The 50,918-nt window shown below is 54.5% G+C and overlaps 6 protein-coding genes and 1 long non-coding RNA gene across 16 annotated transcripts; 3 read left to right on the top strand and 4 right to left on the bottom strand.

Annotated features, from left to right (window-relative positions):
• Positions 1-1,576: 1,576 nt before the first annotated feature.
• TMEM59L (transmembrane protein 59 like) lies at positions 1,577-7,507 on the bottom strand. 2 transcript variants are annotated; one of them, XM_016132494.2, is made up of 8 exons: positions 6,277-7,507; positions 5,239-5,395; positions 5,053-5,156; positions 3,754-3,906; positions 3,063-3,165; positions 2,647-2,764; positions 2,447-2,564; positions 1,577-2,197 (listed from the first exon to the last, which is right to left on the bottom strand). In XM_016132494.2, exons 1-8 carry the CDS (start codon positions 6,439-6,441, stop codon positions 2,069-2,071), a joined length of 1,047 nt encoding a protein of 348 aa, XP_015987980.1. In that variant the 5' UTR covers positions 6,442-7,507; the 3' UTR covers positions 1,577-2,068. The 2 variants fall into 2 exon arrangements, with proteins under 2 accessions (XP_015987980.1, XP_015987979.1); XM_016132493.2 differs by having other exon boundaries at positions 3,754-3,909; positions 6,277-7,502.
• A 4,844-nt stretch (positions 7,508-12,351) lies between these two features.
• Positions 12,352-22,507, top strand: CRLF1 (cytokine receptor like factor 1). 4 transcript variants are annotated; one of them, XM_016132433.2, is made up of 9 exons: positions 12,352-12,635; positions 17,091-17,372; positions 17,727-17,856; positions 18,027-18,196; positions 19,126-19,283; positions 19,387-19,555; positions 21,379-21,566; positions 21,707-21,749; positions 22,181-22,507. In XM_016132433.2, the coding sequence occupies exons 1-9, from the start codon at positions 12,524-12,526 to the stop codon at positions 22,192-22,194; spliced, it is 1,266 nt and encodes a 421-aa protein (XP_015987919.1). In that variant the 5' UTR covers positions 12,352-12,523; the 3' UTR covers positions 22,195-22,507. The 4 variants fall into 4 exon arrangements, with proteins under 4 accessions (XP_015987919.1, XP_036090272.1, XP_036090273.1 ...); XM_036234379.1 differs by having other exon boundaries at positions 12,397-12,635; positions 21,702-21,749; XM_036234380.1 differs by having other exon boundaries at positions 12,398-12,635; positions 21,506-21,566.
• A 289-nt stretch (positions 22,508-22,796) lies between these two features.
• On the bottom strand, positions 22,797-25,368 carry REX1BD (required for excision 1-B domain containing). Of its 2 annotated transcripts, none has more exons than XM_036234393.1 (5): positions 25,250-25,368; positions 25,072-25,157; positions 24,547-24,859; positions 23,595-23,674; positions 22,797-23,027 (listed from the first exon to the last, which is right to left on the bottom strand). In XM_036234393.1, exons 1-5 carry the CDS (start codon positions 25,349-25,351, stop codon positions 22,955-22,957), a joined length of 654 nt encoding a protein of 217 aa, XP_036090286.1. In that variant the 5' UTR covers positions 25,352-25,368; the 3' UTR covers positions 22,797-22,954. The 2 variants fall into 2 exon arrangements, with proteins under 2 accessions (XP_036090286.1, XP_015987920.2); XM_016132434.2 differs by having other exon boundaries at positions 24,547-24,751; positions 25,075-25,157.
• Positions 25,369-26,586: 1,218 nt separating this feature from the next.
• UBA52 (ubiquitin A-52 residue ribosomal protein fusion product 1) lies at positions 26,587-28,844 on the bottom strand. The gene is made up of 5 exons (XM_016132437.2): positions 28,704-28,844; positions 27,859-27,981; positions 27,563-27,649; positions 26,861-26,963; positions 26,587-26,778 (listed from the first exon to the last, which is right to left on the bottom strand). Exons 2-5 carry the CDS (start codon positions 27,959-27,961, stop codon positions 26,685-26,687), a joined length of 387 nt encoding a protein of 128 aa, XP_015987923.1. The 5' UTR covers positions 27,962-27,981; positions 28,704-28,844; the 3' UTR covers positions 26,587-26,684.
• A 204-nt stretch (positions 28,845-29,048) lies between these two features.
• LOC118612504 lies at positions 29,049-32,275 on the top strand. The gene is made up of 2 exons (XR_004955040.1): positions 29,049-29,206; positions 29,373-32,275. It is a non-coding gene; the product is annotated as an uncharacterized LOC118612504 (long non-coding RNA).
• Positions 30,483-36,440, bottom strand: KXD1 (KxDL motif containing 1). 2 transcript variants are annotated; one of them, XM_036234394.1, is made up of 5 exons: positions 35,600-36,226; positions 33,529-33,650; positions 32,445-32,597; positions 31,672-31,718; positions 30,483-30,772 (listed from the first exon to the last, which is right to left on the bottom strand). In XM_036234394.1, exons 1-5 carry the CDS (start codon positions 35,624-35,626, stop codon positions 30,621-30,623), a joined length of 501 nt encoding a protein of 166 aa, XP_036090287.1. In that variant the 5' UTR covers positions 35,627-36,226; the 3' UTR covers positions 30,483-30,620. The 2 variants fall into 2 exon arrangements, with proteins under 2 accessions (XP_036090287.1, XP_015987921.1); XM_016132435.2 differs by lacking the exon at positions 35,600-36,226 and adding an exon at positions 36,312-36,440 and having other exon boundaries at positions 30,531-30,908.
• Positions 36,441-40,669: 4,229 nt separating this feature from the next.
• Positions 40,670-49,870, top strand: FKBP8 (FKBP prolyl isomerase 8). 4 transcript variants are annotated; one of them, XM_016132432.2, is made up of 9 exons: positions 40,670-40,693; positions 42,575-42,891; positions 44,915-45,084; positions 45,227-45,315; positions 45,551-45,771; positions 46,316-46,488; positions 48,228-48,305; positions 48,803-48,934; positions 49,346-49,432. In XM_016132432.2, the coding sequence occupies exons 2-9, from the start codon at positions 42,600-42,602 to the stop codon at positions 49,430-49,432; spliced, it is 1,242 nt and encodes a 413-aa protein (XP_015987918.1). In that variant the 5' UTR covers positions 40,670-40,693; positions 42,575-42,599. The 4 variants fall into 4 exon arrangements, with proteins under 4 accessions (XP_015987918.1, XP_015987917.1, XP_015987916.1 ...); XM_016132431.2 differs by lacking the exon at positions 40,670-40,693 and adding an exon at positions 41,105-41,199; XM_016132430.2 differs by lacking the exon at positions 40,670-40,693 and having other exon boundaries at positions 45,554-45,771; positions 49,346-49,870.
• The last annotated feature ends 1,048 nt before the right edge of the window (positions 49,871-50,918 follow it).

Below are 50,918 nucleotides of genomic sequence, written 5' to 3'. Positions count from 1 at the left end.
GCAGGGATGCAGAAGGAACCACCAGTGGCCCCTCCCAGCTGGGCTGAGCAGTTCTGGCAGCCATTTCAAAAGACAATAGGGATGTTGACATAACATTGCTGATGAGCCTAATACCACTGATTTTTACACTTAAAAACTGGTTAAAATGGCAAATTTTATGTGAGATATATGTTATACCATCACACACACAAAAGAGAAAAACTTTAAATGTACACCAACTCAAACTTAAAAAAATGAAAAATACAGTTCTTCAGTCACCTAGACATATTGCAAGGGCTCTATAACACCACGTGGCTGGGCGTGGTGCAGAAAGAATGTTTCTGTCATCACAGAAAGTTCTACTGGGCAGGGCTGGCCTGCCTCCATTTCTCATCTCTATCCAGGTCTCATTTCCTGGCGACATTCCCAGGAGCAGACCTGAAACCCCAAGCTCAGCCCAGAATGAAAACCGGGGGCCTAAGTTGTCTTTATGTTAAGTCCTGATGCTCGTGGCATCAAGCAGGATCCTGGCAGCAGCAGGAGCCACTGAGGATGGATGATTCAGGAGCGTTGTAATGAAGCGGCCCTTTGCAAAGGTGTGTGCAGGGTTGGGTAACTGACATGGGTGGTACAGTGGGGAGCTGTTACCATGCCCAGGCTGAAGGCTCACTTAGTGGAGCTGCGGCCCTGGTTTGGAGGATGCGGGGAGGAATAGCAGGGGAGAAACACCTGACTTTTCACTCCTCCTTTTCACCTGGTCCTGTCTCCCCGCTCTCCCACCACCCTGGCTGACTCTAGAAGAAGGTAAAGGACCCAAGTGGCTCAACCTCCATGGATACAGGGCAAGGTAAATGGTGGAGGATCCAATAACCAGCCCCATTCAGCTACAACTCACCTTCCCCTACCCACTCTCCTATCACCCACAGGCCTCTATCAGGCCCTGGAAACCTCCACCCAATTGACCACCACACCCCTCATCCCAAACTCTCCCTAGGAGAAAAGACACCCGCCCACACACAACTAAGAATCTCTGGTTGCCAGCAATAAAAGCAACTCCAGTCAACTGAACTAACTGGCTGTATCTCAGGGTGTCTACAGAATGAACGGGAAGGATGAAGAGCCATGCCTATGGCCTCCTCGGGGAGGGCTGCTCCTGTCTTGCAAGACTCCTCTGCAATGCAAAGTACAGGAAAAGAATACCAAGGCTGGACTCCTTGGACAGGAAAGGGGAGGGGACCCATGGACAGTGTCCTGAGACTGCCTCCAAAGGGGCAAAGCTCCATCCCCAAAAGAATGGAGGATGGAAGCCAGGTAGCCAAACAATTAACAAATGTCATCTTTAAGATGTGACCTGCCCACTTCATAGGAGAGACACAGGGGCCCAGGAAGGGGCACTGACCCATAGGAACACCCTAGTAATGAGTGCGACGTGAGCTGGGCAACAGAGGTGCTGTCCTTCCAGGTGGCAGCCAGTTCACACCTCTTAAGCCACAAGGAGTTCCCAGGGCTTCCCCCAACTCACAAAGGGCCTGATTGGCAGAGGTCATGGCCATGCTACTAAGGGTCAATGGAAAAACAAACAGAAGCAGACTTGGTCCAAGATGTCTTTTATATACATGGTTTATTCCTCCCAACCTTCATGCTGCAATTCCAGCCTCAGCTGCCAACCCCCCAAGCATGGAGATGCCCACTGCCTCCTTCTGCGGGGCTTCCTCTTATGGGGTTAGATCTCTGAAAGTGGGGTGGGGAAGAGAGGGGAGCCCTTGCACAAGGCAGCTCCCTTGCAGCCTCAGTCCCCCCAAAGGGAAGGAAGGAGGAAGGCAGCACAGAACTGGGGTTCAAATACTCAAGAAGCTACACAATAGAAGACAAAAAGTAGCACACTCCAGGGAAAGGGGAGCCAGATCCTGTCCCCCAAATAGGGGCATGGTGATCTCAGGACCCAGAGGGGTAAAAAATAGGACCAGGGGAAGAGAGGATTTGGGGGTTTCATGAGGCCAAGGTTGGTCCCACCTAGGCCTGGACCCCTGGGTGCAGGGCAATGAGTACAGAGGAGCCCCTGCACTTGGCAGTGTTTGAGAGGAGAGGCCTACAGCTTTGTCAGGTCCAGTTTCAGCTTGTAGGGTGGGGGACTGTCCCCAAAAGCATGCGACGGAGGAGGGTACAGGGGCCAGTCTGGCTCTACCATGAAGCCCTTGTGTTGCTCCAAGGTCAAGGGCTGCAAGGAAGGAGGAGGGAGGGCAGGTTACTGAGCCCCCACCCTACCACCCTCTATCCCACCCCTTAGGTCACCCTAACTAAGGAGGGCATTCTTCTCCCCATTTCGTGAGGATGCAAAGAAACTTGCCCAATATCACACAGCAAGTCAGGGGGCCCTGCCTCCATGAAGAACAACAGGTAGCCCCATAAAGAACTAGGGAGCAGCTCTCCCCCACCCCTCTTCCAAGCCAACCCACTGGCCCATCACCTGGAATTTCAGGTGCTGGCCCGGCGCGGTCACCAGGGTGGAGCAGCTCAGCCACAGCATTACCAGCACGGAGAGGAAGAGGCAGCAGGCCAGGATCCAGCGAGGAAGCCCTGAGCGCCTGCCCAACACAACAGCCTTAGTGGAGTCTGAGAGACCCTCCCCTCCCACCCTACTCCCACCCCCAGGGTCCTGCCACCCACCGAGACATGCAACTGAGGAAGTCATTGTCTTGCATCTCATCGGACTCCACCTTAGCCTTGCTGCTGGTTTTGACTCTAATCTTGGCCTTCTTGACCTTGTCCAGGGGGCCTACAGGGTCTGAGAGACAGGTTCTTCATCAGTGGCTACTAGGCCTTCCTCAAGAGGCCACAGCAGCCATGGAAAATAGAAAGGAGGCCAGAACGTAGGGCAATGGGCATGGAGTCTTGGAATAGATCAGAACCCTGGGAAATGCACCAAGGAACCTTGGGAGACTGACCATGGAACCCTGGGAGCCAGACTACAGAATTCCAGTTGAGACAGAAATCCCAATCTTAGAGCGTTCATTTGCTGGCAGAACTCCTTATGGAAGTGGAGCCACCCACAGAAGGGACACTGATCTAAGCTCAGATCTTACCCACGTGCACCTCCAAGGCCTCAGGATGGGATCCCCGCCAAGTCACCTCTACTCGCTGCAAACGGGTCCCCTGGTGCCCCAGGCTCTCTACCACAGGCTGAGTCTGGGCCAGGAACAAGAAAGCAAAGAGAAGCCCTTTAGAAAGGCACCACCTCAGCATAACACCTCTCTGAGCCCCACAAGGGCTACATGCCCAGATGGCGCCTAGATCCACTGGGTGTAGGAAGGGCAACCTCCCATGCGGCTGTGGGCTGTGATATCAGGAATATTGTTCCCTGTTATTGTGGGATCCTCAATTTGTCTTGACCCCGGCCTCCAGTTCCTGAAGAACATGATCCAGGCTAAGCCAATAGAATCACAGGGACTGGCTGAGAGGTGGTTACATGACCCAGCCAGGGATGATCAGAGTAAATCCTAGCTTAGTTAAAACTCTAGAGAAGTTGTAATTTAGAGGCTTAGTCATCCATCCTGCTATCAGGAGGAAAATGATTGCCTGCGGGAATAAAGCTACCACAAGGAAAGCAGAATCAAGGAGTAGAGTGAGAAATTGAACCCCTGGATTGAGCTGTGCCTGAAGTTTGATTGACCACCTGTGGACTTTGCATCCCATGAGCCAAGAACAAATGTATCCCACCATCGTATCCTAACCACCCACCCACCACTCTGGTGTGGCCCCTGAAAGATCCCTCACCTGGAACACCACCACCTTCCCATTGTCAGTCTGCAGGTAGTATGTCCAGGTGGAGGAGACGAAGCCCTGGGCTGAGTTGACAAGGTCATTGCAGAGGGTAGAAAACAAATCCAGGAGCGAGAGAGCCCCACTTGGAGCTTCCAGGACCTTTCTCTGCTGAGAGAAAGCCCAAGGCATGGAATGTGACTAAGGTAGAGCATTGACTGATGGGAGAGTAGCTGAGCTAGTCTACTGTGATCAGAATTCACTAAGTGTTTTGAGGCAAGACGTCTTCATACTAGGAACACAGACTGCATTTGGTTGGCTGTGTGCCCTTGGAGAAATGGATTGCCCTCTCTGAGCCCTAGAATAGGACTGATTCTCTACACTCATAGGGTTGCTACAAGATTTCAACTAGACAATGGCATAGCACAGTGCCTAACATATAGTAGTTGATATTAAAATTTTTGCCATCATCATCATTTTTCTTTTATGGCATTGAAGGATAACTCAGAATAGGAAGGAATGATAGTACTGTGTTTTTAGAGAAAGTGAAAGCCTGGAGGGGATGGAGGAAAATGGGGGAAGGAGAGAAATAACTCCCTAGAGAATCCCAGCCCATGAGTCTCTGGCCGTGATGAGTTATTTTCTGTGTCTCAGTGTCCCCTGATGCAGCATTGCCTAGACTCACTCATGACTATGACAGGTGAGTAGTTATTATTTCTCCCTAGGGTGACGGGGGAGAGGGGACAGTGCATATATACTTGGGAGGTTGCTCTTTCCTGAACCTTTGTTCTGAGCCACCTCAGATGACAGTGGCCACCTGTTCACCACAAGGAAAGTGTTTAGACAAGCACCTGGCATGTAGTAGGTGTTCAATAAATTCAGCTCTCATGGTACGGAAGATGAGTGAGGTAAGGGGTGGTCATAAGTCCTGGTGGCACTTGCTTTAGATGCCACTTCTATACATCCCTGTGTGACCTTGAGCAGTTCCTCTGTGGGTATGACAGAGGGGTGACATTTTCCCTGGTGCCTCTGGACAGCACGAAGAATTTGGGACAGGCTGAGGTGAGGCCTGGACCAGGACAAATGCTTGATAAACAGTGGCTGCTTTCTGTTATTTACTTCTTGTGAGGTGGCAGAGGGGGAGTGGGGGTTACTTCCTGTGTCACAGAGATGACACCTGAAGCTTGATTAAGGACACCCAGTAGGCTCAGAATGGAACAGAGAACCTGGGAAACTCTGGACATGAATGCAGACTTTAAAGAGGGTAAAGAAGAGGGGATATGACCCTGGGAACCCAGGTAGGAGAGCTCCCACCTTCTGCTCAGACTCTGGCTCAGGCTCCGGCTCTGGGTTCTGGCTCCAGCAGCCCTCACTGCAAGCCTGCTGCTCCGTCTCCTTCACGTAGGCCTCCACGCAGGCTGCAGGGGCAGGAGGGGATGACTGCGGATAGCCCTTCTCAGGCTACCTCTCCCCACCCTGGCCCGCCTGGCCAGCTCTCACCTGCTTCACACTCAGCCTGTGTGGCATTGGGTTTGGAGCTCCTGGCCACAAACCGGCAGATGGAAAAGAGGCGGCAACCTCGTTCACACGCACTGATGAAGACGGCCCTGTCATACTCATTCCTGGACTTAGAGGAGTCCTCCTGCTCAAGCTCCTCCTGGGAGGGGGGACATGGGGCTCAGGCCAGGAGGATAAATGGGAGGACGTGGGTACTGGAAGCATTCAGGGAAGGAGGTAGCAGATTTGACTTCCCTCCCCCAAATCTAGGGAGTTAGGGATGAAGCTAAGAATATTCGTGGGGGCTCTTAGATCTGAGGAGGACAGAAGGGAGGGGACTTAAGAAGGGGTATGGAGAACACTGGTTTTTGATGATGGTTAGAAAACTGGAGAAGATGGAGGGAAATGGGCCTCCTAAGCTTCAGGGAGGAAGGAGGAGGTTGAGGGGGATCCTCAGGCCTGAGGAAGGAGGAGGAAGAGGTTTGCAACCCTTCAGGCCTGGGAAAATTGAGATCCAGCTTGGGGGTCGGTGAGGATACAAGTGGGGGTTGGTAGCTCTGGAATAGGGGTAGAGAGGAGGATGTGGAAGCTGCTTAGGTGGGGGAGGAAGAGGAGGGGACTGTTAGGCCTGAGGGAGGTGGGGGTGGGGAGCCCCAAGGTTCTTGCGCAGCAGAATGTAGCCAGAGCCCGCCAGATGGCATAAAGATCCTTAGTCTTCGCCCCGCCCCACGCTTGGAGGGACCCCCCCCCCAACCCCTCATTCATTGGAAGTACCCGCATCCCAATACCCTCCCCCACTGCCACCACCATCCCCTTCCCCGCGGGAGGAACACTCCCATTCCCATCGGAGGGACCCAGACACCTGCGCTTGCCGCCATTGAAGGGAACCCAGCCCTTTTCCCACCAGAGGGTCCCAACCCCATGGGAGAGACACCCCTCCTAGGAACCTCTGTCTCCGCTCCCAACCTAGGGACCAGCATCCTCAACCCCTCCCCCATCTGGAGACCGCGGATCTTCGGGCTGGCGCCACATGCGCGTCACCTGCGAGGGCTGCGGTCTAGGGTAGCGGTCGCGGCACCGCAGCTGGCAGCTCTGCGTGTCACCGAGCTGAGGGGCGAAGGGGTCGCGGACCGGAGGCGCGGATGTGGCAGGCGGAGGCTGCAGCAGCAGCAGCATCAGGAGCGGCAGAAGCGTCACCGCAGCCATGGCTGGGCCGAACGCGAGGGGCACGGGACGCCGGCTCTCGCAAGCGCAGAAGATGCAGCGGCTGCGAGGACCAGGTTGCTGACGTCACCCAAGCGAGGCAGCCTGGGAAGCGGGGGTGGGGATGCGGAGAACGGGCGGGGCAGCGGCGCTGCGGCACTGTCTGGGTGCGGGCAGGTGGATCGCGGCCCCCGCCGTCTGTCCTATTTGTGGGTGCCCTGCCACCTCCCTCCTATCCACTGGCGAGGGGATCTCAGCCTGAGCTAGGGGCCAAAAGAAAACAAATAGGTTAATGGAATGGGGGGGGGCGTCTATTCGCCAGCGTATCAGGGAGGGCCTTCCGAAGGAGGCTGCGTGTGAGCTGTCCACACAGGAGGGCAATTAAGGCAGAAGAAACAGCAAAGGCCCTGAGGTGGGGAGGCGCTTCTTGGGAGAGGAGGCAGGAGGGCCAGATCCCAGCCAGAGAGTGGAGATAGAGGGCCATGAAGATCGCAGGGCTGGGTCAGCCGAGGCCTTGGGAAGGTTCCCGGGATCATCTTCAATACCAAGTCAGAGGGACGGTAACTTGTGTGCAGTTTGCTTCCTTTAGGAAGCTCTCCCAGAGGCTCCAAGGCTCCCCCAGCTTCGCCTCACTCTGGCCCAGCCCTAATCCACAGACCTGGGAGATCTGGCCTCTGCTCTCCCACACTGGGGACCCTCAGCCCGTGTCTTAGTGAGAGGGGGCAAAGAGGTGCAGATAGGAGTGGAGCGCTACTAAAGTTTCTAATTTTCGTGGGAAACCTTGGGGAAAATGGACACTTCTGGCTTCCATAATTGCCGCACCTGCAAGGTGACAGATTGCAGCCCCTTGAATCTCGAGTTAGGATATTACCCTAGCTTCCTCTTCGTCAGGCATGCGAGTGAGAGCGCCCCTCTAAACCTGGGTCATCTGCAAAGATGACCCCCTCTCGCTGGCGTGTCCTGCACAGGTGCTACCGATGCCCTACTGCCGCCGGCGCGTCTTCAGTCTACGTTCCGCCCCTACAGACAGCGCTGTAGCTGTGCGGGGTCGGCGAGTCAGAGGGCGCCGCAGGTTCCGGCCGGGGAGGAGGGGACGAGGGAGTGGGTGGCGCACCCCCCCCCACCACTTCTCCCGGCCGGCCGCTGTGCTTTCATCTCCGCGGCCTCGGCCAGCCCTCACGTGGCTTAATCAGGCGCGGCTGTGCCTGGCGGACCCCGAACATCTGGATCCCGGCACGCCCCTCCCCCGCCCTGCCCCGCCCCTCCCGTGCTAGGCGGCGGCGGCGACCCTTCCCGGAGGGCCTCCAGCCGGGGTTTGCGCGAGTGCGGGGGAACCCCGCGTGTAACGCACCGCGCTCCAAGCCCGTGCCTCGGGAAACAGCCTTTGGTTACGATCAGTACTGTCTCTCATTTTACAAGTAGGAAACCTAGGCCCCAGGACCCCTCGGCAGAGCTAGGATTCAAGCCCACACATGTCAGTTCCAGAGCCCCAAGCGCTTAAGTCTTCCACAATTGCCGTCCTGCATTTATCCCAAACAAAACACTTCCTAGGCATTTTCTTGCACCAATCCTATAAGGAAGTACTGGTAGCATTTTCCAATTTGCGGATGGGGACACTGAGACAGGGTAGCCAAGGGGGTCGGTCCAGGTGACAAGCGAGCGAAGCAAAGAGATGGGCAAGGCTGGGGGGGTGGGCGTCGGTCCAGGTGACAAACGAGAGAAGCAAAGAGGCGGGCAAGGCTGAGGGGGGAAACTGAGGCAGGAGGGATTAGACCGCTGGCTTAGATCTCTGGAGAGGAGTGAGAGGATTTGATTGCCTCCCACCTACCCCCCTTTCCGCTCCATAAGGCCGCTGGGGGCGGGAGCGGAAGGAGGACTTGACCCCGGCCCCCCAGGTGAGCCCCCGCGCCCCTCCTGCGGTTCCCCAGGGAGCAGGTCCAGGTGAGGGGCGGGAGGGCCGGCGGGCGGCCAGGGTCGGGTTTCAGGAAATCCGCCGACATTCCTTCGGGGCTTAAGAGGGAAAGTTGACTCGGCGCCGCCCCTCGCCCCCCCTCCACTTCCTACCCCCCGGGGCGGCCCGGCCGGGGGCGGCAGGAGGGAGGCCCTGCGGCTGGTCCGGGCGTGAATCAGCAGCGGGCCGGGCGTCCGGGAAGCAGCAGCCGGGGTCAGAGCGGGCATCGGACAAGCGCCCTTTGTCCCTTGCCGCCCTCACCACGACCCCGCTGACTCCCACCCTCAAGCGGAGTACATGCTGGGGAGAAGGCACGGCCCAGTGGCGCCGGCGCTTGCTGACAGTGGGAAGGGAGGGGAAAGGGGCACAGCTGTCTTCCCCACAATTGCTGGCGCCTCCTGAACCCCAGACATCGAGGTTCTCCAGGTGCAGAGGGGCAGAGAACCCAGGCCTCCTCCATGGCCCAGAGCACACGGACCCTGACCTGGACTTGGGCAGCTCTGTGCTTCTGGGACTCCACCTCCAAGCCTGTAACCCAGGCATCCCATCTCCCCAGGATCAGCCCCCGCAGTGGAAATGATGAAGCCCCACTGTCTTGCGCACACAGGTCCGGAACCTGATTCTGCCACTCCAACCCCTAGTCCAAGTCCAGAAGCTCACTGTCGTCACTTCCTGGGAACACAGGCCTGGAACAGAGGCAGCTAATCTCAGGCTGAACCCTGAGCACAAGGGTCTTGCAAAGGAGAGGCAGCTTTGTGCCCTCCTCCTTTCCACTGGCTCTGGGGCCCTATGGGACGCCAAAGGTGTAACCACAGCCTCCTCCTGGTGCTCCTCAGTGCCCTGGAGTGACGTAGGGAGTTGGGGCTGGAGGGTCACCCCCAACCTAATCCTTATGTGTAAGACTGAGAAAGAGCCCCTCCCCCAGCCCGTGTAGGGCCCTCCCTCCATCTGCCCCCTGAGTACATTCCCAGCCACCTTCAAGGACTTTGGTCAATATTTGCTAGCAGTTCCATCAATGCCCGTTCCTCTTGCTGTGCAAAGAGGTGGTGTGACTGGGTAAAAAGGGGTTAAACTACAGGGCACCAAGAGCAAGGAAGGCAGTGCCCAGCTGTCAAATTCTTTAAGTCAAAGGTTTAGGTCAAGGTCATCCAGAGGGCAGAGGGCATAGTCCAGGATATGGCTGGATGGGATTGGAAAATCCAAAAGATCCATAGACCTTTCTATAAGTAAGGATCATAGAGGGGTGGCTACTGGCATGGGTCATGCAGCATGCCAGGGGCATAGGCCTGGCTGGGATCCCAGGCAGCATGATTCCCTGGAATTGAGTCTTCTTGCTGCTTATAAGGACTGAGAATTCTCTCTTTTCATTTTGCAAATGTTCACTGAGCTCTCCTCCCTTGTCCCTTCTTGGCCCAGCATAAGGTCCATTAATAGCTTTTAGGGTGCTTACAATCCAAAAAATAAGGTACTGGAGAAAGACAATGTTTGAAAAGCTGTGTTACAAAGAACGTTTAAAAAAGGGGAAGGGGATTGAGAGTGACTGGGAAGGGTGGGAACCCCCTTTGAGAAGGTGACACTTGACCTGTGTATGACCTGATGGAAGAGAAGGTGCTAACTGAAGGAAGATTTGGGGGAACTGCAAACCTGCAGAGGAGACAGCAAACGTACAAAGCCCCTGCCTGGCGTGTTTGGGGAAATGGGACTGCAGTAGAGTGAAGGAGAGGAAGGGGAAGAGGAGGGTGGAGAAGAGGAGGCGAGAAGTGTGACAGGGAAGAGGAGACCAGCTTCACTTTTAAAAGCTCCCTCTGCCTGCTGTGCAGATGGGGGTAGGAGGGTTATGTGGAAGCCTGGGAGGAGGCTGGGCAGCACCCCAGAGGGAGGTGGTAAGGCCTGGACCTGAATGGGGTAAGGAGAATCGCAGGATGGGGATGTGTTTTGGAATCAGAGCCAACAGGATTTGCTGATGAATGGGACGTGGGGGATGCGCAAAGGAGAGAGTTGTCACGCACGCCTCCAGGTCTCTGGCCTGAGCACCTGGGTGGATGGGGGAGCCTTTTCCCAAGACCCAAGGATGACTGGGGGAGGAGCAGACATTGGAGAGGGGGATATCAAGATTTTGCTCCAGAAGACTTAAATCCTCCAAGAAGGGAATCATATTGAAGGGCGGAGGTTGTAGGGGAGGGGCGGCGCATATCCTGCACCAATTCCATCCAAGAACTGCCACCTGCACTTCATCCTCTGGACCACCTGGCAGGACTATGGCCCCATTTTTCAGAGGTGACAAACTGAAGACTGGGGACCACCTCTACTCCAAAAGTAGGTGCCGCCAGTGCTTGTTGCTATGCTAAGCACTTAGATTGTGGGGCCCTCCGCTGCACTGTATCTTCCCACAGAAATCTTTAAGCTGGCTGGGAGTCCCCCACAGTGCGGAGAGAGAAACTGAGACAGGCCTGACTGGGCTCGGTAAAAGGCAGCGAACCACTAACCAGCTTTACTCCCCCCTAAATCTATCCAGAGTCCAGATGGGGGGCACTGGGCCCCTAGGACCCCTTCCTCCTATCCTCTTTTCTGACAGTTTGGGGGCTGAGTTGGAGACCCAAGTGTAAGGGCTAGAGGGCAGCCTTGAGCAAACAAGGTGGGGGTTCCTGAGACCCCTCAGACACTTTTACCCCGTTGGCTACTTAGAGACGTGGGTGAAGGGTCCAGGCCTCTAAAGGAACCCCCGGGAAGGGAGAGTTAGAGACCTTCCCTTCTTAGGGCATGCGGCTGGGGGGCAGGGCTTCAACCCAAACTGCGCGGGCCAGGCGGAACCCTTATTTCAGGCACTCCTCCACTCAGCCTTGGAGGCCAGAAACACTTTTATCGTGGGCGCTTGTATCAGCTAGGAATGGAGGGTAGGGGGATGAGGCATCTGGGCCGGAAGGGGGTCCCGAAATCCAAGCACTGGCCAAAAATAACACGGAAAAGGATCCGCGCGCAAAAATAGTAAGACAAACTATGCGTCGCTCCCGGCAGCCGGCGTTACCTGGAGTCCGCGGGCGGCGGCCGCCGGAGCGATTACTCACTGCGTGGCGCACCCCACCCGCGGGCCGCTGAGCGGATTTTTCCGTGGGGGGTGTCAATGAGTCCAGGGCAGTTCCTCACTGCTCTCTTCCAGGGCATCCCTCCTGCCCACCAGCGGGACCCGCTCAGGACCCCCGTCCTGGTTCCCACGGGGGCCCATTTCCCCCTGTTTGATCACGCGTGAGCTTTCTCCTGAGTCCCCCGGGCGCTGCGAGGAACCTCAGCCCCATCCTGCGCGAGGGGGACAGCTGAGTCAGGGTGAGGGCCGGGGACTCCGTGCTTCCAGCTTTTTCTCCGTCTTCCCTCCAGCGAAGCCTGGGCCCGAGGTTGCGCGCGGAGGACGGAGGAAAGGAGGGATGCAGTGGGAGGGGGACCTCTGGGCCAAGACCCGCTGGACCCGCGCTCCGAGGGCGTGGGGCGGGCAGGGGGCGACTTTCAGGCCCCTTGGGAGGAAGGGGGGCTGGAGGTGGGAGCAGGCGGGGCTCAGGGACCGCTCAGTAGGCAGGGGCGGGGCCAGAGCTAGAGTGGGGGCTGAAACAGAGGATTGCTGGGGGAGGAAAGAACCAGGGCTGAGGGCTGCAGGGGACACTAAAGGTGCACAGGACCGAGAGCAGGGTGCACGGTAGTGGGCAGGAATATGGAAACTGGGTTGGGGGCTCCAGGTCCCAGATCGGGGGTGGGGAGCGTGGAGTTGGCTGGGTTGGAATGGGAGGTCCCAGGCCGGTAGGGGTTGAGTGGGGGGTTCTGGGCCGCGGGACAGGGCGCGCGCGGTGCGCGGCGGGGCGGAGACCGGACGGGTGGGGCGCGCGGTGCCCGCGGGCGGGCGGGCGACGAGGAGGCCGGTGCGGGGCCCGCCGGCTCCCCCCCCCCCCGGGGCCGGGCCGGGCCGGGGGCGGGGCCGGGCGGGGCCAGCGGCGCATTAGCGCCTTGTCAATTCTGCTGCTCAGACTTGCTCCGGCCTCCGCGCCCGCGCTCAGCGACGTGCGGGCTGCTTAGCCCGCGCTCTCCCGCGCCTCGCGCCGCTGCTGCCGCCGCCGCCACCGGCCGCGCGCCCCCGGCAGCGCCGGCCCCATGCTCGCCCGCCGCTCGGGCCCCGCCGCCCAATCCGCGCGGCGGCCGCCGCCACTTCTGCCCCTACTGCTGCTCTGCGTCCTCGGGGCGCCGCGAGCCGGATCAGGAGCCCGTGAGTACCCGGCGTCCTGTTCCCCCCTTCCCGCCTAGGCGGAGAGCGTGCGCCCTGGGGGCAGCCGCGGGGGAGGAGGGGGTGCAGGCGCCACCTGGACGGCCCGGGAACAAAGGAAGGCGCCCCCAGCATGGCCCTCGGGGCGTCCTCACCTGCGGGGCGCACGGCGTCGCAGTTCCCTGGCCTGAGGGTTCAGCTTCCACGCCGGAGGCCTTCTTACCTGGGCCACCCGGCCAAGGGCGCCTGGCCCAGCCCTCGGAGGTTGGTGTTTGCGGCCTGGGACCCCCTGCACGCAGGGAGTCAGTGGGCGCAAGCGACAGCGTCCGCGGACTCCGAGCCGCGGAAACCGTGGGGCACCGCTCCCGGGTGGGGGCACATGCAGTAGGCGCGCTGGGTGCCGGCCCCTAGCAGGCCCCCCCCATGGAGGGATGAGCCCCGCGAGGAAGGCGGGGCGGGACGGGGGCCGCTCTGGCCGCCTGGCGCGCGGCCCGGGGTCCCCGGGGACGCGCCTCTCTGCGGGTCGGCGCCGCCGCCCTCCCCCAGCGGGACCCTGCGCTCGGGGGTCCGCGGAGTCCCTACCACCGGAGGCGCTCGGAACCGTTCCTGGCCGGGCCGGGCCGGGCTGGGAGCCTCCAGCGAGAGAAAATCTTTGTGAGCCAGTGGGTGAGAGGGAGAGGAAGCAGGAGCCAGCGAGTACGGGCATCGCGGGCGCAGCCTGCGGGGGGAGGGCGAGAACCCACAGCCCGTCAAGCCAAGACCCCCACTCCGTCGCGAACTCCTGGTATCCGGGCACTCTCTTCCCCCCATCCTATCGACACCCCCGCCCGGACACCGTCTCCATATCCAGACCCGCTCTGGGACACACCCAGAGACACACAAAGACACACTGGCTTGTGGCCCGTCACCCTAGCCCTCAGACGCTTGCACACTGCATCCCAGATGCACATTCGCACACCATCGGGGCGCACACACATTCCATCCCTGGCACACACACTTTCGTGGTCACACACTCATTCCTCAGGAGAGAAAACACAGGAGCACACGCACACACAGGCACAGCTTGCTCTGGACACTCACAGTCACTCCCCCCCCCCCCACACACACCATGTCAGGGCACATAAGTTGCCTGGGGGGCACACACTGCTCCCCAGGCCACCCCACACTGCAAAGAACTATCTGCAGATTCCCGGCAGTGCACCTCTAGAAAGGGCAGGGTCTTGGCACTTCCTAGGGGCACTTGCTGAAAATCCAGCATGCCCAGGGTGCCTGGGCAGGTGAGGGATTGCCCCAGGCACCCCACCCCCACACCCAGGGCCCCTGACGACTCTGCGAGGCAATGGGCACCGCCTGTGAGTGCCATCATCCACAGTGGGCTTTGTTTCCCAGCCTGTAGAGCAGCAGGGAAGGTGGTGGTGGTGGGGGGTGGTTGTTGTGAGTGTGTTTTTTTCCTTTAAGGGGGAAGAAATTAAATAAAAGATTCTCACACCTCGGCAATATGTTTCTACTTACGGTGTGTCCTAGCACCTGACCAGCAGGCGGGTGGGTTGTAAAGTGTCTGCAGGTACCAGTGGGATGGGAGATGGGGACCCCTGTGGGGACCCTGGGATGGAGGCCACCCTCCTGCATTGCTTGCAGAGAATCTCACACTTTTCCCTTTTAAAACACATGGTGTTCCTTTTTAATAATGGCAGTGGCTCCAGATTGGAAAGGGGGGAGGAAAAAACTTTTAAAGGCCCCAGCTCTGCGGGAAAGGCAGGGAGGCAGGGAATGAGAGTGGGAGGCTGTCTAAAAGACTAGCCCAGGGGTCTGCTTTGGGTAGCCTTCTAGGGGGCCCCCAAAATTAGGCCAAGGGCCCCCCAACCTCAGTGGGCTGTTCCCAGCTGCTTCTCCTGGCTGGAATGTGTATCCCAGTCCCGAGCGCCTTGGCCCATTGTTTGGGGAGGCCTGGAGGGAGTGAGGAGCCAGTTGGGACCCTAGAGCTGGGAGGGGCTGTAATCCTAATAGTTCTTAGGCACTCTGGACCTCATGATCTGGTCTCATTAATCTCTCTAGCAGGTAAAATATATTTTCCTCCCATTTTATAGAAGAAGAAACTGAGAACAGGAGAGGGAGGGGAAGCCGTTTGCCCACGTGTTCGAGTTGGGATTGGCACCCACATCCCAGGAGGAGAAAGCCTCCTTCTGACCTTTCCTGCTGGAGCTTGTTGGGGAGGGGGGTTGGCCTGTCCAGGCCCGCCTGGCCTTACCCTCTCGCCCCGTCCCCGGCCCAGCCCTAAGAGGGCAGCTGCAACTGCTGGCAAGCCAGCAACGCCAGCCTAGGCCAGGCGGGTGTGGTAGAAGGGCAGGACCCCCCAGAGAACCCCTTCCTGACTAGGCTGTGATGATGGGTGGGGGGCAGGAGGGATATGACCCATCCCCCAAGGGTTGGGAATGGGCCTGGGGTCTGGGCAGGCCTGGCCGTGTGCCTCCCACCCTGCTGGGGGGAGCCCAGGCAGGAAGCGGTGGGTGGGCCCGGGCAGAGATGCTGGCACGCCCGTGTTCATGCCGGAGGAATTCCGAATTAGTGAGCGGCTGGCTGCCTGGGACCTCCGGAACGGCCCCCTGGCCCCCCGCCCCCGGCCGCCTCCGCCTCTTCAGCTCTGGCCCGCTCAGCCGGCTCCTTCGCACGGATGCTGAGACCTCCGGAGAGCCCTGGGCCAAGCCTCAAACACAACTGTGATCCCAGGCTCCAGCAAGACATGGCTCTCAAGCCAAGTTTGCCCCGGAAAATCGTCAGGGCTGGCCCCTGGAACCGTATTCACCCCACCTCTCCTATCTGAGGTAGTGAAGGGCAGCACAAGGCATTTGCTGGCATTCAGGGGGCCTCCCAGAGGGCCAGGATCACCCTGTCCTTGGCTGCCATTTCAGGGAAGCTGGGCTGCCCCACCCCTCTGCCCCACTGCGGTCCCTTCTTACAGCCGCCTGGGGATCCTATTGAAATGTAAACCCCTCCCCTGTTCCAAACCCTGGAATAACTCCTTCCTGCCAGTCCAGCCCCTGGTGACCTCTCAGACCTCATTTCATACAATTCCTGCCCCAGGACGTTTGCACTTGATGCTCCCACTGCCTGGATATTCTCTCTTACATATTTTCATGGCTACTTCTTTTATTCATATCTCAGCTAAATGCCACCTCCCGGCAGGCCTCCTGGGTCATTGAACCAACACTACTGATTTGTGCTTTACTTTCTCCCTATTTATTCTCTTAGATATTTGTTTGTTCTTTTTTCCTGCTGCTCCCTTGGATTCAAGGCCCACCAGGGTAGGAATCTTGGGTATCTTGGTCACCATGGTGCCCAGAGCTCCTGGCATACTGGAGGTGCTCAGTGAATGAAAGATCGAACAAATGAGTCCCCAAAACTGCTTTTGGAGGGAGAGACTCCTTTCCAGAGACTCAAAGTAGTGACTGGACCAAGATTCCACAGTGAGCTAGAAGTCAGCCTGACTTAAAGGTCCCACAGTGTTGTCCTTACCACAAAATTTTCATTCTTCTCAAACATGTGTGACTGATACCCACTTTCCAGATGGGGAGACTGAGACTCAGAGAGGGGTGTCAGGGGCTTGAACACCTTTTCTGGGCTTTCTTTACCATGTGGGTAAAACAGGATCCTTTTAGGTTCTGATCTCCAGAAGGGGGAGCCCTGGGCTGCCCTAATGTCCAGAAGGAGGGGAGTCATAGACCATGGCATCCCCAAAGCCCCAGTTCCTAGTACCCAACTCACGCAACCCAGTTTAGGAAGTCACTTCCCAGAAGCTGATCATCATGATGGCCCTGGGAACTGTGAACTTTTTTGTTCCCATTTTGCAGATTAGGAAAACTGAGTCAAGGGACAGGTGATGATATCAAGTCCCTTTGGATGGGGATTGGGGGCCTAGAGCTTGCTGCAGCCACCTTCCATTCTGTCACAGAGCAGGGCTTTGGAGACCGACAAATCTAGCTTTAAATAGAGTGTTCTTCAGTCATTGACCTTAGGCAGAAGACTTGACCTCTCAGAGCCTTTTTCATACATAAAATGAGCAGGATTCTCATAGGGACCCCACCCCCACCCCACAGAGACACATACTGTGTGCAAAACCCTGGTGATATGAGAGCAAAAACTCACAATCTTATTTTTAATTACCAAAAATAAAATAAAATGAAAAAAAAAAAAGCAGAGTACAGAGTTTGTCAAAGCAAGGGTGACTTGGGTTTGAGTGGGCATTTCTGCCTTATGTTTGTAACCACTCAGAAGCTTGAGCAGGTCAGTGATGAAGTAGATTGGAAGGAACTAACTGAGCCTCAGTTCCCTTATCTGTAAAATGGGGACAATAGTAAAGAGCTCCTTTGCCAGACTGCCATGAGTCCTGGAGGTCCTAGCATGGTGAGGGCTCAGGGTAGCTCTCTTTCAGTCCTGACACGTACTCCTCTCTGACCTCAGACACGGCAGTGATCAGCCCCCAGGATCCCACGCTCCTCATCGGCTCCTCCTTGCAGGCCACGTGCTCAGTGCATGGGGACCCACCTGGCCCCACCGCTGAGGGCCTCTACTGGACCCTCAATGGGCGTCGCCTGCCCCCCGAGCTCTCCCGCGTGCTCAATGCCTCCACCCTGGCCCTCGCCCTGGCCAACCTCAACGGATCCAGGCAGCAGTCAGGGGACAACCTCGTGTGCCACGCACGTGACGGCAGCATCCTGGCCGGCTCCTGCCTCTATGTTGGCCGTAAGTGGCCCCCAGGATGCTCAGGGGTAGCTCTTGGGAGTATCTCCTTCAGGAGAGGGGCATGAATCATGGGCCTGAATCCAGGGGCATGAATCCAGCCTAGGGCTGGACAATGGGCACCCACACTGGCGCAGGTTGAGAGGTATGAGCCTCTGGGGTGGGAATGAGAGCCGGGAGGACATCCCTACCTCCCCCTCCACAACCATCTCCAAGATAGCTCATGCAGGGGGTCATGCCAATATGCACCCTTGTCCACCCTCCTTCTACTCCAAGGTGGGGGCTGGCTGGCGGCCAGCAGCAACTCCACCTGTGCATGGCTGGCCTAGACCCTCAGCCCCTGCACCCCCTCCCCAGTGCCCCCAGAGAAACCCTTCAACATCAGTTGCTGGTCCAAGAACATGAAAGACCTGACATGCCGCTGGACACCGGGGGCCCATGGGGAGACCTTCCTCCATACCAACTACTCCCTGAAGTACAAGCTGAGGTTGGTTGTGGCCCTCAGTGACATATGTCCCAGACTGGCTGTGTGGCCTTTGTGAAGCCCACCCACCCTCTCTGAGCCTGGTGTCCCATCTGTACTTTGGGGCTGCCCTGGTGAGGTCTGAGGCCTTGAAGGGGCCCTCATGTGTCCTCATCCCCCTCCTGCCCCTGCAGGTGGTATGGGCAAGACAACACATGTGAGGAGTACCACACAGTGGGACCCTACTCCTGCCACATTCCCAAGGACCTGGCCCTCTTTACGCCCTACGAGATCTGGGTAGAAGCCACCAACCGGCTGGGCTCTGCCCGCTCAGATGTACTCACATTGGATATCCTGGATGTAGGTGAGGCGCCCCCCTCAAAGAGGATCCTGCCCCCCCTTTCAAAGCCCAGCATGGCTGCATCTTTGGTCCTAACCTGGCTGGTCAGGGTTGGGAGTACCCATTTGTCCTCAGCCTCCTGAAGCAGACAGGATACCCCTACTCTTTAGAGAACACCTGGCTTGCCCTCCTCCCCTCAGCAGCCCAGGTGTGCAGGAGGGGCCCCCTCCCTGGGGGGCTGGGAGGGGGCGCCCAGGTCAGAGGCACCCCAGGAAGCTGCAGCCTGGAGCTGAGGGCGGGGGGAGCACAGGCAGGAGGCAGGAAATGGATGATCCGCAGCAGAATTGGGCCTAATCTAATTAGGGTGTTGCTCAGCCTGGAGCAGGCCTGTGCCTTAACCCTTTCCGGCCCCTCACCAAGGCCTCAGGGGGAGAGCCAGCGATCCCTGCTTCCCACCAGGCTCCCAGAAGGATTCTCGAATCCCTCCAGGCTTGTAGCCATCCCCACCCCAGCCTGCTTTCCACATGGCTTCCTTAAGTACTGAAGTTGTAGTGGGCATGTTCTCAGCTTCAGTTGTCCTGCTGAACCCAGGTTGTCATATCCAGGACTGGGAGGTAGATGGTGACAGCCCCAGGCCTCCTGGGCATAATAATAATAATATCATAGGCCAGGCAGTATCTGCTTTTACAGAGTTCCCTAAAGATAGGATTACATTTCTCCTGTCACAGATAATAATGGTGATAACAGCTAACATTAATTAAGTGCTTCTAGGCGCTGAGTGTTTCCCGAATATTGTCTAATGTAATCCACCAGTCCTCCAGAGGGCGGGCGTGAGGGGGTGGGGGGAGGAACGGAAGCAGGTGCCACCTAAGCCAAGTACTCTGGGATTTGAACACAGAGAGGGGGCAGCCAGGAACTAGAAGCCCATGACTAAGTCCCCCCTCCCCCCGCAGTGACCACTGATCCCCCTCCCGACGTGCATGTGAGCCGCGTTGGGGGCCTGGAGGACCAGCTGAGCGTGCGCTGGGTTTCCCCGCCGGCTCTCAAGGACTTCCTTTTCCAAGCCAAGTACCAGATCCGCTACCGCGTAGAAGACAGCGTGGATTGGAAGGTGTCTGCTCCGGCCCCGGCCGCGGCCCCGGCCCCGGCCCCGCCCCCAGCCCTACCCCTGGCCCCGCCTCGCCCTAGCCTCTGACCCTGCCCTTGCGGCCCAGGTAGTGGACGACGTGAGCAACCAGACCTCGTGCCGCCTGGCGGGCCTGAAGCCGGGCACTGTCTACTTCGTGCAAGTGCGCTGCAACCCCTTTGGGATCTACGGCTCCAAAAAGGCAGGGATCTGGAGCGAGTGGAGCCACCCAACAGCTGCCTCCACCCCTCGCAGTGGTGAGCACCCCCAACAGGGTTGGGTGGGCCGGGGACCAGCCCCAAACCAGCCTGGGCTTCTGTTTTGTTTCCTCCAAGAGAGCAGAGGTCTCAAACTGGTGGCCCTCCGTGGGTCGGATGTGGCCCCTGGATCTATTTCCTTTGGCTTGTCATTTGACTAAAAAACCAAAAAACAAAAACCACCTTTGATCTACTTGCAGACATTTAAAACAGGAAGTTTTGACACAAGTATCCTAGATTTTCTAGAAAAATTGTCTAGGAAATGTAACAGAATATAGCTAGCGTTGCTCTACAGCCCCCCTCAGCAAAGGCTGCCCTTTCTTGTGGGATCCTCTATCTTCAGTTGCCCCACCCCCACCTGGTGAGTTTCATTCACCTATACCGGCTTCCTAGCCCCTAAGGGCAAGTAAGTTTGAGACCCTGCTTCCAAGGCTGGTGGGCTGCCAATTCTCCCTCTGATGGGCCTCAGTTTCCCCCTTCTGATCCAGGTAGGGGGTTGGAGATAATCGGGGACCTGGGTCTGACTCCCTTTGCCATCTGGGGTTCCTCTGAAACCACGAACTTCCATTCTCTTCCTTTGTGAAATTTCGTGAAATCTATTACTTGAAATGTCTGGCCTCAGCTTCCCCATCTGGAAAGCAGGGATAATAATGGCTCCTATCTCAGGCTATTGTGCAGGTGAGATGAGATAACCCATGGAAAATTTCCTCATGGTGAGCGCCATCTAAGGCTCCCTTCCCCTACCCTACCCCCCATGGTTTCACCCCATGGGAGGCCCCTTTTTCTCAGGTGAGGGCATTGAGACCCCTGGGGGTTCGGCCAGCCCCAAAGGTCACACAGGGATCTTCACTCAGTTTGCTGGAAGTCCAGGCACACGTTCTCATGGGATGACGGGGAAACCAAAGTCCATAGAGGGTTCCAGAGCCAGGGAGGGGCAGAGCCTGGCTCCAACTAGCTCCCTATTCCCCACTGTGGGCCTCTCCAGGTTCAGGGGTAGGCGGAACCTAGCATGACCGGGAGGGGCCTGAGCCTTGGCCCCTGCTTGTGCCCAGCACCTGCGATTTTTGCACGGGAGCCAGCAGGAGGCTGCGTCCGCGGAGGAGGCTGGGGAGGCCGGTGGAGGCCAGCAGGGGCGGCAGGGGCCGGGGCCGTGCCAGGGCCTGTCAGCGGGTCCCCGGCATTATTTATGACGTGAGGCCGATGTCCTTATCCGCCGCCTGTTTGGGGCTGGCTGCATCCAGCAGCTGGACTGACAGGCGGGCCTCCCACCTGGCCCTACCCGCCTTCGTTCCCCATTTCATTGGCTCATGATCCCAGGGCCTGTCTCCTTTTGATTCTGTCACTGTCTTCCCGTCTGTCTCTTGTCTTTCTGCCTTTCTTGTGTCCCTACATCCCAGGCTCTCTGTCTCCTCCTCCCCAGCCCTTTCTCCATCCCTTCTGCCTCTGAGTTTACTTGGCTATTCTTCATGTCTTTGGCCCTCCCTGCATCTCTCAATCTTGCCTCTGCTTCTTTCTTTCTCTGCCTTCCCGCTGTCTCATCCTCTCACTTTCTCCCTCACCCCCTTCCACTTACACCTGGCTCAGGCAGCAGGAATCGGGTTCCTGGAAGGGATGCGGAGAGAGAGTCCCTTGCTTCCCCTGCCCCAACCCACTCAGGGTCGCAGCTGAGTTGCTGGGCGGGTGGTGGGGAGGACCCGGTCCAGGGAAATAGGGAGGGGTAGGTGACCGAGGGAATGCAGTCCACTGCGCGAGGACCTTCCCTCCATTACCCGCGCGCGCCCTCTGGCGAGCGCGCTTTGACGCTGCCGCTCCACCCCCGTCAGAACGCCCGGGCCCGGGCGGCGGGGCGTGCGAGCCGCGGGGCGGAGAGCCGAGCTCGGGGCCCGTGCGGCGCGAGCTTAAGCAGTTCCTGGGCTGGCTTAAGAAGCACGCGTACTGCTCGAACCTCAGCTTCCGCCTCTACGACCAATGGCGAGCCTGGATGCAAAAGTCGCATAAGACCCGCAACCAGGTAGGAAGGACGTACCCAAGGGCGAGGGCGAGGGCGAGGGCGAGGGGTGAAGGGTAAGGAGTGAGGGCTGAGGGCTGAGGGGTAGGGTGGGGAGGTAGGTGCGCAACCTCCAGACACCACCTCCTTCCTTCCAAGCACAGGATGAGGGGATCCTGCCCTCGGGCCGACGCGGCGCGGCGAGAGGTAAGGGGGCCTAAGGTGGGTGGGTGACAGAAGGGAGACATGGGCCCCCCACCCTCAGCCTTCAGTTTTATTTATCAGCAGCTACTGTGTCTTGGCCCTTTTAGCCTAGTAAGAGCACCTGACCCCCTGAAAATATCCAAAGTGGAATATCATCCTCAGGAATGAATGAACATATTCACTCAAGTTAGCGTGTTTGAGCACGTACTGCATACTGGCCCTGTACCAAGGGCTTTACCTGAAAGATAGCCCCTGGGATGGATGTTATTATTTCTCAGGTGGGGAGCCAAGACCCAGGGAGAGGTAGTACCCTGCCCTAGGTCACCCAGTTGAAAGTGGCAGGACCACAACCTGAATGGGGGCCTCCTCAGGTGCTCTGTGGTCCTGGCCTCTCCCAGGCTCAGTGCTTAGCCTGGCTTCCCCTCTGCCTGCAGGTCCTGCCAGATAAGCTCTAAGAGTTGAGATGGACCTCCCTGCTACATGGAGACCGGGGGCTGCACCCAGACTGGGAGCACCTGTTTCCTCACCACAGGGTGCCCGAGCACCCTCTGCAGGAGCTGGAGCAGATGCTCTGAGCTCCTGGAATCACATCTCTGGCCTCTATGTGAGGCCATTTTTGGGTACACCCCAGTGGGAGTGTGTGTGTGAAGGTCAGCCAAGCTGCCCAGAACCTCTGCCAGGACTGGGGGTGAAGAGAGGTCATTACTCCCCTCACCCAGGACCCCTCCAGTCTTTTTAAATAAATGAACTATTTAGGTGCTCTGATTGTGTAGGTGAGTTTGGAGCTGCAGTGGCCTGCAGTGGGGTGGGTACTGTAGGGGAGGCATGAGGACTTCTAATGATCCTTTGCAGTTGAAATCCTTGCCTCAGAATTTGATTCTTATTCTCCAGGATCTGAAATAGCTGGTGTTAAACTCCTTGGAGAGTGTGATTCAAAACACCAGTTTCTTCAGTTGAGAGAAGGAGTTCCACCCTCCATCCCTGCCCTTTTGGGGCCCTGTCCCCAGACACAACCCCACTAGTACCCTAGGACACAGACAGTGGAGCAGCTGCAGACAAATGCTTCTTTATTGTGGGAGATGTGGCAACCTCAAGGAGGGTCAACAGCCCAGCAGGGCACAACCCTGGCCAGCTGGCAGTCAGAGTTGATCTGGGTGCCACCTGCCCCATTTTCCATCTCCCTTCAGTGCGTCTCTGAGGAGCCATGATCACTCGACAGATTCTGCATCAAACCTGAGGTCCTGGAGAACCTCGCTGATGGCCTCCATGGTTTTAATTACCCTAAAAGAGGATAAGAACTATAAATAAAACCCAGATGGGGTGAATTAGCCTCCACTAGGCAGCTCTGAGGGGGCTGTGAAAAACCCTGGGCCCTCCTGCCTGCTGCCAAGCCTCCAGGTAGCACTAGCAGCTGGGAGGACCACTTTGGGTGCTTGGGAGCAGGGGTAGTCCCTTAGGTCACAGTGGGCAAAGAGAAATGGCCATCTTGGGTAGGTGTATGCCATCAGATGTTGACGGGGTGTGCATGTGTGTGTGCTTGGGTGGGCAAGGGCAGGAATGTGGAGATGTGTGCTGGGGGGTGGGGCCCGGGTGACCGTGTCCAAGCTCTGAGTCCAGCCATGTGAACAAGATTGGTATATTTGAGATGCACAGTGAGTCTGGTGTGAAAATGGAGAATGTATACACTGGGGAAATATATGCTGTGTGTTTGGGAGCCATCGGGTGTGGACTCCAGTGTACCCACTCTTAGGGTTGTATGTAGGTCCAGAGGGTCTGATGGTGCCAGCCCTAGGCATATGGTACATGTGCAAATCTAGCGTGGCTAGCCCACTGGGAGGTGATACTTACTTCATTTTCAGCTGGTGTATCTGGAGGGTGTCCTCCTGCTCTGTTAGCTCTGGCACCCCCATCAATTGCAGCAGGGCCACCTAGTATGGGGAGGATGTCACAGTGGTCAGAGGCCACCTCCTGCCTTCCCACATGTGAGGGAGGAAGAGACACCAGAAAGGTAGTGCAGAGGTTGGGCCATGGCCAGGAGTTGCAAGGGTTGTTGAGAGGGTCATACTTTGCACAGGAGGAGCCTGGGATTCAGTTTAGAGGGACCAAGGAGAGAAGAGTAGGCAGGCTCTACAGTACAGAGCATGGCATGGGCATGGCTGCATGTGGGCAGGGGAATAGTAGTTAGGGATTGGTGTTGGGTGGAGTAGCAGGGGCATCATAGTCTCAGGGTAGGTCAAGGCATTAATCCCAGTGTGGAAGTAGGCTGAACTGGGATCTCGGAAGTGGGAGTGACTTCACGTGGACTTGGCCTGGGAATAGTGTATTTCGGCCAGGATTGGCCAAAGGGGCAGAGTAGGCCCAGACCATTGGCTGGGGTCTGGGGTTACAAGGAGGGGACGTGGCTTGAAAACCCATATTCCCCTCCACATGCAAGGGGTTGAGGACCAGACCTAAGGCATTAGGAAAGCCAAGAGACAGGAGGATTGTGGAGGCGGGGCATTTTGGAAAGCATTAAACTACGGGCGGGATAGTACTGGGATGGACGGACGTGTCCGGGGACTAAAAGCCTGTAATAAAACCGGACGGAGAGGTGGGGACCAGGAAGCCGGAGAATCCCAAATGAAGCCTAGTGGAAGATTGAAATGGGCAGGAAAAGGTGAGGTCTGGGGCTCTGGGGGCGGGATTGTGGGGTCCAGAAAGCGGCCCCTCGCCCAAGAGGCGCAAAGTGGACCAAGGCTAACGCGAGAGAGGCCCGGCTTGGAGTAGGGGGCCGCGGCCGGGGGCGGGGGCGGGGCCTCACCGTAGCCAGGCGTGTGTGTTCCAGCTGCTGCAGGCTGCGCACATGGCTCGCGAGCAGCGGCTGCGCTCGGGGCCCGGCCAGCTCGGCCTCCACCGCCAGCACCTCCCGCGAAACGGCGGCGAAAGCCTGGGTCACCTCGTGCACTTTGCTCCGGTAGCGCGGGAAGTCGTAGGGCGGGCCGCTGCGCAGGTACTGGCGGTGGCCTCTGCGGCAGGTGGGGGTCCTGAGTCTACGTCCCCAAGCTCTGCACCCGCATAGGCCACCTGAAAGCCCCCCAGGAAGTGTCCCTGGACCCGAGTGTGGAAGACATACAATGATTTCTGCAGGTGAACCCAATAGAGGCCCACTCCGCTTGGGGAAGGGAGGGACACCCGGCGGAGTGGCATTTCGGGAAGTGGGGACGCGCAACGGATCGGCCCACAAACCCCGCCCCTGACAATGCCCCTACGCGAGGACCCGCTCTGCCCCGGGCACGCCCACCTCGATCCGGCGGGGGTTGAACCCTGCGGCCCCTACGCCCACACTTACTCCTCTAGCCAGCGGAAGGCCTGCGTGCGCTCAGCCTGCAACTGGAGGATACGCTGCACCAGCGCCCGGATCGGGGCATCTTTCTACGGAGGGGGGTACGGCTGGGGCATGAAGCCGGCGCCCCCGAGCCTGCACCGCCCGCCCTGCGCCTTTTCCCACTCGGGCTCCGGCTCACCCAGGGCCACACCGGCTCCTCGAGCTCCGGGGTTTCTGAGGCTGCCGCAGCTTTAGGCACAGTGGGAACCGTGGACTCAGCCGCGGACTCGTTGGTGATCATGACTACGCAGCCCTGGCCCCGCCCGGGAGCAGGTTGCTCCGCTGCGTTAGGCGCCCCCTCCAGGCATGGAGGTCTCCAGACCCCAGCCTGTGGCCCGCTAACCCGGAAACCTGAAGACCGGAATATCCCGGGAAGAATGGAGAACCGATTGGGGGCTTCTCAGGCCCGACACCCATCCCCACCCCACCCTTTTGCTTGCTCCCGCCCAGCGCCTGCTTTCTCCTGCTTATCCTTGAATATATGGCTCTGGGTACAGCAAAGCTGTCCTTCGGTTTGTAGGTTTGTTTCTATTCGCTTGTTAACACCAACTTCCTTTCATCCTCACAACCTGTTGCTGCTCAAATAAGGAAAACAGAGCCCAAGGTGACATCTATTAATGTCACAAAGTAGTGACAGGAGCAGGATTTCAACACCCTTCGACATTACAGAGCTCAGGTCTCTGGAACCCAGCTGACTTTAGATGACTTGCAGACTGTTACTTTAGAAATGACCTCAGAGGGAAGCCTGGGGGAAGACGTATGGCAAACAGGGCCTCATACTAAGTGCAGAGGCAGCCTCTGAGCTTTCTGCGAGAGATGTACTACCTAGTTTGAACTAAGAAGCTTCCTTCTCCAGGGGTGGACATGGGGAAGACTGGATAGTGGTGGCCTGGCCTAATGAGGAAGAGGTCAGTTTTACATGGATGAAATGGAAGTAAGCTATGGGAGTGATCGGGACTTTAGCCTTTAGCTGGCACTGCAGATCTCAGCTATTCTTAGGCCTGGGTTATCTACTCCAAGCACCCTAAAAGCTTGGCTATGTCAGGCCAGTACAGTGCACAAACCTCACCTGATTTGCAGAAGCATCAGTCAAGAAAATAGGCCTGAGATCACTGGTCTCAGGCAGTACCCATGTGCATCTCATGTCCAAAATTTGAGAATAGGTGTTTTATACTAGGTGGGGTGCCCCTTCCTCCCCATCCACTCACACCTGAACATACCCAGGGCCCAGCTAAATCCAGTCTCACTTTGTTATAGATAAAACCCAGATGAGTGGGCTCACTAGGGACTAAACCCGATTGCGCTGTTATGACAAACTTCCAGACAAGAAGAACCAGGATAGCCTATTTTATAGATAACTGGAACCCAGGACAGGACTGCCAAGGGCTTGGCAGTGAAGTAATAGCCAAGTCCCTAAGGGAGATGTCCACATCTTGGTCATGTCCCCATTGCAAAGACAAGTCACCTGGACACCAATTACTGCTCCAGTCAATCAAAGGGAAACTTTATTGAGGCCTCTGGGCCAAGGGGTTTGGGCAGGTGGCTGCCCTGCAGGCTGAGGCGGTGGAGAGGCCTTATTTGACCTTCTTCTTGGGACGTAGGTTGTTGGTGTGGCCACACTTCTTCTTCCGGCAGTTGACAGCACGGGGATGCAGGCGGGCATAACACCTGTGTGGGAAAAGGAGGAACTGGTGAGGGCAACTGACCCCCTCCTGCCAGGTCCAGTCTGCCCAACCCCAAGTGTACATACTTGCGGCAGATCATCTTGTCGCAGTTGTACTTCTGGGCAAGCTGGCGGAGGGAGGGCTCAATGATGCCGCCCCGCAGACGAAGCACCAAGTGCAGGGTGGACTCTATAGGCAACAAGAGTTGGAGAGAGACAGCAACTAAGCCTGGGCCCAGCACTCAGTCAACAGAAGCAGGGCAGGGCTGGTGCTCCAATCCTCTGTAGACCATTGCTTCTCAAGTATGAAAGGGACATGTCAGAATCCCTTGGGTAATACTGACGCCAGCCCAACCTAAAGAATCTCCCACCATCCCTTGGGGAGTTAGATTTTATATGCCAAAGTGGTGTCCAGGTGGGTTTCCTGACAGGCATAAGTGTTTTCTAAGTGGTAAGAGGGTAATCTTTCATTCTTGTTAGGGAAAATAAAGCTTATTGCTTCAAGGAGTGATTTTCTTTATAGTGTTCACATTTTTAAACCTGTCTAAAAAAGAAAAAAAGGTGAACAAGAACATGGGAAATGATTGCCATTTGGAAACAGGTTGAGATCATAGGACACTTTCCAATGATGAAAACAGTATCTTGTAAAGCAGAACTCGCCTACCTCCTCTGATTCTCACTTTAAGAACCATCCTCTCAAACCCTTTCCTGGTGCCAACAAGGCTGTCAAGTGCCCCATGTGGATCGTAGGCTTCATGGGGAACTGTCCAGCCACCACATCCCCAATACCTTTCTGGATATTATAGTCTGAGAGAGTGCGGCCATCCTCCAGCTGTTTGCCCGCAAAAATCAGACGCTGCTGGTCAGGTGGGATACCTAGAAAGTGAAAGCAGCTGTTACTGAGGCTCTGGCAAGCATATTACTGGTAGTTCTCCCTCACTCTATAGGCCCGCTCGATCATTATTCCTAATCTATCAAAAGGGAAACCGAGGCAGAGATGACAAGCTGCCTTCCTGAGATTACGCAGAAGCACTGTCAAAACTGAGGTCTGTCGAAGGCCAGCACCCAGATCCAGCCCAACTCACCCTCCTTGTCTTGGATTTTAGCTTTGACGTTTTCAATGGTGTCACTGGGCTCGACCTCGAGTGTGATGGTCTTGCCTGTCAGGGTCTTCACAAAGATCTGCATCTCTGCGTTTGCTGGGGAGACTGGAGGGGAGTAGGACAAAGCAGTGAGTAATGTAGGTCCAAACATTGCATTGACCTCCACTATAGGTCTGCCCCAGTGCCTGTCTCTTTCCACCCTCTCCAAGCTACAGATGGAATGGTAAGTACAAGGCTAAGGAACCATCTTGCCAGATACATTTTCCCCAAATGTGACCTGGAGATCCCATCCATCCATTCATCCTTCCTCCCTCTCTTCCACAAGCCCATGGCTATATCTGTTTCACAAAATGCCCTTCCTGCAGCTTGGACGGGAATCTCATCTTGGGAGTCACCCTCCAAACCCTTTCTTTTCCAACTCCAAGCTCAAACTTACTCTGGGTTTCTTTCTCAGTTAACCCCCAAACTTCTTGGATCACACCTCCTGCCTTTGCGCCAACCCATAAATACCTGCCAACTAAGTGCCAGATATTTGTTTACATGGTAAGTTTTTTCATTAAAAAAAAAAAAAAAAAAAGGCCTACAAGGTGGACACCGCCAGCCTCTCCTTACAGATGTAGAAAACAAAACAGGTAATGACCCAGCCTGCGATCAGGGGTAATTATTTTAAAGGAATTGACACTGTCTGGCACGGAGACAATTTACATGCTTAATATTCCTCCCCATTAACTTGGATCTGCCCAAGAGGACCCACCCCTGACCCAAAGCCCCGTCGGATAGTTCAGGCAGGTGGCGCGAGCAAGCCACTCTCCTAAAAGCCGGTTCACCTCCCGGGTTTCAGACGGGACTCGCAACACCGGCCCAATGCTCCCTATTCAGACGACTCGCGGAACCTGGCCCGCACGGATGGATTCAGGGCAGCCCCCTGCGCTGCTCGAGCCCCCGTGGCCCTCACAGCTTCCTGCCCGATCCCGGCCCAGGGCGAACCCACACCGACGCCGGCCCGACCTGCTCGGCCGCCTCGTTGAAGAGAAAGAGAGCGACGGAACCGGAAACCGCCAAATCGCCGCAGAAAGCGCCTGCGCACCGAGCACGCTGCGCGCTTGCGTCACAATGCGCGCCGCGCGCTGTGCCCCACCCTTGGCCCCGCCCGGCCCCGCTGCTATGTTCAGTGCTGCGGGAAGAAGCGGCGGCGCCGGCGAGCGAGCGTCGCGCGACCGCCTGCTTCCGGGTGTGGGTCCGCCCCGGGGTCACATGAGGAGACTGCCACACCTCCCCAGGTCTTCAGCCGTCTCAGGTCGCCTGAAGATAGCACGTTGCTGACGCTCGGGTACTTATTGAGTAGATTCTTTTGTGCTAAAGCGAAGGCATTAAGCAGAGGGTCTGCAGGCCCAGGACGCAGGCGTGCGTGGCAGGGAAGGTAGGCGGCCGTGCTGGGACGGAACCCCGGGGGCCACCCAGGAACCTAACTCCTGGAATCAATTATTTGCAATCAGCTCTCGATTCGCTGTGCGCGGAAGGATTTCAGGGCGGTGCTTCGAAGAGCAAGAAGAGCAGGTGGGGCTGGTGCATTAACTCAAGTAAATGGAATGAGACCCAGGGGCTGTGTTGGATGTAGGAACCGGGAGACTCATGAATGGCTAAGTGCACGGTACAGGAAAGAGGTGAGGATGAAGTTACTTGTGGATTTGGCAGCGTACCTCTTTATTAAACTCTTCCCAGCGCCTCTATGGACCAGGCAAAAGCAGACATTCTCGGGTCTTGGAGGATCCCTTCAATAACATTTCTTAAGTGGTTCAAAGAAGGGACTCTGTGTCTAATGGGGAATGAGACCCAGCTCAGCTCCCTGCGGAGCCTACCTTGTGACAGATTTGGAGGAGCTAAGGGAACAGTGTTGTGAGGAGTGGCAAAAAAAGCTTGGGTTATTATGGCTGCCACCGCCGGAGACTCCCACCAAGGGCAGCCACATCTTTTTGGCCCAGTGGTGCCTGGCTGTCAGCACCCCATCCTGTCCCACATCCAGTACTTGACCCCCTTCTGAGCTGATGTACCTAAGAATGGAAGAAAGCCACTCCTAGTAACACCCTTCTTTATAGTAACGGAGTCTTTTTATTGATAACTTCCCAACAGCAACTGTAAACATCGGGTACAAAAATATTCCGTTAAACTCTGATTTCCAAGGTGATTCAGCTTGCTCCACGGAGGCCCCAGGATAGGCCTAAAGGGCCCTCAGGTCCACACCTCTGTTCAGAGAAACGTGAGCCTTATGGCTCAAGGCTGAGCAAATGGGGAGCCTGTCTTGAGCTTTCTACAGCTTTTTCAGAAACCTTGAGATACCATTTAGAGAAAGTATTTAATACTTTCGTTGGAGGAAGGGGCAGGGAGGCCAGAATTAGTAGGTGCGGGAGTAGGCTCGGGTGAACTCAAACATGATAGTTCTTGTTCTACCTCAAGGGGGTCCTGAGGGATGCTGGGGCAGGAGTCGTGTGGCTTTGGTCTCTGGAACCTTTAAGTGTTGTTCAGTGCAGACTTCAGGCCTGCCTCTGGAAAGGCTTCCTTGCACCCAGCCCAACAACTCCAGCTGGTGCTCATCCCTGGCTTGGCAGAGGGTCTACAGGAGAGGCAATCAGTGAGGAAGGAGTAAGAATGAGACCCCCAGGAACTCCACACCCCTTGTCCCCCAGGGAGCCCAAGAATAGGGTGGCAAAGCTGACCATCTTGAGGCAGGATTGCCTTCTGCCACCTCAGACACAAGGAGTGCTGCCACTGCTCTGAGACCCCTTAAAGCGCCTGGGAGCAGGGCTACTCGCCCAGCATCTCCTCATCATCTGTCTGTCTGCGGCCGTTGATGGCAGGGGAGTCGGGCTGGACATGGGACAGGTCCTCAAAGCCAGGGCTGAGGGAGGGAGAGACAGTGTCGGGGCTGGTGTCACAGGAGCCTGTGCTCTGTTCCGAGGTGGCGATGGTGGTCGTGGTGCTGGGTGGGATGGGGTCTTCATCCTCGTCCTCCAGGAGGGATGCCTCTGGGACATCTGGGTAAGGAGGCCCAGGAATTGGTCAGTCACTGTGATGAGGGATTAACTAACTGGGCCTGTGGCCCCTGACAGCCCCACCCTGCATAGGGCATAACTTATTCCATTTTATGGAAGAGGGAACCGAGGCTCAGGCAGGTAATAGGCCTCCCTTTAAGGTGTGGTAAGAACCCAGGTTCTCTGGGTAAGGCCAACATGGGCCTTGGCGGAGAGCCTGAGCCTGGCTCTGCCCTCAACTGTGTCACTTGGGCCAGGCCCCTCACTTGGCCTTGCCTCAGCTCCTTGCTTGATAAACTGGGACTGATGATGACAGCATTGCCTCTGTCCCTGTGGTTGTCAGCAGCCCTTATGTGGGGAGCTACTGGCCCATTCAGCACATGGGGTAAACTTGCGGGGATGCTGCACTTCCCCCTCAGGGCCTCAGTTTCCTCCTGTATAAAACGGGGACATAGCCCCCAACTCATGGCTGTCTGTGGTAACAGCCTGGCTTGTAGGGTTATGTGGTGCTCATTGGGGCAAGGATTGTCATCATTCTTATCCATGTTACCCTGTGCACCTCCCCGCAGGCAAGGGACTCTGGTCCCAGCACCCGTGCTGCAGGTTGCCAAGAAGGCCAGGCCAGCACCCCCACCCCTATCCCAGGTCTCTGGGCCCACCAGTCCCTGAGGTGACCTTCTGGAAGCCAGCCCTGGGCTGAGGGTGCTGGCATCCAAGGGATACAGAGTTCAAGACATGGGGCGCAGGAGCCCTGGGTGACACTTACGGCTGAAGGCCTCTGGGTGCTGCCTGGCCAGCTTCCCTTTCAGCATCCTGTTGGGTAAGGGAAGGCACACAGGCTGAAACTGTTGACTGGACATGCTAGGCCCAATGCAGGGCAGCAACCCTTGTGGTTGGCTCTGGATGGGTGGGCAGTGGGAACCCCTCCCTCATTGCTTGTCACATTCTGCTTCCATGCCGGAGGGAGGCCAAGGCACTTGGCCCTTCAGACCTTCCACTCTCTGGCTGGGCACCAGCCACCCAGCTGTCAGTTTCTGTGCGTCCTTGGGCCTGGATTGGGGCATTTGGTGGGCCCTCTATCTATAATGCCTTTCTGAATTCTAATCCTCATCTATCTGGACAGCCTTCTAAGAAGCTTCTCCACCCCCTCCTCAACAGCTGCTCTGGGCTACTTGTCTCAATTCTGTCCCTCCGTCCTAGGGAGTAAGGCCCATTGAGGCAGGGAATGCTGGCTGCAATCTCATTTACCTATTCAGAGAAGACCTGGGTGGAGGGCTAGGGGAATGGGAGGCTTGCCTTTTCTGCATGATATGTTTGGTGCTATGTTGCATTTTTTGAAAGATAAATAAAATTTAAATTCAGAAACTTAATTTTGATCCCAGAGTTCGGATGTTTTTGGATGCTAAGTACATGATGAAACCTCATAAAATAAGTGAGCTGGATCTCTCCCTGTTGGCATGTTACATGGAACACCTGGGTGACCCTCATTGAAAAAGGAGGAACCAGGGCTTAGAAGGGAAGGCAGAGGCCAGCACTCACCTGATCCTGCGGAAGATGCTATCCAGGTCCCGCTTCATCTCCACCAGAGTCCTTGTATGGTGCAGGAAGCGCTCACTCATCTGTTGTAGGCGGACGCTTGACAGGTTGTTGAAGTTCACCAGCATCTCATTTGTCTTCTCAAAGCGGTCTAGCCTGGTGGCAGAGAAAGGGCACCAACCCCTCTGCTCAGCCTATAGGAAGGACCCTGCCAACTGATAATGCTAAGCCTTTTCCTAATCCACGACCTTTTCATGTGCTGATTGAGCTCCCTAGCAAACTCCATTCAAGTGAACGCTTCTCATGTAGCCTTCACCCCCTCCCTCAAACAGACTTTTTACTTCCCTGACACCCCTAACCTCAGGATGTTTCTCTGGCACAGCCCTGACACCATAGGGCTAGGAAAATTTGTGTCTGGTTTTGTCTCTCCTCAGGTTGGGAATTCCCCAGGTAGGTCTGAATGTGACCTAAGGAACTAGAAGAAGGATGGGTGTTACTGAAACCCAGACACACCTAGCACTTCTGTTACAGGGCGAGTGCTGTGCTGTGTCATAAATTGAAAGAAGAACCTTTGGCTTAAAGACACAAAAATGAAGCCCCAGGAGACTACACTTCCACCCCAAGGTTGTGTCAGCCCTTCTTCCTCACAGGTTAGGTCAGTATTAGAATGGGGTTGCAATGGCTATGGTGCCAAGCCCCAAGGAAGGTAAAAAGGCATTCACGGCCCTTCAAAGAGACCTCAGTTGCTTGCAGACAAACAGCCTAGACTCTCCGAAACCAGGCTCCCAACAGGAATTCTGCCCACCTGCTCCCTTATATCTCCCAGCAGCCTCTACTTATCCCAGCTCTTCCCCACCCCTGGCCTTGGGTCAGGAGCTGCTGCAGCTCCCTACCCCAAAGCCATCTGCAGCTGTGAAACCAGCTCAAAGCCATGCTTCCTGTACCAGGCCTTCGCCTCTAGGCCAGGAAGGAATTTACTTTGGAGCCAGTGGGGCCGGAGTAGGGGCAGGTCTGACAAGAATGCTGGCTTTGAAGCCAAGTGGATTTCTTCCCATGCTTAGGCCTAGGATGCTTGGCCACTGCTCACATGTTCTTCTGGGCTAGGATGATGGCATTGACGTCATCCGCATTCACCATGCTCAGGATGCGGCTGCAGAAGACCCTTGAGGCTGAGTCTGGGGGGTCCATCTCTTCTTCCTCCTCCGCTGCCTAAAACAGGCAGGAAGAAAGTCTTGAGTCTGCACCAGACATTGAGGGAACATAGGATAGAGAGGAGGGACCAGGAACCCCACAGGCTGCTTGAAAGTGAGTCATGCCACCTGAGCCTCAGCTTTGTCATCCTGGAAATTCGAAGGTGTTTCAAGAATTACAGGAGATCATATTTATAACTTGTACTCAAGCACATCAGAATCCCATTCCCACTCTCTGGCATCTACTCTCCATGAGCTCAAGGCCACCTGCCTAGATCTGCCCAACTCCTCCCATGCCCCCCTGCATCTGCCCATTCCCACCTTTGTACCTGCTGTCCCCACTGCTGGAGCATGCATGCTGCCCTTTCAGATTATCACAACCTCATGTCTTCTCTCCCAGGAGGTCTGTGGTCACTCTCATCACTTCACCTTGTTTTAATTGTTTCACTGGCTCATCTCTGTCTGAAATTATCTTAGTTTTCAGTTGACCTGTTTGCCTGTCGCCCCCACAGCACTATTGGCTCCAAGAGGGCAGAGGCATGTCTATCTTACTCGCTGCTCTGTCTCCAGAGCACAGCTCAGAACATGCCTTACAGCAAGGGATTGCCAGAATTTCACCTGGCAGAGGCAAACAGAATTGTTCAAACTCAGCTCTGCCACTAAACTTTTAACAGCAAATTAAAGCCAAGAATTTCAGGTACTCAAAACCAGGCTATAGGCTTCAGCACCCCCTAGATGGCTCTGGGCTCTTAGCTTCCCTGGCACACAGATGACGATCCCAGTGGGTGGGGGTTTTCCTGTATCAGGCCAGGGCAAGAAAGGCCACAGCTTCAGTACTGACCCTACTTGTGGGGTACTTCAGGAAAAACCCAGAATCCTGGCATACCTTGGTTCTAGGGCCCACACATTTAATGGCCAAACAAAAGTCCACTTGCCATTGGTTTAGATACATACATACACGATCAGGAGGGGCTTTCAAAGCCCATTTAATCCACCTTGCTCTTTATTGAGCACCTACCTTAAGCTAAACGAGGTACTAACTTTATACATGGAAACTGTTACCCTTATTTACATGTGAGAAAACTGAAGCTAAGAAACAGAGGCACTGAGCCATTGTCACACAGCCAGTGAACCTGAGTCACAACTCAAATGCCCATGGTCCACAGGAACCACAAAAGTGTGAATCTATACAGGTGTTCAGTAACTATCCAGGATAGGACAGCTGCTGCTTAGAGCAGCTTCTTGCTTGACTTCTCATTTTGATCCAGAAAGAAAAAAAAAATGCAAGCCGGATCCCATCTGATCTCAAGCTAAGCAGGGTCAGGCCTGGTTAGTACTTGTATGGGAGACCACCTAGGAAGACCAAGTGCTGTAGATGTAAAAAAGAAAAATGGATTTTTTTTTTCTGTGAAATCACATCATTTACAAATGTTAGCAACTACTTTTTTACCCCCTAAACACCATGGAAGCCAAGAGTATTTGTGCCCTGAATCTGGTTTAGCTGTTTGCAGCCCCGACATGGCTTCTGGAAGTAAAGTGCCACACCTGATGAGATTCTGCCCGCCCCTCCCCAATAACCAGTTTATGTGTCAAGTAAAGACACTCACAGTCTTTATAGTTTTAAAAAACCATGATCATGTATGAAGAGGATACTTGGGCTCAAAGGACAGAGTCATGTAGCTAGAAGCCCATAGCTAAGCCTGGCAGGTGCAGGATTTGGGCCTACAGTAATCGGTTCTGCATCAAAGTTGGGCTCTTTCCTTTTCCGTGCTCTTCTCCCAAATGTGAGGGATTCAAGGAACACCCCTTCATCCCCAGCTGCCTTTGTCAGGAAGCCTTTCCTGCCTAACAGCTAGTCTGGACCACATAAGAGTGAAAATGACCCAGCAAGGGTTCTGGTTCCTGCTCCAAATATATTTATTAGTGAAACACGCAGAGAGGGAGGCTGTGTGGGCTTGGGACAGTCACCTCACTTCTCTGAGTTGGTCTTCTCATCTAGAATATTAGAATAACAAAGAATCAGAATCTCACAGTACTATGTGAGAACTGAAACCAACGGTGATAAAACGATGATCTCGGAGCAGGCTGTTTCTCCAAGAGAAGCGTGAAGAAATCCTAGGGCAGGGCGCTGGAATCAGCGTTTTGACGAGGGCTCCCCTGGTGCTTCCAAGAATATGAGCAAATTTAATCCCCAATCACCCCTACGAGGCAGACACTATCATCACTGAGGACAACTAAGGCTCACGAAGATGGGCTCCGTTGCCCAAGGTCAAACAGCGAGGCAGAGAGGCACCGCGATTGCACCCAGATCATTGAACAGAATTTAATTACGCGGCCCAAGCTTAGCGAAACCCCGGTGTTGGGGCGGGGCTTGCATATCCCCACACACTGCGCCCCTGAAAGGCAGGAAAACTACAGCCTAACCAGGGCAACGCACGGTTCCAGGTGACACGGCACAGCCTGAACACAGGCGGCCCCAACTTCCGCAACCCGGAGCCGGATCCACTGAACATACGGGGAACCTGAGACCTGTCCGCAGAAGGGGTGCCTAGATGTGGCCAGCAGCACATCCCACCCCCCGACAGCCCAAGGGTCACGCTCGACCCGGCCCGGCTCCCCAGCAGCCCCAGCAGTCCCAGCCCCACCCCGAACTCGGCCCCGGCATCAGTGGCAGCAGCACCTGCACATCTGGCAGCCTTGCTCGCGCTTCCGGGATGGCGCCCGCGCCGCCGGAACGTCACCACGCACCATACGTGCAAGTGCGCGTGGCAGCGACGTGTCCGGGGCCTAATTGTGTGCGAGGAGGGGCGGCAGGAAAAGGTGGGGCTTATGTGAGGCTTCTGTTCCCGTGTACGTCATAACGCATAGCCAATCAGGCTGTCGCTCTCGCGTCTGCGTAGTTTCCAAAACCCGAGCTTTAAAGAAGACCGGAAGGGGTGGAAAAGGCTGTAAAACATTCCGTTTCATAGCTGGTAAGACCGAGGTCTGAGAGCGGCAGGCAAGCCCCCGAAACCATACCATGCTCGAGTTGCCTGTGGTCGACCCAGACCCAAGTGTCCTGATTTTCAGGCTGAGAATCAGACCCCGGTTCAAAAACCCCGGCTCTGCTTTTGCTGACGTTTTTTTCTGGTCCAGGAACCCACGTTGCATTTTTTCAGATCTCCAATAGTCTTTCCCCCTCTGACAGTACCTCAGTCTTTCCTAACCTTTAATGACCTTAATACTTTTGAAGACTACTGGTTTTGTAAAATACCAACCAACATGGGTTTATCCAATGTTTCCTCAGGATTAGACTGAAGGTAAGGAGTTTGGGCAGGAGGAATCCTTTAGAAGCTATGTTGTACCCTTCTCAATGCATCATATCAGGAGGTGTGCGATGTTGACTACTTGCTTAAGGCAGTGTCTTGTCAGTTTCTCAACTATCTAAAGTTACTATTTTCACCTTTGCAACAAATAAGTATCTTACGGAGAGCTACTTAAGAGACCATGGAAGTATCCTAGGTTTTTTTTTTTTTCACATTTAAAAAAATATTTTTCACCCAGTAGTTTATGCATTCATCCCTGTCTCTGGATGGCAACAATTATTATTAAGGTGTTTGTGTAATGTGATTTTCTATTTATTAATTATTAATTAGAATTCTATTGTAAACGAGCTGCCTATTCTCCAATTATGTATTTATTCACATAGCACTATGAACTTATGAATATTTTATTATAATTTCTATATCATTTATTTTGCTGCCCCTTTAAGTTAGCTCCTATGTCCTTTTATATGTCTCCATTTTCTGAGTACTTCCCTAACTTTGGCACCACAAGATTTTCCATGTTTGCTTTATAATATCCTTGGAATCAGCCTTTACTCTAAGGACCCTGGTTCCTTTTCTTGGAGAGTGACATTCAGAAACCAAGCTCTGGATGCTGAGTGTGCGCACTGCTTAGAAACCCTCTCAGCTGTCAGAATTAGGAAATACATGTACACCTATTAGCCCATGCAAATATACATCTATATTTAGTTCTATATCTGTCCTCTTGTCTATATACTGAAAACCATGAACAAAACAGGACAAATATAGTAATTTCCTAATAAATGTTAGCAATTAATTATCATTGGTTATTGAGGTCATATAATGTATGTATGTTATATATCTAATTTTTCTGGGTCTCAGTTTGTTAACTGTGAGTCTGATTATAGCATCTGCTTCTTAAGGTTTTTGAGAGCTTGGGAGATACACACATGCCCTTGACCACATGGAAGATCCTTTAGAAGCTCTAGAATTGGACACATCTGAGTTCTAATTCTAGTTCTGTCACATCCTAGCTGTATAGGCAAGTGGCTTAACTTTATGAAATCATGCAGGTGAGTTCCCTATAACAAGGCTAGGCCCACTGTAAGCCCTTGGTAAACTATTTACCCCCACACTTTGCCATCTTTATTCACTGAAAAGTGAATGTGAACTGGGATTCTTATATATTGTTTAACAAACAATTTTAAACATTGTTCAGTAAACCCTCTAGCCATCCCCTCTGGATGTGGCCCATATTCTGGGAATCCAGAGAGTACTCAGTCCCTGCCTGGCCCTGGAGGACAAAGGAAGACAGTCTGATACAGACTCTCCCAGCCCTGAGTGGAACAGTACTGGGCTAGAAGAGAGACTCAAGGCTGGAGGAACCTGAAGAGTGGGGTTTGAGGATTCATTTTGGGGGCACGGAAGCATGTATATCTGGATGGGGTTTTCAAGTAGGATTAGAAGTTTTCTAGGTGCTGACTTTCATTCAGGGCTGAGGGAATCACAGGAGCAAACGCAAGATGGTGGAAAAACACAAAGCATGGGCTTGACTTTTTAAGAATTGTGGAGCTCAATGAGCCAGGCAGCAACCAGTGCTGAGAAAGGAGGTTTGGTGGGGCCGCTAGGAAAAGCGGAACAGAACCATGGCTCTGCAGGCTGCAGCAGATGAGGCCCAGACTGAGAAATCAAGCTTTTCAACAGGTCTCTAGGGCTCTGTTAGAGGCCAAGAAACATTTAAGAGGGTCCTGGAAGGGGTGGGGGCTGCACATTGGGGCCAAAAGGGATTTGGCTGGCCCCAAATGTTTTGTGCACATTGGAGTGGAAACAAGAAAAATGTTTTCCTTCATTGTGTGTTTGAGGGAGAGAGTGGGAAGTGATGGGAAGGCTCAGTCGGCTCAGTGGTGGGGACATAGGTGGTGTGGGAGACCTAGTCTGGGGAATGGAAGGCTTTCTCTGCTACTTTTATTCCTTACATAGCACTCATCATAGCTGCAATTAGATATTTATCTGCCTTATTGTTGTACAGTATCCAGCTCCCTAGCTGGAATAGAAGCTCAATGGGGGAAGAGACCTGGCCTAATGTATCTTTCATCGCTGTGACCTTGAACAAGGTAATTAACTTATTTATGCCTGAATTTCCCCCTCTGTAGAAGAAGATAATGAGTCTTACCAAAACACATGCATCCTATCCTAAAGAAGGTAAGAGAGAAAAGGAGCATAGAGAAGGTGTGACAGAAATAAAACACATGAGAATGCAGATTTAAGTCCACTATGTCTCTAATTACATTAAATGTAGAGACCAAGTGCCTCAGTTAAAAGACAAAGATGGGCAAACTGGATCAAAAACAAAACCTGGTTCTATACGGCTTACAACAGACGTGTACAACATAAGGATACAGAAAGGTGGAAGATAAAAGGACGGAGCCTTTAAAACATGAACCAAGAGAATGGGTTTGCAATCTTAATATCAAAAGTCCAGCTACAGCAAGATGCATGGAGATAAAGAGGGGCATGTCACAACAAGCACAAGTTTCGTTTTTCTAGGAAGATATAACTATTTCTGTATGCAGCTAATGACGTGGATTCCAAATATCAGAGTAGTATTTATCTCATAAGGCTGATGTGAGGATTAAATACATGCAGTGTTTGCCTACATGTGATACCTGAGTGTCAGCCATTATCGTTATAATTTTTGGTGTTATAATCGTTTATTTTAGTTGTTTATGTATTAGTTCTTTACTACAGTTCCTCTAGTCCCCGTGACAGAGGTAGGGCTGGATGGGTGACTCCATCCTACAGATAAAAACACTGAGGTTTAGATGGACAGGGAACAGTCAAAGTCCCTCAAAACTGGGTGTAGCCCAGGCTTTATTTGATATTCTTCCCAGGCAATTTCTCATATATCTCTACTGCTTTCCCATCTCTTCTGTCTGCCCAGCCTGCTTCCTTCCACAATGATTTCCCTAAGTCTCCCTACCCCCCACTTTTTGTGCCATATACTGAGTAGGCCTCAGGGCTAAAACAACGAGAAACAACAGACCCTTCCCTGACTTCAGGGATCTTCCACTCTAGTGGATGAGGCAGACATAAGGCAAGTGATGGCACAGGTAGAAGTCAATTGATTATGAAGTGGAAAGTAGTTCAGCGTGCTAAGAGAACAGCCAGTCGGGGCACCTGGCTTTGTCTTGAGGAGGTCTGGGAGGGCTTCCTGTAGGAGGTGACCTCCCAGCTCTGATCTAATAAATTACCTCCAAAAGCCAGTTACCTCCTCCAGTGTTAGCTACTTCCAATGTCAGTGCCTCATTCATTTAATTATTCGTTCGTTTACTGAACTCCCTTAGGTGCTAGGCATCATTCAGGGAGGTTGGAGGGGGTACAAAATAAACAAAATTCCTCCTAGGAAGGAATAGAGTTGGGGGAAGGGAGCAGAAGCCAAAGAACAAACAATATCATTCTGGAAGTGGGTAACTGCTGGGAAGGAAAAATAATAGAACAAGGAAATAGTACGTGCCCCTTCCTTCAAAACAAGATCCATAATAGCCCATCTTAAAAAAAAAAACACCCAAAACCATCTAATCGAGGCAGCCACCTTCTCCACGGTCCGTGGGCACCTTATCACCTTATAGCAGAAGGTGTAGTGGGGTGGGATCACCCCCAGTGGCCCTGCTTGCTCAGTCGCTCACCTAGCCATTACTGAGCTCCTCCTGTATGCACCAGGCTACCTTCCGGGGCTTAGACAGACCACACGGAAAGCGGGGGTTGTGTGTGCCTTTGGGTGCGTCGTTTCCCCTCCGGGCCTTGGGTTCACATCCGCAACTACGGCTTCAGGATGGGTTCTTCCGCAGCCCCAAAACTGCCCTGACCGTCAGGCCTGAGCTCCTTAAAGAAATACCGTTTAGTGGTATCTTCCCAACACCCTCCAAGTTGAGGGTGCGTGGATTGGAGTGTTCGTCCCCATTTAGCAGGTCGGCAGAAAGCAGCTCAGACGCGAGCAGTGAGTCGCGTCAGGTCGCGCAGCGTTAACTCCGCCCCGGGCCTGGGTCGCTCGGTGGCCTCTGCCCCTTTAAGAACGCCCCACGGATGCAAGCAGGAAGGGGGCGGTATCTGCTCCGGAGACGGATGTGCGCGTGGGCTAATGGACGCTGTAGTCGCGGCAGCGACGGCCAATGAGCACAGTAGGGGCGGGGCCAGGTGCCAGAGCCTAGTTCCCGAGGCGCGGCGGCCGCGGCTGGGGGCGGGGAGGGGGGCGCAGGACCCCAGGCGGGGGTCCCGGAGCCAGAGGCACGTGTCCTGGGTCGCCAGCGGGGCTGCGCCGGCCAGAGGCGCGGCCCTGGCCTAGGCTGGTCGGGGAGCCGGCGCAGCGGGGGCTGTGACCAATGGGCGGGGCGAAGGGCCGCGGGGGAGGCGAGCCGAGGGGGGACGCGGGGGGTCGGAGTGCCCAAGGGGGTGCGGCCGGGCGGGGGCAGCGGGGAAAGGGGCTCCAGGGGGGTCCAGGGGGGCGTTGCTGACAGAGACGTGCAGGAACGGGGCGCTCGAGGGGTGCGGAGGGGTCGGAACCCCAAACTGGTGGCGTCAAACAGGCGTGGGGCGTTGGAAGCTCGGGTCGGGGGTTGACGAAAGGCCAGGCCCGGGCGTGGGGCGTTTGGAGGGCGTAGTGTGTTATGGGATCGCGAGAGGGACGTCTGACTTAGGGGTGTTTACCGGGCGACAGAGCGGCTGTGGGGGCAGCTGGCCCTGGGTGGGGGCGGTGGTTGGGGGATGGGGGAGGGAGATTTGTGCGGTAGCGGGGGATAATGGTGGGGAGCTAGGAGGGTCTCAGAAAAGGGAGCCGAGCCCGGAACGAGCAGGCAGGTGAGGGTTAGGGAGGGGATGGTGGATGCCGTGGGTCAGAATGACGGCTCTACCACCCCAAGCTTGGGGCCTGGCATTGGAGGTTAGTCCCTGATGGCCCAAGGAAGAGGCTGTACAGTGCGGTGCAAATCTCCACCGCTTCGGATCTTCACATCTGCTTTGGTTGAATGGTCAGGAGGCCTGAGGATAGCAGAAAAGGCTCCCAGGGAAGGGTTTGGGACAGGGCCTCAGGTGTTGTGGGTTGGGTTTAGATTAAGAGTATGGAAGGAAAAGACTTGAGGTTTCTGGGTGGTGGCAAGTTAGCAGAGGGCTCCTCTTAGGAGAAGGGGCAGCTGGAGGTGGGGAGCTCTGGTAAAGATTTAATTCTTAAGCTCTAAAAATAACCTCAGGGACTGTCCCCTAAAAAAAACCAACCAGTACCTCTTCTGGACATTTAATCAGATAAAGCCCCTGTAGTTGGCTTGCTCTGTGACTTTGAGCAAATAACTTTGCCCCTCTGGGCCTTAGTTATCTTTTCTGCAAAGTGTGGGGGGATGTTCCCCACTTCCTGGGATGTTTATATAAAGATTAAATAATTAGCTTTGATGATAGTTAACCCTGTTTGAGCTTGATGCCCAGAGCTTGATGTTTGGGTTTTTTAATCTGGACAAGCTAGAGTTGTTGCTCTACCCACTGTACAGATGAGGAAACTGAGGCCTGGAGCCCCTGAGTCACATAGCAGGTGTTCTGCAGTGCAGTGAGCAGATACACAGGAGGATTTGAGGGGCTGGGTAGGATTCTTAACCCCATCCATTCCCCCCACCAGGGCCAGTTCCCGTACCCCCAGCAGCATGGCATCCTGTGCTGAGCCCTCTGCCTCGGCCCCTGAGCCCACTGTCCTGCCACCTGCTGGGGTTCCACCACTTGAGGATTTTGAGGTGCTGGATGGGGTGGAAGATGCAGAGGGTGAGGAGGAAGAAGAGGAAGAGGAAGACCTGAGTGAGCTGCCGCCACTGGAGGATGTGGGGCAGCCCTCACTGGAGGAGACAGAACAGCCAGGGGCCCTGGCCCGAGAGTTCCTGGCTGCCATGGAGCCTGAACCCGAACCTGCCCCGGCCCCGGACGAGTGGCTGGACATCCTGGGTAAGGAGCAGGGGTGGCTCGGGTTGACCCAAAGGGCCCGGAAAGCTCCAGTTCAGGAGTGACCTTGATCTAGGCCTTTTCCACTGAGCCTCATTTCCTCATCTTTTTGCGAAATAGATTGGAAGTAAGACATGTGATAACCATGGTGATAGCCCGCTACAGGCAACTGCTTGAGATATTTCACATCTATGAACCCCTTTCATTATGTCTCATACACATCCAGCAGCTCAGAGAGGCTTGAGTCACCCATCCAGGGCCACACAGCCAACATACCAGGCGCCAGCAAGTCCCAACCTCCACTGCTTTTTTTCTTGGCATTTGACCAGTGCCCATCCCCTGGAAAATGTGTCCTAAGATCACATAGATCTGGAGAACATCCCAATTTGTCCATCTCTGGTTCACAGTATGTAGTAGAGTTCCAATTGCTCGTAGAAGTCTTGCAAGAAATAAACTAGGAGAACCCATACACGTTTCTCCATTATGGACCTCATTATAGCAACTCTGGAAGCTAGAGAAACATTTTGCTACTAGTACTGGTACCTAACATGTTAAGTAATGCTAGTATCAACATAAATTATAGTGAAATGTTATCATTTCTACCACTTATATTGATATTAAATCAAAGATATCAAATAACACTGAAGCTGATGAAACTGTTACTTAAATGCTCATCAATAGAGAATTGGATAAAGAAGTAATGGTTCATATATACAATGGACTATTTATTTCTCAGCCATTAAAAAAAAAAATGAAATCTTGCCATTCAAAACAATCTGGGTAGACCTGGAGGTTATTATGCTGAGTGAAATAAGTCAGACGAAGATAAATACATATGACTTCACTTACATGTGGAATCTAAAGAACAAAAAGAACAAACTAATCAAAAACAGACACAAATATAGAGGACAATCTGGTGATGGCTAGAGGGGAGGAGGGGGGTGCTGGGAGAAAGAGGTGAAGGGTTAAAGAAGTATAGATTAATAGGCGATAGATGGGTCAAGGGATGGGGAGCACGGCATAGGGAATGTAGTTAGCAATAATGTAATGGCTAGGTGTAGAGCTAGGGAAGAGAATAATCAGGAGGATCATTTCATAAACTATATAAATGTCTAACCAATATATTGTATTCTTGAAACTAACGATAAAATAAAATTAAAAAAAAACCCCAGCAGTGTTACTGATGTCATCGCCACTGCTGATAAAAATGTTACTATTTCTAAAAATACCAGGTAATATTAACTGCCTACTGGTTCTGTGTTAGGTCTATGCACCATTTTATCTTATCCTCAAAACAACTCATGATGTAATTCCTACCATACCTGTTTTACAGATGGGGAAACTGAGGCTTAGAATGATGAGGGCATTTGTCCAAGGTCACACAGCTTTCTTGGCTATAATAGAGTCAGAAGCTTTTCTTTACTGATACTAGGAGCTGCCATGCTTCTCTGTGCAAGAGGTTGCCTCTTTATATTCAGAGCTTGCCGCTTAGGTCAGAATTCAGGTTTCTAGACAAGGAAGCTAAGGCCTTGAGAGGGGATATTATTCTCCCAGAGTTCCCCCGCGAGATGCAGTAGCTGGTTGTGATCCCGCTAGCACATCCACTGTTAGTGCCCTGAAACCTTAAGACACAGGATCTCCCAGATCCACTAGATCAGTGATTCTCAGGCTGGATGCAGGAGCATGTACCAGTTCGGCAGCAAAGAAATTTTGAATGTTCTAGAATATTTCAGAATATGGCTATCTCCCTGTCTCTAACCTTTAAACTGGGGTCCACTCAGATTCATGGTATATTGTAGACCAGTGGAATATGATGGGCCGCTGGGACACTGAGGCCCAGAGGTGTGGGGTCACCCACTTGCCCAATAAGTGGCAGAGCGGCTGTTTCAAGTTCATCTTGTGCCCTGATGCTGGATCATCCGCAGGATGGGTAGAGCTGGTGGGGGCAGGGTTAGGGGCAGGGAAGGGGTTCGGGGAACAGGCACATATCTGAGCCACTGGTGACAGACTGCTTGTCCCTGATCAGGGAATGGGCTGTTGAGGAAGAAGACGCTGGTCCCAGGCCCTCCTGGCTCAAGCCGCCCGACCAAGGGCCAAGTGGTTACAGTGCAGCTGCAGACGTCACTGGAGAATGGCACACGGGTGCAGGAGGAACCAGAGGTGGTGTTCACCCTGGGTGACTGCGACGTCATCCAGGTGGGAGTGGGATGGGGTCTGGGCAGTCCTGGGTGGGGCAGGGTGGGGCTGAGGTGGGATGGGGGGATGTGGGGATGTGGCGATGGCTGGATGGGGCCGCTACACCTGGACCCACCTGTCCCTCGTATGCCTGTACACCCAGGCCCTGGATCTCAGCGTCCCACTCATGGAAGTGGGGGAGACGGCTATGGTCACTGCTGACTCCAAGTACTGCTATGGCTCCCAGGGCAGGTGAGAACCTATTGCTAGCAGGGGTCCCTATTGGGGTGGGGAGGAGGTACGTAACTTAACAGGTCATGTAGGTGAAGGGTGGGAAAAGTCTCATTCTTTGAGTTTTACAGAGGGGGTGACAGTGGGGCCAGCTTCAGGACTTGAGGCCTTTGCTGCCTTCTACTGAGCCTGTTGAGTGTGTCTGGGTTGCCATCATGGCTGCCAGGTCTGAGTGCTCCCCCACCTCATCCCCCAGCAGGAGCCCGTACATCCCCCCTCATGCGGCCTTGTGTCTGGAGGTAACCTTGAAGACAGCTGTGGATGGGCCTGACTTGGAGATGCTCACGGGGCAGGAGCGTGTGGCACTGGCCAACCGGAAGCGGGAGTGCGGCAATGCCCACTACCAGCGGGCTGATTTCGTGCTGGCTGCCAACTCCTATGACCTCGCTATCAAGGCCATCACATCCAGCGCCAAAGGTAACCTCCTAGTCAAATCCCCACACTTTGCCTGCAAAGGCATCTGCTAGAAACTTCAAACCACAGAAGGCCTGAGACACAGAATGTTCTAGAATATTCTAGAATATGGATCGATACTCAGCCATGCCTAACTTTTAGGCCACGATCTACTCCAGCCCCATGGTAGATCCCAGATCAATGGGCTGTTAGAGGACACAGGTAGATGTAGGGGTGCGGTGATGGCAGATGATGTTACTCCATGTGTCCATTGATAAGCTTCTGCTTTACTTTGACTTCTTTCTCTAGACTCATTGGGAATGTCTTGAGGATGGTGTAGTGTTGGCCTGTGTTAGAAATGAGGAAACTGAGGCCAGAGAGGCCTGAGGTTCCCTGAGAAGCAGCACCCTTACCTCCCTCGACTGGGACACTCAATTAGAGACCTCTCCCCAGTCTTCCATCAGGTGGAGAGCGGTGGGTCTTGGTCTAGGTCACATAGTGGGTGGGCGGTTGCAGGGGACTGGTGGCATGGTAACAGCTGCTGAGATTGAGCACTGCCCTCCCACAGTGGACATGACATTCGAGGAGGAGGAGCAGCTCCTGCAGCTGAAGGTGAAATGTCTGAACAACCTGGCAGCCTCACAGCTGAAGCTGGACCACTACCGGGCTGCACTGCGCTCCTGTAGCCTTGTGCTTGAGCACCAGCCTGACAACATCAAGGCTCTCTTCCGCAAGGGCAAGGTGGGCCTTGGCTGTGGGTAGGTGGCAGAGATGGCAGGCTGGCACCTCCAGCTTGGAGCAGTAGAACTGGTCCTGAACCCAGGATTTGAAAAGGGCATAGGCATTAGCCAGCCAAGCTCTTGCGGGTACGTGTGGAGAAACCGAGGTCCAGATAGATTCAGAGGTGTGACTTGAGTCACAGCAATTCATTGACTGAGGCTAGATGTAAACTCCAAGCTTTGGGTTCCCATACACTGTCTTGTGGCTCAGGACTGACTGCTCTTTGCATATAATCCTTCATGGCTACTGATTTCCACAGAATAAAAGCTAAGTCCTCATTGTAGCCCTAGGGCTTTGAGCCATCCGGTCATCATCCTTCTTCCATCACCTTCCACTTTACCCCATTTTACCTCTTGCTTCTCTCTGTCCTGCCCACCCTCCTCACTTCTTGTTGCCAGGTCAGGTCTCGCCCTCCCCGGTGCCTCTGCATAGGTTATGCCTTTTGCCAGTGACATTCATACCCCAAGTACCATCATGGATTTCTTCTTCACATTCTTTAGGTCTTTGCTCCAGTGTTAGGGAAGCCCTACTCGTTGTCCCCACTCTGACTTCCTTACTTGTCTTTTATATTTCCCATGTCGCTATCAGCACATGGAGGTGTCAATTCTCTTGTCTATCTCCTGCTGGGTAGCAGGGATATTGTCTTTCTCATTCACTGCTAAATTTCTAATCCTGCAAAGAGGACTAGGCACATAGTAGGTATTTAGTAAGTGCTGGTGGAATGTAGGGGAGAGTTTGGCCTGCATGAACTTGACCTTAATTGCTTTTGCCCCTATCTGTTTATCCTAACGGCAACCCTAGACAGGATGGAGTGGGGAGACTTGCAGTACCTTTTAGCAGTAAACCGAGAAAACTGAGGTGCAAGCTAGCACTGGGTCAATTAGAGTGTTTGTGAGAGACCTGAGCAGGGCCTCCCTCAAGCCATCATTTTTTAAGCACTTGCTGCATGTAGAGTTCTGCATAGAAATGCAGGGAAGAAGATGATGCTGTCCCTATTTTTTAAGGGTTTATAATCTTTTGGGGGCTGTGAGACTGTTTGCTCGTGTAGCTCAGTTGATTTGGATCTGTTGGTTGAAGGTGACATCTACTCAGATTTACACAAAAGGAGGGATTGCTGGCTTGTGGCACTGTCACCTCTTGGGTTTCTGGCTTCAGGCAGGGTGGATCCAGGTGTTAGCAGTGTTATGAGAATGCTGTGTCTGTTTGCTGTGAGTTTCCCCTCTCAGGCAGGCTCCTCTCTTGGTAGTGACCAGGAAGCTCCCTCCTGTTACCCAAAAGCTCCAGGTTTCTATCCTCGCCCCTTAGCAACAGGCCTCCCAATGGTACTAACATATTTCAGGCTGGATCTAATTGGTTGGCTTAAGTTACATGCTGGCTCTGAATCCGTGGCCAGAGTTTTGGAAATGTCTAGTCAAGGCAATGAGGGAGGAGGAGGTGAGGTGGATACCCAGGTCTTCTGCACAGGCCAAGACAGACATTCAGGGAAGGAGCAGATTGAGAAGACAACACTGAACCCAGTGGGGTGCCTAAGGAGTTTGAGGACTCAGGAGAACAGTATGGGGTGGTTGGACCGCAAGGGCTATTGCTGGAGATAGGTTTGGGACTTGTCAGGTGTCCAGGAGCCCAGCAGGACTGGGTTTCGTGAGAGAAAGCCTGGCCTAGTGTGGATCCAGAGTGGTGCCACCAACTACCTCTCACAGGTGCTGGCTCAACAAGGCGAGTACAGTGAAGCCATTCCCATCCTGAGGGCAGCCCTGAAGCTAGAACCTTCCAACAAGGTGAGTAGAATGCAGGTACCCTGGGGACTTGCTCTGCTGACCTGTCTGGGAAGTCCCTCATGTTGTCTGCCCTTTGTCCTTGTGGCTTTCCCTGTGGTATTTTTATTTGGGCAGTGTCGGGGCAGGTAGCTAAAGGCCCCAGTCAGCTTGCTGAGACCCTCGTGATCCTTAACATAGGTGGTTTGGGCTCACCTCCAGCCAGGGGTCCCAGAAGCCAAGGGCACCACCAACTTGGTCAGTGCCAGTGTCTTCAGTTTTCCTCCCAGAACCTTCCTCTTCTGGCTACCTTGTGCTCCACCCCATCCACAGGCTCCCTAGAGGGATGGAGATGGCAGCCCCCACTTAGGTGATGCTCAGAGAGAGGAACAGATGAAACCCCTGTGTCCCCGTAGTCTCAGTTCCAAAGTGACTCAGAAAGGCAGAGCACCAGCAATGGGAGGTCATGGTGGCTGCTGCCACCACATGCTTTTAGTCCAACTGTCCCCTGCCCCTCCCAGACGATCCATGCGGAGCTCTCAAAGCTGGTGAAGAAGCACGCAGCCCAGCGTAGCACAGAGACTGCCCTGTACCGGAAAATGCTGGGGAACCCCAGCCGGCTGCCTGCCAAGTGTCCTGGCAAGGGTGCCTGGGTGAGCTGGGGCTGGTGGGTAGGGAGGCTTCCAGAGGAGGGGCAGGGTCTATGGGCAGGGCAGGCCACATAGAGGGGGTATTTTCATTTTGCATACATTGATTTCTTTGTCACCTGGGCTCTGGTGGACCATACTGGGGATACAGAGGCCCCAGCCCTGTGTGACTAGAGCAGAATGTTGTAGGACTTAGATAGACTAGGGAGTGATGGCTCTTCGAGAGGGGAAAGGGAGGTATCCCAGAGGGGTAACATTTGGCTTGAGTTTTGATGTATGAGTAGGAGTTTTGTAGGAGGCAGAAAAGGCAGGGTCAGGAAGTGGCTTCCTGAGAGGCCTGTGTAGGCCATGTTGGTACCTGAAGCCTAAGACATCAGTCTTGAGCGCTCTCCAGTCTTCTCTTCTCTTTATCCACAGTCCATCCCGTGGAAGTGGCTGTTTGGGGCGACTGCTGTTGCCCTGGGGGGCGTGGCGCTCTCTGTGGTCATTGCTGCCAGGAACTGACCATCTCAGTGGTTGCCACCCCTCTGCGCACCGTGGTTCCCACCCTGAGCTCCCTAACTCTCCCAGGCTCCCTGTCCACTGCCCTCTCTGGCCTAGCCCCCTCCTCTGGGGCAGGGACAGTGAGGTTTGGGGGTTGTGTGGTCCAGTGAGCAAGAGGGACTGAGGCCCTATAAGAGGAAAGTAAGGCAGGGCCCGGGCCCCATGTCCAGCCCAGAGGGAAGGGGCCCTCATTCCTCCAGACCCAATTCGCACCCTACCCTTCCCCCCTGGGTTAGGTCTCAATAGAGCCGGCCTTAGTTTTCCCTTCTCAACAGACCTGGGGGCACCCCTTCCCCTATCCAGTCCCTGTCCAAGTGCCAACCCTTCCTGCCCAGCCTGCTGCATCTCTGTCCAGGCTCACCTCAACCCCCCAGTGAAATAAAAGCCTCCCACCCTGCACTTTGCTGGCTCTGAAGCCTTCTTTCACCACCACTGGGGGCTGGGCTGGAGTGGGAGGGAGTCTCCTCTTGAGGTGAAGCAGACCCTTGTTACAGAGGGGGAAACAGGCCTGGAGAAGTGGGTTGATGTACCCAGGGTACCCAGCTGTGAACTCTAAGGAGTTCATACCCCCTCTGCCTGTTACCCCAACCTCTCATATCTGTTTTCCGAAAACGGACCCTGATGGAACTTAACTGGGCCCTTCACTGAGACTAATAATTATAGGGGGTCTGACTGTGTAGTTATCTGATGGCCCCATGTCTGGGCAGTAGCAGTATAGCCAGTGAAAAGGCTAGAGCTTTTGCAGTGAGCTCTCTAGGTGGAGGACATGTCAAGGGGTCATCTCAAGGTGATGAATTAACTTCCAATTTCTTGGGTAATCTAGTTCTTAGAGACTTTTGGAAAGCATGCCAATGCTTGGTGATTCCTCCATTGTTGTCCCTGGAAGCCTGTTAGGAGTTATGGGGCATTGAGTGTAAAGTGTAGAAATGCTTGTTACCAAGCAGTGCAGCCCATGTTTGTAGTGTTCTGAATTCCCTAACTTCTCTAAACCTCAGTTTCTTCATCTGGTAAATGGGTTCAAATGTTGTATTCACCCCAAAAGACAGTTATGAGTATTAAGCACTGAGCACACAGCCTCAGCAATTCATGGTTAGTGGAAGTAAATGGATGGTAGTGCTACCCTGGCAGTGGTGGGCAGAACTAATGAGATCACCTGGGCGAAGACATTCAGAAGGTCCCCTCCCTCTCTATCAAAATCCATCCTATGACCACCATCTGTAATTAGATTAAAGGGAGAAAGAACATGACCCAAGAACTTTTTAAAGGTTGGGAGGCCCAGGAGCCTGGGAGGAGCTTGCCTGGGCAAGCCAGCACTGATCTTCAACCCCAGTTTTCCCATCTGTACAAGGTTAGCTTATAAAATGGTGGTGTTTCTGTGGAAAACAGTCTGGCAATTCCTTGAAAAGTTAAACATAGAACTTCTGTATGACCTAGCAATTTCACTCCT

This window comes from Rousettus aegyptiacus, unplaced genomic scaffold (genome assembly GCF_014176215.1).
Source record: "Rousettus aegyptiacus isolate mRouAeg1 unplaced genomic scaffold, mRouAeg1.p scaffold_m13_p_16, whole genome shotgun sequence".
Lineage (NCBI taxonomy): Eukaryota > Metazoa > Chordata > Mammalia > Chiroptera > Pteropodidae > Rousettus > Rousettus aegyptiacus.
This window is presented reverse-complemented; position numbering and strand designations above follow the sequence as displayed.

Coding starts and splice junctions, on each gene's coding strand:
- TMEM59L (XM_016132493.2), bottom strand. CDS start 6,441: ATGGCTGCGGTGACGCTTCTGCCGCTCCTGATGCTGCTGCTGCTGCAG. Junction 5,396..6,276: donor CTAGACCGCAGCCCTCGCAG/GTGACGCGCATG, acceptor CCCCCCTCCCAG/GAGGAGCTTGAGCAGGAGGA. Junction 5,157..5,238: donor ACAGGCTGAGTGTGAAGCAG/GTGAGAGCTGGC, acceptor CTGCCCCTGCAG/CCTGCGTGGAGGCCTACGTG.
- KXD1 (XM_016132435.2), bottom strand. CDS start 33,629: ATGGACCCCCCAGACTCAGCCTCAAGGGTCTTCTGCAGCCGCATCCTG. Junction 32,598..33,528: donor ATCCTAGCCCAGAAGAACAT/GTGAGCAGTGGC, acceptor CTCTGCCACCAG/GCTAGACCGCTTTGAGAAGA. Junction 30,909..31,671: donor GCACCCAGAGGCCTTCAGCC/GTAAGTGTCACC, acceptor CTCCTTACCCAG/ATGTCCCAGAGGCATCCCTC.
- REX1BD (XM_036234393.1), bottom strand. CDS start 25,351: ATGATCACCAACGAGTCCGCGGCTGAGTCCACGGTTCCCACTGTGCCT. Junction 24,860..25,071: donor TTCCGCTGGCTAGAGGAGTA/AGTGTGGGCGTA, acceptor TGCAGAAATCAT/TGTATGTCTTCCACACTCGG. Junction 23,028..23,594: donor ATACACCAGCTGAAAATGAA/GTAAGTATCACC, acceptor ATCCTCTTTTAG/GGTAATTAAAACCATGGAGG.
- UBA52 (XM_016132437.2), bottom strand. CDS start 27,961: ATGCAGATCTTTGTGAAGACCCTGACAGGCAAGACCATCACACTCGAG. Junction 26,964..27,562: donor AGACTATAATATCCAGAAAG/GTATTGGGGATG, acceptor TGTTGCCTATAG/AGTCCACCCTGCACTTGGTG. Junction 26,779..26,860: donor GACAAGATGATCTGCCGCAA/GTATGTACACTT, acceptor TTTCCCACACAG/GTGTTATGCCCGCCTGCATC.
- FKBP8 (XM_036234378.1), top strand. CDS start 42,600: ATGGCATCCTGTGCTGAGCCCTCTGCCTCGGCCCCTGAGCCCACTGTC. Junction 45,316..45,550: donor TGCTATGGCTCCCAGGGCAG/GTGAGAACCTAT, acceptor CTCATCCCCCAG/CAGGAGCCCGTACATCCCCC. Junction 48,306..48,802: donor AGCTAGAACCTTCCAACAAG/GTGAGTAGAATG, acceptor TGCCCCTCCCAG/ACGATCCATGCGGAGCTCTC.
- CRLF1 (XM_036234379.1), top strand. CDS start 12,524: ATGCTCGCCCGCCGCTCGGGCCCCGCCGCCCAATCCGCGCGGCGGCCG. Junction 12,636..17,090: donor GCGAGCCGGATCAGGAGCCC/GTGAGTACCCGG, acceptor CTCTGACCTCAG/ACACGGCAGTGATCAGCCCC. Junction 17,857..18,026: donor TCCCTGAAGTACAAGCTGAG/GTTGGTTGTGGC, acceptor CTGCCCCTGCAG/GTGGTATGGGCAAGACAACA.